This window comes from Triturus cristatus, chromosome 9, assembly GCF_964204655.1.
Source record: "Triturus cristatus chromosome 9, aTriCri1.1, whole genome shotgun sequence".
NCBI classification, from domain to species: domain Eukaryota; kingdom Metazoa; phylum Chordata; class Amphibia; order Caudata; family Salamandridae; genus Triturus; species Triturus cristatus.
Genome location: NC_140592.1, coordinates 294893141 through 294965229, shown reverse-complemented (window position 1 = coordinate 294965229; position 72089 = coordinate 294893141). Strand labels below are relative to the sequence as shown.

Below are 72089 nucleotides of genomic sequence, written 5' to 3'. Positions count from 1 at the left end.
ATCAAATGCTGCTGTATCATGAGACTAACCTCCGGCCTCAATCCCCACACAAACTTTGAAACAAACTGTCCCATGTCTTTCGTGTCCAACGCATCTAGGCCACTGTACTGCTTAAAAGCCTGCAAGAGTCTCTCATAGAATTCATGTATCGTCTCCTTAGGTTCCTGTACTGTCCTGTCTATCTTCACCCAATCGATGTCTTGTGGTGAGACCTTCGACTTCAACCAAGTAATCACTTGCTCGTACTTCCTCATCACTAGCGGTGACGGACCATTCGTGATCGTGTTCCTATCGGGCTCATAAGTCGGCCAATCAACAGCAATCTTGCATGCTGCCCACAAATCTCCCAGAACTACAATATCAAATAAGGTATTCAGATCAATCCATAATACCTTCGAGATCTTTACAAAGCGGTCAACCTGCTTATACCACTCTGCGGGCTTCTGCCTAAGCCGGGGAAAATCATTCGTAAACGCCGCCAAATCACCTCTGCTCCAGGGTACATGCACATATCCTCCATTCTGCACTTCCCTTAAGGGGAAATTCCCTATCCTTGTCGCCCCTCCACCCGGAGGTGGGGTCCCTGCCATCGCTCCCCTAGAGGTTTTCTTCTTGGACCACTTTTCTTCCCATTTATCAAGCATCATCCATACACGCATGGCTACGATCAGATCTCTACTGTGGGACCTCAGTCCAGCAACCCTTTTCTCCTCCAGTTCCTGGTCACTGTACTGCAACCTATGACTTCCTTGCAATGTTTTAGCCTTGGACAGGTCCACCTCATATCGCCTAGCCAATTCTGACAATTTCTCATGTGCAGCTCGTGCCTTCCGTGTCACATCCTTCGCTATGAAGAGTAATTCATCTGGTCCATACATTAATATTCTGTCAAGGGGTAAGTTTCCACCTATTATCTCATCCACTTCCACCTTTAACCTTACTACGTCTATCATCCCCCCTTTCATGGCTCCTCTCAGCACTACTCTACAGCCTGCCCCTTCTCTATCGCTGTCCTCGCATTCTTTTTCCTGCAACCAACTCCCTTCCGGTATGCACATTGGAGCAGACCGATTCATAAAAGTAACCCGCTCTCTTTCTGCTGTCATTACTGCTGGGTTTTGATTTCTTACTGGTGGTACCCATGATCGTAAATCTGATGTCGACTCCATCAGAGACCCCGGCCTCTCTGGTCTCTGTTCTCCTTGACTCCCAGATGAATCTGACATGGCCGGCAATGGCGTACTCCAATCTCTAGGATTTGGAGCCCAAGCCATCCCACCCCCTAAGCCATTTCCTCCCATTAGGCCACTTCCTGCGACCTCTCTCCTTACCCCTTCGGCTGTCTGCTCTGGGTTCTCAACCTCCTCTGAATCTGGGTGATAAATCGAAACAATAGGTCCAATCGTGACCGGTACCTTTAGAGCATCCGGTAACCTCACATCTCTCTCGACCTTTACGCTAGCTGCAGACTGGCTCCTTGTACTCTCTGTTCCTATCAAGATCCTTCCTTCTACTCTCGTCTCTGGTTGGAAGGTTACTCCTCTAGGCTCTTCTATCCGAACCAACGTCCCTTCTGGGACCTCTGTATTATACGGAGGTGGTCTCTCTGATAACAACCTCTCCAATAGGCTATCCTCAAAATCACTTTCATCCTCATCATCTGACCTTACGATCTTTGTTCCCTCCGAAGTGATCAGTATAGGATACAGCCTATCTCCCTCTATTGCCTGTACCCTCCATCTTTTCTCCGCTGCATCCCATCTGGCATCCTGAAAAGCCCTGACCGACTTTTTAATCCTTTCCTGATTTCTTCCTCTTTCTCTATCATGCGCTGCTCTAATCCACGCATGTAGTGCTTCGAATTGGGTTGGCCTTGGTAAAGGTCGTAAAGCCGACATCACAGACTTCAACTGGTACAACACTGCTAATCTAAATGAGCCATACCTCGGAAATGCTAATTCTCCTTCACTTTGAGTCATTTTACGCCAATTCTCAAGCCAAATTATCCTATGCAATCCCACATTCTTTGCCATATAATGTGCTGGAGTATCCTCAGGAGGAGCTTCTTCTCCCTCCTGAGTAACCACATGTTTGTCACCTCTACACAGTTCTCGAAAAACCTTAAATCACTTCATGATTGACAAAATTCGATCTCACACACTGTTTACCTCTTGATGTCGAACCCTCCAATAACAGCGCGACTAACACCAACCAGCCTATCACAGCGCGACACTCTCTGACGTCACCTTCCTTCGTTCGCAGCAGTTCCCTTTCCTTACACTTACGTCTCACGCCTGCATTCATCCCATTCATGCACAGAAATAACCGTTTGTCCCAAACAAGTTACTTCTCTGGCTGTCCGTCCACAGCCTCTGACTGTTCGTCCACAGTCTCTCGAAATTGTTGACCTCGGCTGGCAACTGTCTGTCCCCGTCCGGGCAGACAGGTCGCCTCTGATAGGTTACAAATACTCAAATCCACATACAGAAACTCACGGCCAGCGTCAAGTTGTCATGCACTCACACATTCGCTCCCCCTATCTCGGTCCAGGTGATCAATGGTACCTCACGATCTCCTTTGGGTGGTCAACAAAATCTACCACGGGTGTCTTCTACACCACAATTCCCGGGCTGCGCGCGCTCACAGCCTGATCTCACAATCACTCAACATTCACTCCAACTCCGCAAGACATCACACAACAAATCAACGGCGCAATCTACAACATCTCATCCTATTCATACTCACTCTACAAACTGCTGCTTCCTGCCGCACTGCTACTCGCCGTCTATGTTCATCATCCACCGTCGTCTGCTGCTCACCATCTGATGATTCACCATCACTTATCGTATATGGGTCTCAAGGTTCACTTATCTTAATCTAATCGTCCCTCGCTATCGGAAGTAACCATCCGTCTCTGCTACCAACTGCTGGGGCCCAATTTCTTGTTTCCAATTATCTCCAAGAACCCACTCTGGTCGAGTGAACCTTTTTACTTGCCCAATAGCGTGGAGGGAGAAAACACAATTATCAGTGAATACCTTCCGCAATTTGACATAATTAAGGACTCGAAACTCAATCTCTAGTGTTCTCGAGATTTTATTATCAACATAAACATCTGCAGATAAAGGCATCTTAGTACAAGACACAACAGGTAAATAGGCACTAACACAAATGCTACTCTACGAAGAATCCGCATTCGGCTAATTATAAACAAGAGTACAAATTCTAAAAGCATGAGGTAGATAACTACCAAGCCAATGTCGATATTAGGAATCATTAATCCAAAGCATCTCTGTCCCTACTCTATGCTAGATGTCATCCCTACTTAGCATTCCCTTAAGACCCAAAAATCGTAAAAGGTGTCAGAAGTGAAACTCCCTAAGAAGTCTTCACTTAGAGAGAGCTTGATCTACCATGCTCCTTCTAGCTCCTCGCCCACCTCCTCTCTCCGCTTCTCTCTACCTCTCCTCTGCTCAACCCACGGGGCACTGTCCCTAATACGAAACCCCAAAACATAGAACACGCCCTCAGGCACACCTCCTCGACCAGGTCTTCTTCCAGTACTTTTCCATCGAGCGCTGTCCATCTTCCACCGTCCATCAGCTTGGCCTTGAGTCCCAGACACCATCCGCGCTAGGAGTTGCGATTGGCACATTCCAAAGTACTCCCATGTCTGGCTTCCCCCATAATTCAATTCTTAAACAAAGACCTTTTCTACTAACGAACCAACTGTCCTTGCACCTGCGGTGAGATCATGGGATGGAGAAATACTTCGCATCTTTTAACTTTACAATTTACTGCAGCCCAAAACCTCTACAAGAATAAATCATTGCGGCCTACCACATTCAGCTAACATAAGAAAATAACAGGCCTTTCTCCTCAATGATATATGTGCATTCGGGCCTCTACTCGGTTAAGCATGCTATTAAATCACATTCAAAGCATTAGTACTTTTACTTTCACATACATGAATGGGCAACCTACATGAGTAAATTTATAACCATGTCCCTTGTTTAACTAATACATTGCATTGACCGACAACTAATCATCACGTAGTTTACTGAATACATTCACAATATAGTTTCACATTTCTAACACTTCTATGTTACGATATAGCTGATACATTTCTTAATACATTTCGCACGACACACCTAAATATACATTGATTATATGCGAGTGCCAACTAACAGTGAATATGATGCACCCCTACAAATTTCAAAACCTTTAGGCACTACATCAGTCACCAGGTGTGTCACGCCGCCCCTTCAGCAATAACGTCATGGGCCGATCGTCCCAGCGCTCCACTATAATTCACCCACCTTCACTGGGCAAGCGTTAGTAGTCTGCAGGGTTTCAGCGTGGTCGCGGTGAAGATCTGCCGCCCTTCCGTTGATCACGCCGCCCCAGCGTCTCGGCTGCAGCACCTCGGGCCCATCAGTCAGCCCGCGACCGGGGAATTACGTAGTCGCGCAGCCCTCCGCGAGCTCCACAGGAAGTCGCTGCCAGAGCCCCTCTCGCCCGGGGAACCAGGGACAGCCACCGCCTCGTCCACACTGCAGCGTCCGCAGCAAGGATCGCCTGAGCGCCGCCGGCGACCACCGCTGAACGCTAGCGGGCAGTCAGGTGTGGCATCGCAGCCTTGGTCAGCGTTTATTACAGGATATATGTGCGGCTGGTGCGGAGCTCCTCACTCACGCGTCCGTCATGGATCGCTGGCAAGCCACGCCCCCTGGAGGGTTCTTCTTTGTGCTGGAATCTGTCTATCCTTTATATTTTTATCACTCTCCTGGTTTCCTCATATCTTTAAATGTTTGATTTTATCCAGCAACTGTCCAAACGTGGATGAATGAGAAACATATCATGGTTATTTACAGGGTAATTTCTATAATATGGCCATTAGTGCGAAAAGTGCAGAAGGGAATCTGTTTTGTTTAATTTTTTCAATGTGTTGGTGATAAATAGCAGAGAGCATTATGATGTTTTTAGAGCACATATCTATATCCAAAGGTTTCTTTATGGTTTGACTTATTTTTCTGTATTGTTTATGATTTTCAAGGACATTTAGCCACTTGGCTGTCATTTTTAAGAAGTATATAAGTATGCTAATCTATAATTGTTTAACTTTGTTACTTGTGATATCTAAATCTCCAATAACCTTTGGCGTTGTTTGACGATTCCTCGTGCAATTTTCAAAAATATTATGGCAGTAACTTCAGCTGCTGTCTTGAAAATTTCGTGGTGATCCATCAAGCGGGGTCCCAGGAAAAGAGGGGTTCCAAAACATTTTTTCTCCATGTTCATTTCCATAGGAAAGTTTAGACATGGCTACAGCCGAATTGCTGAATAGAATTACTTCAAATTTGGCAGAAAGGTAGCTTTTGGTCCACAAAGCGCCTTTTTTGTTAAGTGTTGTAAATCCGTTCAGTAGTTGCTGAGAAATTTAAAGAAATTTGCAGTTGTATATATATGTGGATGCGGTGGAGCCGTGACCCCTCACGATCTCGTGCTGAGATCTGATTGGTTTCCAACACTTCAAACCAGGAAGTATTGGCAGCCATCTTGTGACTCGGTTGAACTGAGTCACAAGATAAACCAGAAAAAAGGGGCGGGGTAGAAACACCCTGAACCCCTAGGCCTCTCAGGGGGTCCACAGGGATTCCCCAGGGCCCCTCCAAATTTATTTTTTTAATTCTCCCACCAATTTTTTTATTTTTAATGAAGTGCGGTCTCCTGCACTTCATTAATTATAGGCCCCTGGGTGGCCCAAGTACCGGGGGCAAGTTTATATAGTAATCCGGGGGTGGCTGTGTGCCACCCCCTTTGCCCCAGGGACCATGACCTCCCCATGGTTAATGCAATGGGGGGGCCTCAAGAACCCCCCGCCCGTTGACGGAGCGGAGAGTTACCAGCTAAAGATACACACAATTCTCATATTCACCTGGGCCCATGAACATTCATACATAAGCTAGAAAGCACCGCTCGGATCAATTTAGTGTGACAATACCTGCAAATGAATTTACCTCACCAATTCTTACCAACCCTTTTGTCCATATTTAATTTCCTCTGATCAATGGACCTAGTTGTTAGCAGCTTAGGTGTAATATCATCAAAGTATATACTTTAAATGACCACTGACTCAAGAGAGTTTTAAATGTTTATATAGTACATTCATGTGAACCAAAGAATACAAAGTACAGCTCGAAGACCATTTTCTTCAAGGAAGAAAAATCAAATTAAGTCTAAGTTATAATAATGACAGTACCTGGAAAGGGAGAAAACAGAGAGAGCAGTACAATGACATACTACACAGAATTATAGTTACCTAGGATGGTGTGGAAACCAACCCCTTGGCCTAGGAGCTGGAAAGGGTCCCCTGGGACAGGTCATGAGACCAAAGGATTCAGGACAGGATTCAGGACAGGATAGGTGACCTCTTCTAGATCCGACGTCTGCGTCACACCCCTCTCTGATACTCTCTTCCTCCTCAATTCTTCCACGATCTTCTTCTAGCTCCTTACCTATTTCCCTCCTCGATTCTTCGGCGATGTTCTTCTAATCTAGCTTTGACTCTAAGTTCTAAAGTTCGGTTCTGCTTTAGGATCTGCTCAATTTTCGGATAGCATCTCTGTCTCTCAGCATCTCTGCAGCACGAGCGATATCTAACTAACTAAACTACCTCAATTATACTCTTCTAATGGTAAACACCACCCCTAAATGTTTCAAGTTCAAGAAACGCCTAATTCTGATTGGACAAGCAAGGGGAGATGATCATCACACCATGGTAAGTTTTAATATTTTTCTAAAGCTTATTGTTCAATGTTCCCACTCCTTAATTTACTTTCCCAAGCTTTATTTCCCACCCATATTCACAACTTTATCAATATAATGTATGCAATTTGGTTCCGTTCACAGGAGATCATGCTTGTTCCCAGGACATGTTGCTGTTCTTTGCATCGCGGTTCCTGGCTTGTTATTACTGCACATGTGAAATAATCACATGGTACACGAGCTTCCGTCCCACTCAGAGGCCCAAACACCAACTAGAAGAGAGGTCAAAGAAAAAGAATATTAAAATCAAAAATAAATGATTTCACTGTATACTACCTATCTCTGCTCTACACCCATTTACTTATAATAATCTTTTGCATTAGCATTTTAGAAATCTTGCATGGTTTTGTTTCAGCAAAGCATGCGCATTATCATGTGGGTTTCAAGCGGCCATTTTAAGAGCCACTGCGCAGCTGCAAAGATTTCCCTCCAAGCCATAGCACGTCATACTACGTAAATGCAGTAGACACATGCGCAATGCAGTAAAAGGGGACAGGAGCACACTGCCATCAAGTCTCAGCGTCATTACCTCCAGGCATCTTGGTCGATGTAGTTCAAAGTTGTTCGCTCAGTACAAAGTTCAGATAATAATTGGCTAATGCCATATTTTTTGTTGCGTATCCCTAGACACTTGTTTCTGGACTCCTCCGTCATCAGTACGGAAAGAGTTTGTAGGTTGCTGGACATGCTGCCGCTTAATTTTCACAGGCATAATTCCACTCAGGGCAGCAGGCGCTCCCAAGCTCGTTAGCTCAGGCGGCTCGAGGGAGCCTTTTTAAATGGTAAAAGGGGATAGGAGCACACTGCCATCACGTCTCAGCGTCATTACCTCCAGGCATCTTGGTCGATGTAGTTCAAAGTTTTTCGCTCAGTACAAAGTTCAGATAATAATTGGCAAATGCCATATTTTTTGTTGCATATCCCTAGACACGGGTTTCTGGATTCCTCCGTCATCAGTAGGGAAAGAGTTTGTAGGTTGCTGGACATGTTGGCGCTTAATTTTCACAGGCATAATTCCACTCAGGGCAAGCAGGCGCTCCCAAGCTCGTCAGCTCAGGCGGCTCGAGGGAGCCTTTTTAAATGGTAAAAGGGGATAAGAGCACACTGCCATCACGTCTCAGCGTCATTACCACCAGGCATCTTGGTCGATGTAGTTCAAAGTTTTTCGCTCAGTACAAAGTTCAGATAATAATTGGCTAATGCCATATTTTTTGTTGTGTATCCCTAGACACGTGTTTCTGGATTCCTCCGTCATCAGAAGGGAAAGAGTTTGTAGGTTGCTGGACATGCTGCTGCTTAATTTTCACAGGCATAATTCCACTCAGGGCAAGCAGGCGCTCCCAAGCTCGTCAGCTCAGGCGGCTCGAGGGAGCCTTTTTAAATGGTAAAAGGGGATAGGAGCACACTGCCATCACGTCTCAGCGTCATTACCTCCAGGCATCTTGGTCGATGTAGTTCAAAGTTTTTCGCTCAGTACAAAGTTCAGATAATAATTGGCTAATGCCATATTTTTTGTTGCGTATCCCTAGACACGTGTTTCTGGATTCCTCCGTCATCAGTAGGGAAAGAGTTTGTAGGTTGCTGGACATGCTGCCGCTTAATTTTCACAGGCATAATTCCACTCAGGGCAAGAAGGCGCTCCCAAGCTCGTCAGCTCAAGCGGCTCGAGGGAGCCTTTTTAAATGGTAAAAGGGGATAGGAGCACACTGCCATCACGTCTCAGCGTCATTACCTCCAGGCATCTTGGTCGATGTAGTTCAAAGTTTTTCGCTCAGTACAAAGTTCAGATAATAATTGGCTAATGCCATATTTTTTGTTGCGTATCCCTAGACACGTGTTTCTGGATTCCTCCGTCATCAGTAGGGAAAGAGTTTGTAGGTTGCTGGACATTCTGCCGCTTAATTTTCACAGGCATAATTCCACTCAGGGTAAGCAGGCGCTCCCAAGCTCGTCAGCTCAGGCGGCTTGAGGGAGCCTTTTTAAATGGTAAAAGGGGATAGGAGCACACTGCCATCACGTCTCAGCGTCATTACCTCCAGGCATCTTGGTCGATGTAGTTCAAAGTTTTTCGCTCAGTACAAAGTTCAGATAATAATTGGCTAAAGCCATATTTTTTGTTGCGTATCCCTAGACACGTGTTTTTGGATTCCTCCGTCATCAGTAGGGAGAGAGTTTGTAGGTTGCTGGACATGCTGCCGCTTAATTTTCACAGGCATAATTCCACTCAGGGCAAGCAGGCGCTCCCAAGCTCGTCAGCTCAGGCGGCTCGAGGGAGCCTTTTTAAATGGTAAAAGGGGATAGGAGCACACTGCCATCACGTCTCAGCGTCATTACCTCCCGGCATCTTGGTCGATGTAGTTCAAAGTTTTTCGCTCAGTACAAAGTTCAGATAATAATTGGCTAATGCCATATTTTTTGTTGCATATCCCTAGACACGTGTTTCTGGATTCCTCCGTCATCAGTAGGGAAAGAGTTTGTAGGTTGCTGGACATGCTGCCGCTTAATTTTCACAGGCATAATTCCACTCAGGGCAAGCAGGCGCTCCCAAGCTCGTCAGCTCAAGCGGCTCGAGGGAGCCTTTTTAAATGGTAAAAGGGGATAGGAGCACACTGCCATCACGTCTAAGCGTCATTACCTCCAGGCATCTTGGTCGATGTAGTTCAAAGTTTTTCGCTCAGTACAAAGTTCAGATAATAATTGGCTAATGCCATATTTTTTGTTGCGTATCCCTAGACACGTGTTTCTGGATTCCTCCGTCATCAGTAGGGAAAGAGTTTGTAGGTTGCTGGACATGCTGCCGCTTAATTTTCACAGGCATAATTCCACTCAGGGTAAGCAGGCGCTCCCAAGCTCGTCAGCTCAGGCGGCTCGAGGGAGCCTTTTTAAATGGTAAAAGGGGATAGGAGCACACTGCCATCACGTCTCAGCGTCATTACCTCCAGCCATCTTGGTCGATGTAGTTCAAAGTTTTTCGCTCAGTACAAAGTTCAGATAATAATTGGCTAATGCCATATATTTTGTTGCGTATCCCTAGACACGTGTTTCTGGATTCCTCCGTCATCAGTAGGGAAAGAGTTTGTAGGTTGCTGGACATGTTGCCGCTTAATTTTCACAGGCATAATTCCACTCAGGGTAAGCAGGCGCTCCCAAGCTCGTCAGCTCAGGCGGCTCGAGGGAGCCTTTTTAAATGGTAAAAGGGGATAGGAGCACACTGCCATCACGTCTCAGCGTCATTACCTCCAGGCATCTTGGTCGATGTAGTTCAAAGTTTTTCGCTCAGTACAAAGTTCAGATAATAATTGGCTAATGCCATATTTTTTGTTTCGTATCCCTAGACACGTGTTTCTGGATTCCTCCGTCATCAGTAGGGAAAGAGTTTGTAGGTTGCTGGACATGCTGCCGCTTAATTTTCACAGGCATAATTCCACTCAGGGCAAGCAGGCGCTCCCAAGCTCGTCAGCTCAGGCGGCTCGAGGGAGCCTTTTTAAATGGTAAAAGGGGATAGGAGCACACTGCCATCACTTCTCAGCCTCATTACCTCCAGGCATCTTGGTCGATGTAGTTCAAAGTTTTTCGCTCAGTACAAAGTTCAGATAATAATTGGCTAATGCCATATTTTTTGTTGCGTATCCCTAGACACGTGTTTCTGGATTCCTCCGTCATCAGTAGGGAAAGAGTTTGTAGGTTGCTGGACATTCTGCCGCTTAATTTTCACAGGCATAATTCCACTCAGGGTAAGCAGGCGCTCCCAAGCTCGTCAGCTCAGGCGGCTCGAGGGAGCCTTTTTAAATGGTAAAAGGGGATAGGAGCACACTGCCATCACGTCTCAGCGTCATTACCTCCAGGCATCTTGGTCGATGTAGTTCAAAGTTTTTCGCTCAGTACAAAGTTCAGATAATAATTGGCTAATGCCATATTTTTTGTTGCGTATCCCTAGACACGTGTTTCTGGATTCCTCCGTCATCAGTAGGGAAAGAGTTTTTAGGTTGCTGGACATGCTGCCGCTTAATTTTCACAGGCATAATTCCACTCAGGGCAAGCAGGCGCTCCCAAGCTCGTCAGCTCAGGCGGCTCGAGGGAGCCTTTTTAAATGGTAAAAGGGGATAGGAGCACACTGCCATCACGTCTCAGCGTCATTACCTCCCGGCATCTTGGTCGATGTAGTTCAAAGTTTTTCGCTCAGTACAAAGTTCAGATAATAATTGGCTAATGCCATATTTTTTGTTGCGTATCCCTAGACACGTGTTTCTGGATTCCTCCGTCATCAGTAGGGAAAGAGTTTGTAGGTTGCTGGACATGCTGCCGCTTAATTTTCACAGGCATAATTCCACTCAGGGCAAGCAGGCGCTCCCAAGCTCGTCAGCTCAGGCGGCTCGAGGGAGCCTTTTTAAATGGTAAAAGGGGATAGGAGCACACTGCCATCACGTCTCAGCGTCATTACCTCCAGGCATCTTGGTCGATGTAGTTCAAAGTTTTTCGCTCAGTGCAAAGTTCAGATAATAATTGGCTAATGCCATATTTTTGTTGCGTATCCCTAGACACGTGTTTCTGGATTCCTCCGTCATCAGTAGGGAAAGAGTTTGTAGGTTGCTGGACATGCTGACGCTTAATTTTCACAGGCATAATTCTACTCAGGGCAAGCAGGCGCTCCCAAGCTCGTCAGCTCAAGCGGCTCGAGGGAGCCTTTTTAAATGGTAAAAAGGGATAGGAGCACACTGCCATCACGTCTAAGCGTCATTACCTCCAGGCATCTTGGTCGATGTAGTTTAAAGTTTTTCGCTCAGTACAAAGTTCAGATAATAATTGGCTAATGCCATATTTTTTGTTGCGTATCCCTAGACACGTGTTTCTGGATTCCTCCGTCATCAGTAGGGAAAGAGTTTGTAGGTTGCTGGACATGCTGCGGCTCAATTTTCACAGGCATAATTCCACTCAGGGTAAGCAGGCGCTCCCAAGCTCGTCAGCTCAGGCGGCTCGAGGGAGCCTTTTTAAATGGTAAAAGGGGATAGGAGCACACTGCCATCACGTCTCAGCGTCATTACCTCCAGGCATCTTGGTCGATGTAGTTCAAAGTTTTTCGCTCAGTACAAAGTTCAGATAATAATTGGCTAATGCCATATTTTTTGTTGCGTATCCCTAGACACGTGTTTCTGGATTCCTCCGTCATCAGTAGGGAAAGAGTTAGTAGGTTGCTGGACATGCTGCCGCTTAATTTTCACAGGCAAATTTCCACTCAGGGCAAGCAGGCGCTCCCAAGCTCGTCAGCTCAGGCGGCTCGAGGGAGCCTTTTTAAATGGTAAAAAGGGATAGGAGCACACTGCCATCACGTCTCAGCGTCATTACCTCCAGGCATCTTGGTCGATGTAGTTCAAAGTTTTTCGCTCAGTACAAAGTTCAGATAATAATTGGCTAATGCCATATTTTTTGTTGCGTATCCCTAGACACGTGTTTCTGGATTCCTCCGTCATCAGTAGGGAAAGAGTTTGTAGGTTGCTGAACATGCTGCCACTTAATTTTCACAGGCATAATTCCACTCAGGGCAAGCAGGCACTCCCAAGCTCGTCAGCTCAGGCGGCTTTATTTCCCACCCATATTCACAAGTTTATCAATATAATGTATGCAATTTGGTTCCGTTCACAGGAGATCATGCTTGTTCCCAGGACATGCTGCTGTTCTTTGCATCGCGGTTCCTGGCTTGTTATTACTGCACATGTGAAATAATCACATGGTACACGAGCTTCCGTCCCACTCAGAGGCCCAAATACCAACTAATAGAGAGGTCAAAGAAAAAGAATATTAAAATCAAAAATAAATGATTTCACTGTATACTACCTATCTCTGCTCTACTCCCATTTACTTATAATAATCTTTTGCATTAGCATTTTAGTAATCTTGCATGGTTTTGTTCAGCAAAGCATGTGCATTATCATGTGGGTTTCAAGCGGCCATTTTAAGAGCAACTGCGCAGCTGCAAAGATTTCCCTCCAAGCCATAGCACGTCATACTACGTAAATGCAGTAGACACATGCGCAATGTAGAGTCCCGTGTTCAGCAGCCATCTTTAGTGACACACGGATTACTGGTTAGTAAAACACATAGGCAAGCTTCCCCTAGATTCAAATGTACGAACTTATAGTGCGAATTACTGTTTACAAACACAATTATTACGGAGTTACGAGTTATTTGAGAGAATTGCTTCCGAGCAAGTCTCTTTTTATATGAGTCCTTGCTCCATCACCGGAGGACCACCACCTCCCCAGGACCAAAGTGCATCACAAAGAAATGGGAGGGGGTCGTGTGGCCCACCTCTCAGGCCGTTCTCAGCCCTGGGGACCGTCACCTTCCCGGGTAAGTCACTAGTCTATGAATGTGAACCCCCCGGAGCTGTACATGGCCCTGTGGACCGCCACCCCCCAGAACCAGCGCCAGCAATGTCCAGGGGAGCCCACCTCCTGAACATTGCAGTTTGCTATGGCATGGCGGAAGCGTGCAGCTCCCTTTCCATTTTTCTTTTAAAGTGTATATATAAAAAGGGGCAGGCCCCAGGAGATGGGGTCCCCGTGCCCGAAAACAGCCCAGAAGGGGGACTGCTCAGGCCCCCTCTCCATTAAAATTTTTTAAAAAAGTAAAATAAGAAAAGGCCCGGCCCCGGGGATGGGGTCAAAATCAGCCCGGAAGGAGTGTTGTGCGGCCCTCTCTTCTGTTTTTTAAAATATATTTTATGTTTCAAATGACAGGACCATGGGCATGGGGCCCCTGGGGCCCATTGTGGTCCAGGGAAGGTAAGCCAGGTGGCCCCTCTTCCTTAAATAAAAATAGTGATGTCATAAGGGATATCCCTGACCATGTCATGAGTGATGTAATATGTGAGGTCATAAGCAGTGTATTGCAGGGAGTAAGTTATAGTTAGCTCAGGTAATTATAATTGCCGAATTTCACTGGTTTGGTACGTGTGAAATCTCACCCTAACTATAAAGTTCCTGTTACCTTTGTTTGTTTCAGTGAATATATATATATATATATATATATATATATATATATATATATATATATATATATATATATATATATATATATATATATATATCAATATTTTGTTTTCATTTTACTACCTTTAATGGACCTTTCAGAACCATGCTATTGTACATTAGCTTGCTGTAGCATTGTAGAGACTATCTTTGAATGTAATGTCAGCAGGATTGAAGAGGCACACCTGTATGCCCAGTGTTATTTCTGTAGCAGTTTGTAACACTTGAGACTGATCAAATAACAGCAGGGTGGTGGAGAGATTAGCATTCTAAATGTCCTATTTTCTGAGCCACTGGATGAAGAAAGCTTAGCTACACGATGGGATGGCCAAGTACTTCACACAGAACAATGGCGGCTGCAGAGAACTGTTGCTACAGCGAAGATACTTGCTTTTGTTTACACTAAGTACTATTCACCTTGTTAGCTGATACTGCATACTAATCAGCTGGGACATGGTAATTCAGAAAAATTCCCCCTCTTCCCATAGAGCATCAGCCCTGAAAGTAGCGTCATCTTCGGATGTATTTAGAACAACAAAGGGGCATATTTCCAATCCTCTATCGCCACAGGAGCGTCACTTTTTATGACCTTCCTGTGGCAATAAACCCTTTGACTTATTTACAAAGCAGCATTAAGCTACTTAACGTGGCTTAACACCGTCTTGTAAATAAGGCCCTTTTTTATGCTACACTTAGCGTGAAAGGGGCATGAAATGGGTGTTGCGGTGGGTGTTCCGCCGCAACATCCATTGATTTTGACACTGCCCCCTGTTTACAAAGGTGGCGTAAATAGGAGGCAGTGCCAAAATTAAGACCAGGGAAAACCGTGTCTTAACATGGCAAAGAGAGGAGAAATGCTCAATTTCTCCTCGTCGTTGCTGTTTCTATGTGTGCTGCTTTGTGCAGCACAAATAGAAACACTACATCGCCATGAATGATTGTTCATGTGCAGAAAGGTGTTCATTCATGCACATAAACTTCATTTTAAAAATGACGATTTGCAACTTTTAAGTGTGCTGCACAATGCAACGCACATAGAAGTTACAATTCGCTATTTTGGATTGTTTATGTGCAGAAAGGTACACCTTCCTGAACATAAACAATCATTCCCCACAATGCAGACACTCTTGCACTATGGTGCAAGGGTGCCTGCATTGGCATTAGGCAGCTAGATTTAGCACCAGTGCTAGGGGAAATGCAGGGGTGTGCCTCATTTTTGTGAATGTGGCGCATCCCTGCGTTTTCAGAATGGTGTTGAGTTAGCAATGTTTGCTTAATGCTCGCTTCACCATTTCCTTGTGAATATGCCCCAAAGTGCCTTGTTTCTTGTATTGAACCTGTCCAAACCTTGCGTCCATTTGCAGATCTGTAGTAGCATGACACCTGCAGTTACTGTGTTTGACTATGGGTTCCATGATTGCTCCTGTGTAAGGACGACAAGTTTTCTCTCTCTGAAATCTTCCATTCTTTTAGGGCTTGCTGACAGTCCACTGATTACCTCCAGTGAGTTTTAATGCTATCTCTTGTTTCAACATGATAACACATGCAAGCAGCATTTCTGCATTCTTCTCTGAATGTATTAGCACATGATCCCCAGAACCTATGAGCTTTGCCAATATGCTTGTTAATTGTTTACCACTCAAAGTGGCTTTTTCTATTTGGGCACAGTAAATTAAAAAAAATGGCAGGTGCCTCATGCTGTATGTGTACACATGCTTGGTCATTTTTATTTATTTCTGTTTTTCTGATACTGCACAGCATCAGCAAAAAGCATTTCTGTTTGCCAATGCAGCACAGCATCGGAAAAAACCCACCGGAAAAGCCAGTACCATGGCAAGGTGAGACTTATTGGCTTCGTCAATGCTCTCCATTTCCATGTATACATGATCAGTCACCTGATCAATATGGGTGAATTCATGATGGACGTTTCTGTCTGTAGAGATGAATGCCCATGTCCATTTTCACCACAGTGGGGCCACTTCCTAAAGTATGACCTTGCGTTTTGACTGGGGGTGCCGGAGATCCTCCCTAGAAGGTCACTGGTGTAAGTGACCCTCTCACATCCTCATTAAGGGTTCCAATGCCTCCATAGCCATTTAACAGTCCCTTGGTCTTCCGTTGTTTTCAGGCTTGGAATCAAGATATAGCTCCCTAGAAATTCAGGCTTGGTTGCTGTCAGAGATGTGAGAGGTAGGCCGGTGGCTTCAAACAGTTGGTCCCCTGTTTACTAATGCACTGCCCGATGAAAAAGTGTGAGTTTATGGCTGCTCTGGAATTAGCACCATTACTGTAATGGGCATATTGTTTTGGTCTCTGATGGATGCGCATGCTTAAAGGTGCACCAGTCACACAGGTGCGGTAAAAGAGGAGGGGCGGGGGAGGGAGCAGGGGAGGTGGGGGGACAGGGGACAACCGAGATTTAAAAGAAATTTACAAAAGAGGCAGGGGGGGCAGGGACAACAAATACAAAATTAAACTTACTTGCTGCCCTCCAGCACTGTGTCGTGCTCTTCCGCTCCTCTTCGCCACTGCAGGCAGGCACAGGCTCCCAGCCTGCCCTGCGGCCAATCCTGAAGCTGGTCTCACATGACAGCAGCTTCAGGATTGGCCTGAGTGCCAATGATGTGCGCTCCAGGACAGACTGTGTGTCTGTGCCTGCTCCCTCCAACCCTAGCAATGCAGCTGGAGTTGGAGAGGGGTCAATGCGCATGTGGTTTTCGGCCGGCCTGAGACCTAGAGCACTATATACAGTAGTTTTCACCTATATCAGCCCTCTCTCCAAACCCTGGAATTGACAGGGATGATCTGTCCTAGGTTTGGAAAGTAAGCTGGATAGCATGTATGCAAGCATACCCGTTACAAATGTTCCCTTGCACAAGTTCTTTTTTTCTCTGAGCCTGCTTGAACTTTGATGTAGTGCAAATATTTACATTTGTTGCTCAAGACAAGCAGGGGATTCCCACCAATAAATCAGGGCTGGTGTGATCCTAGGATATATTATTGTCATACCATGCATGCCCACAATATGTCATGAATTATCACCTTAATGCAGTTGCTATCATTGTAACAGGTGTGGGTGCCATGGATGGCCATAATCTGTTACGAAGTACGACCACTGTGCATTTGATTCCACAGAATGGCAAGAACTACTGTAAGATTGTTAGAACCAATACTGTGCCATGGATGTGCCCAATAGTCTAAGCATTACCACAATTGTGCCTGAGGGAACAGTTTTCCATGATTGGGTAAGACTTCACTGCTAAGACTGCCCTTATGCCATGGTTGTGCACCACTGTGTCAAGGAGGTACTCAATATGTCAAGATTGAACGTCATTCTTCCTTGACCAGAATTATGATAGACAGACTCCCACATTCCATACATGTCCTCCGTGTGCCAGGTAGTTCCATCATTATGACAGGGACGGAATTTTACGAGGGCTTGGCAACATTCCATGGATGGCAAAAAGATGCTAAGAATTAAGACCACTGTGTCAGGATACCCACTTTAGCAAAGGTGAGTATCATGAATTGGATGGCCACAAGTTGCCAAGAATGATTGCCATTATTCAAGGGCAAACATTTTCTCACAGATGGTCAATAGGCATAATCCCCAGAATACCCACAAAATGGCAGAGATTATCACCATTGTGCCAGGGTGAGCATTTTACCCATGGTAGACATCATGCCATGGAGGCCCACAAGCTTCCCAGAATTGTCAACATTATATGTGGGCCAGCATTTTACCACAGGTGGTCAATGGGCATGATGAAGTCTCATAAAGTGGAAAAAATTACCACCATTATGCAAATATAAGAGTTTTACCAGGGTAGGAATGGGCATTTTCGCATTGATGCTCACAAGCTGACAAACATTATTACTATTGTGTCAGTGCCAACATTGTACCAAGGTGTCCAATAGGCATCATCCAATGGATGCACACAAGATATCAGGAAATATTACCGATATACAACAGCCACAATTTTACTAGGGATGTGCAATATAGCATCATCTCCTTGATGTCCATAAATTGCTAAGAATTACCACCGTTATGTGTTGATTATCAGTATACCAAGGTTGGGAAACAGGGCTCATTTAATGGAAACCCACAGTAGCAAGAAAATATCATCATTGTCCCAGGGTCCGCATTTTGCCAGGGTGAGCTGTGGACACCCTGCTCAAACACCTTATTCACCAACTCTCTCTCTTCTTAATTCTCTACATTGGAAGTTTTGAGTAGAAGCCAGGATCCAATTGAAAACCAATTTCCTGACACACAAAGCCCTGCATCATTATACACCTTGGTACCTCAGATATAAGTTCAGAATATCAGGGGGAAGTCTCTCCTTTACTTAGCCCAAACTCCTTCCTTCTAGAACCTCTCATATTCAGAAAAAAGAAGACCTACACCTTCTCTGGAACTGCACCAAGAATATGGAACTCCCTACCTTCTGAAATCAGGTCACACCCCTCAACATCCACCTTCAAGAAAGAGGCCAGAAGGATTTTTCTAAACAGATTATTAGATTAAGGCTCTTCATAAACCTCACTTCACCGGCAGGGCTCCAACTCAGACAGACTCAGCTATATCAGTGACAACATGCTATCATGCATAGATAAGAGGTGCTATGGTATTGAACATGAAGCTTATCTTATGTGTATGACATTTAACGGAATTTGTTACTATGCCAATGAATATGTAATTTTGTCCTATGTGTATGACTATTCACCGCTCTGAGGGCTGATGAAGCAGCAAGGCTACTCAACACTATTGAGCGACTGGGCAGAGGAGGATCGCTCTGCGCCGAGAGGAAGATAGGGGACACTGTAAGAAATCCATCTTGATAGAATGGGAAACCATGATACAAGAACTGACCTCCATGGACTTTACGATAACGCGGGAGACCCAAACCCAGTGAAAACCACGATTGGCTCAGATCTGACACTTTTTGTTTTTTGACATGCGTCACTGAAGGTATTTTCAGAACAACTTAACAAGAGTGTGTATCTTCCGAGGCCATACGACTAATGGTAACCTAATTGATTTACCCATTATAAGCACAGACACGACCAGGAGAGGGAATGGGAGGATTAGGGAGGGGGGGATAGTTTGGGGAGTGGATCGATATTGATGTTCTTTGTCATACAAATTAATGTACTAAATGCTCAATTCCGATAATGTAACAATAATTGCGTAGGTAATATTTGTATTCTGATACATGCGGAAATAGGTTATGCCTGTTCGAGGAAAGTAAGCGTCATAATACCTGTATACTGTTTCGGTCTATTTGCTTAAAGATAAAAATGACTAGGCTTAACCCCTTCAGCACGGCGCGGATTTCCACGCTGTGCTGAAGGTTCGGTGCGTGGGCGGGGCCATGACGGAGCGGTTCCGTCATGCGCACAGCGCTACCGACGCGCATGACGAAACCGCTCCGCCATGCGCATTGAAAGGGTTAAAGATTTATGTTATGTACAATTCAAAGAAGTCATCAATAAAGTGTGTTAAAAAAAAAGAAAAACACTACTGAGCGATTCTGCATTTTTATGTCCTCGGAGGCCACAGGGGCTCTGTGTTGAGCTGAGGCGAGGGTGAGCACAGCGGCTGTAGTGAGCTAGACTGGTTCGAAGTCATACATACCTGTATATCAAAGAATAATTAACTTTTGTGGGCCTCGATTGCCCAGCTAGGCTATAGCTTGACTCTTCCTGCAGTCAACCATGGCTCTCTACAAGTCTGGCTTTCTTATATTGACTAACTATACCATCCCAGAGAATCAACAACATTGTATCCAGATGACAAGAGCGAATTTCCAACACTTTGCTTTTCACAAACTGCAATTAATGCCCAAATAAAGAAAATCAGAGGAAATGGTGCACCAGGCGCAAACAAATGCCGGCATTATTCTACAAATACGATCTGGAATTGTGGAGCAAACAACTCCTCCAGTATAACATCTACCTCTAAGAAAACAACATCTCAGAGGCTTGGCGCCGTCCATCCTCCATCCCATTTATTTGAAAAAGCCCCTACTTGAACCCAGATAGCTATTGAATGATCGATCGCCTTACTAGACACCGACTCAAAAATCTTTGCCGACATATTTCTACAAGAACTAGAATGCTGTGCAGAAGAAGCAGGCTTGATCCCACAAAATCAAACATGGTTTCGCCCAAGTCAAGCATGGCGACAATCTCATGGACCTCCCCATGATCATGGAGAAATACACTCAGAAAAAAACAGCTGCTCTCCACAAGTTTCATTGATTACTCAAAAGCTTTTGACTACTTGGACAGGAATCTGCTGTGGCACAAACTGGCATCATGGAACAAATCTTTTAGGTGAGGTGCAGCTTCTGTATTCTGAAGCCTGGGCAAAGATGAGCCTCGGCACGAACGAAGGTCTATCACCGGCAATAAAAACAGGGCGAGGCCTTAAACAAGGGCGTGTAAATGCCCCAATTCTGTTCAACCTTTTTATTTCTGCCCTGAGCAAATCTTTGGATAAGGCGCACTCACATCCCCCATCAGTATAATTGCTGACTTCACTACTATATGCAGACGGCATAGTACTGATGAATTTAACCTCAACTGGTCTGCAAAACTTGTTGAATTCGCTGGCCCTTTACTGCACACAAAACCATATGATAGTGAATCTAGAAAAAAACAAAATACTATGCTTTGAAGGTGGCCACAAGAAGAAGGGAAAATGGTACCTGGGAGGCAACTTGGTAAAAAAAAAAAGCTCTAGCTACAAAGATTTAGGAGTTGAGCTCCAAGATCGCCACTCCCTCAGACTCCACATGAACACAAGAAAGCATCGCTTGGCTTCACTCATCGCCGCTTTTCAAAAAATACTCAGTACAATACCCTCAACAACCTGGAAACCGCTCCTGACGGCAATCAAAGCAAAGCTGATGCAATGTTAGCCTATGGGTCACAAGCCTTCCCGGGGAAGCTATATTTATTTTTGAACAACTCACAGTGCAAGGTTTTCTGCCTCATATTTCTTCTTCCCCAGTACAGCACACCCACACAGATCCATTTAGAGTTCAGACTACAAGATCAAATGGTAGTACAGCAAAACATCCTTCTTAAGTACATGTCATAATTAAAAGAGGCCAGGCCAGACACACTAAGATCATTTATCTGGAAAGAGATTCAAGAACGCAGAAAAAGGAACCATTGGGCCCACGCAATAAGTGTGGCTTAGAGATGTTGGACGCACATCACCTCTGGGAAGCAAACATAGCCCACAGCGCTTTTAAGCTTGCCATGAACAAACAAATAAAATTACTGTCGAGGGTGAAAGACGAAATGCTTCAAAAAAGCATAAGCACTCGTGGACATGTATAAACACATATAAATCACCAACTCCACAGAGTTATTTGTTGGAAATAATCAAAGACTTTCACAAATCCATGTTCTTAGCGCTGAGGTTTGGCCTATCACCAACTAGCGACGCATTGCTAATGCGGGTCCAACAACCTAGCTCAACACAGTGCAGGCTGTGCCTGAGGCAAGAAGAAAGTCTCTAGCACATATTGGGGCATACTCACAAGAAACTATTGCCGAACTAACGTCACTTTATCGCAGCCAAAGTCGTGATAAAAATACCTCCCCATTCAATAGCCAGTGTAAACAGCCCACAGCACCAGTTTACCCGCGATAGCAGCCGCAAAAAACATCGCCAGAGAGGCCCACTGCAACTATCGCTAATGAGATGCAGAGTGGGCGTTCCTGTGCCAAAATCCGCGACATCACACCTCAACATTCTCAACGGCCAGACAGAACTGCGACAAAAACACATAACAGGCGATAAGGCGCATTAGCTCCAGGAAATCTACACCTGCTCTGACCTGGTGTAAAGTCAGACGGCAGCCTGCACCACAAAAGGGAGACCAGCCCAGGGCCACACCCGAAGAGCAATAGAAGCCATGGAGCCACCCATCATGAGGCCCTGACACCCAAGAGGGCCACAACACCCTCTGACACCACACCCAGGCCCGCAACACCCCCCCTCCCCGGACCACCCCCAACCCCGGACCAAGAAACTGCACACCAACACCACGAATCCCAATAGAAACATTTTGCCTGATGTCGCACACGCAGGTAAATCAACAGACATGCGTGGCCAGGAAATGGAGACTCAGTCAAACAGCAATGCAATCACCAACACAAAATACCATACAAACAAAAGCCCAGACAACCCATAGGATGAGTCCTAGCGGCTCCTCACTGGACAATTCGTAGCACACAGCCTGGAAGACCAAATCCAAGAGAAGAAGGTGTGCCATGCGCCCAACAAAGGAAAGACAGGGAGAGAGCGAGGGAGAGAGACGGAGTGAGATTGCACAAGCAGCGCTAGGCCCCTCTGGCATCTGCCTCCACATGCCAACATGTGTGTGTGTATCGCCATCCGTACACCATGCGCCCAAGGCACTGTCCCAATCTCAGCGCCAAAGCCACCTCACAATCCGAAAACGCAAGTAGTCAGACAAACATCAGGGATGAAAGCTCCTTTGTTCCAATGCAGAAGGCGGGAGGACACCTGCACCTCTGACCTTGGTCGAGAACACGCCTGGAACACCCTGAGGGAGATGCCATAGCAGACGGAGATGACTCCCACATCACGCATTCCCCAAATGAACTATCCGACTCATCCACACCCCACACACAGAAGCCCCTGCCTGTGGTACCCCCGCATGGCATGCCCTTTACACTCATGGAAACAGCAACCCACTCTCCCCAACTTTGCACACACTACCGAATCATTGCTCAGAGCTGTGGCATATCCTCCACACAACTGCCGCAGTTCAGAAGAGTGCCCGTTCAACGAGACACACCAACACAATGGCAGGCCATACCGGGCACATGCACAACCCCCGTCACATGGAACAGTACCAAGCATGTATGCTGCATTTACTGGGCACAGTGCCACTGGCAGTGCTGCAGATCAGTTACCAGCTCAGCTTCCGCATTGCCTACTTCACATGCGTCCAGCCCTGGTTCCACTGCCGAACATGCACATTTGAGTGTCGCATGGATGTCTGCCTATCCAACACAACTGTTGATGAATTGGACTATGACTTGTGTGTGCGCCCCCTGTGGGATCACAAACAGGAGTGTAACCGAGACAGCCATGCATGGGATGCCTTGACATAATGTGTATGTATTGGTAGTTGTGCATGGGAGATTGCACAACTCCTCGTGTACAGTGACTACATCGAGGCGCTCCCCTATTGGCCTGGTGAAACAGTGTGGGCTGAGCACACCTGCCCAGACCACTTAATGGATTGGCTCACCCTGGGGTTCCTTGAACAAGACAACAACGTACTATTGGAACACATTGCACATGAAGCTGTATGGGCAATCGTGGACGAGTAACTACGTTCCTGCAGCCACATCCGATTGGCACCCACAGGACATGTCCCAACAACTTGTTGCATCGTGGGGATAGCTCACACATCCCACCACAACAGAGGATACGTCTGCCTTCGTCTGGGCTCTGGATGCATGTGCGTGGAACAACGCATGTGTACACACACCTGTTCAAGGTGATGCAGGTCCATGCCCAGTGCAACACAGCGTCATTTGGCAACTTTGCCAATTCGAACCCAGTGCTGGGGGAGAGCACACACATGTCAATGTAGCACGACATGTGAACCTGTCGGACCCTCACACCTGATCACTGTCTGCAGAGCAGACAATCAGCGCACTCCGGAGACAGAGCACTATGCAGATCCAATGGGCAGTGAGTTGTGCCCCCTCACATGGGGAAATGGGCAGACGCCAAACAACACATGACTCATCCAGCAAGGCAAGGTGGGCTGAGAGTGTTGCCATTTGTGATGAATGTTGCCCATTTTAGCCCCAACATTTTCTGAACTTCGACATGCACCCATGCTGTGTGTAAGTGTCTTAAGCATGTCCCTGCCTGTTGTGGCCCTTGCCTTGCCCCGTACTGACACGCACATGCCAATAAAGTCTATGCAACTCCACTGGTGTCATACTATGAGGTGTGTTGTTTAGATTGTCCACTCTTGCGCCACACTGAGCATCGTCCCTACACAGGGAGGAACTGACTGACGCATGTGAATGGGGGGGGGTGTCCCTTTGGCAAGCTCCACCTCAGTGAGCCAGACCTTGTTATTGGATAGGTGCTGGACGCTATGTGCACTTAAGTGACTTCAGCAATGTGAGTATGGTGTCCAACCCCATACCATGTGGAGCAATGTCATATATCACACAGAATGTGTCTACACAGATTTGTGTGAGTAGGTATGTGACGTGAACTTCTGGTGTCACATGTGCTGTAGGACACCACTCCTGACCTGCTTTCATTTGGGTCAGTCCTACACACAGCTCTATTCAATACAGGGCCTACATTGGGGGCTGTAAGATTGTTGTTGATGTGCAATGGGGACACAGCTAGTACTCACCTTCACAGTCATCCAATTGGCCATGTGTCTCAGGGATACACATGCGCATAGATTTTAGTTACCAGGGTGAACCTTCATGTGCAATAATTGTACCTCCAGCCATACCTCCACACGTGAGTGAACATAGTCATGACACATCTGTGTGATTTAGAACGTTTTATTCACATTCAGATGATTGCGGGAGCTGGGGCTGTACATGGCCATTCAAGTCCACATCACATGGAAGCCCAGTGGCATGCCAACCAGAGTCCTTTGGGGATTGCACAGAGATTGGGAAGAGGGAGAGTGCAGTCCGCAGCAGGATAGCTGTGTAATTGGCCAGCGGTGAAGAAATGGCAATCTGTGTAGGAGTCCTGGTGAAAGTCCCAGAGTGTTCCGGGGGTCACTATGAGGTGTTTCCCAGTCCATGATGCATAGGTCAAGACCAGGCAGGGACAGGCCATACGTTGGTGATGGCTGCTACTGCCTCCCTACCCACACAGTAGTTCACATCCCCTTCTTATTCCCCTGATACAGGTTCTGTGTCTGGTGTGTCCAGTGTGTGTGGTGGGGTGATGGCTGCATCACTGTGTGCCACTGACACATCAGGGGTCGGAGCTGTGTGTGTCGATGTTCCCGCTGCAGTCATCTGAGAATGGCTCAGTGGGAGCAATGGCAAGATGAAGTACTGCAGGGCATTGAAGTCCCCAGCTACTACTCGCTGGTGTCCATCCGTGTCAGACATCCTTCCAGCCTGCATCCGCTCCATGGTCTCCACTGACCTCCGCATCTGTCCCAACTCTGTGCTGTCATGGCTGGTGCCTGTCTGCCTACACTGTTCTTGTGAACGATTCATGGCACCAGCGAGGTCAGCCAAGGTCTGTGGCATAGCATAGTGAGGACAGGGGGTGTCCGATAGGAACTGTACGTGGTCCATGATGGGACTCAGACACCCACGTATGGCATCGAGTATGACTGCTACGAGCTCGAAACCCACCCGCAGCTGTTCAGCCAACTCCACCTGGGAAGACCACACACGTTGTATGTGCTCCGTGTATTGGTCGAGGGGATCCTGGGAGACAGCCATGGTGGTGTGTGCTTCCTGCTGTGTGGTCTGTGCTGGTGGTGGGGTCACCTCAAGGCAGCTGGCCTGCCCTGCTCCTGGGGGGGGGGTGCAGAGGCTGTCCAGTATCCATTGTATGGTATCTTGACATATGTGCAGGTTGTCCTCTACATCATTAATGATGGGGTTTGTGTTCTGCTCTGCAGTAAGTGTTGATTGTCCCTCTGCAATGTTAAGGGGAGATGCAGGTTAACAGGGTTTCACATGTATGTTGTTGATTTGCATATGTTTACATTCAGACTGCATGCTAATGTACATTACAAATGTTTTGGGGGAGCTGGCTATTCAATGGCAGCCAGTGTGTTTTCCCAAAACATGACGGATGTGTGGTGGTGCCCGTTCATTATCATCACACTGTGTCAGGCAATGCCAGATGTGAGCGGACTGTTACTGTTTACGAGCGGAACCTGTTGTGGGTTCTGTCCTGTGGTGTTGCACATTGTACCACATTGCCGTGGTTGCTGATGTCCTGTGATTGCTATGTGTGTGTGCTGCATTGTGGGGGAGTTGCCCCTGCAGCTTTGATTGTGTGTGGCCTTCTCCCTTTGAGGCGGAGTGGCTTTGAATTGTGTGCTTTTGGGGGCCTGATTTGCTTTTGACTTGGGTCATATGTGCTCTTGGACAGATTTTGTGGCCTGGTGCATTGTCCATCTGCTGCGTGTATTGTAGGGCATGGGTTGTGGGTGCATGTGGATATGTCAGGGTGTGACCTGCTCCTTTACGGATATGTTCAGCACTGGGCTACCTCCATGTCGATTCGTGGGCCATGTCATTATTTTTGGCTGCTGCCATGCTATCGGACATGCAGTGTAATTTGCATAGTCAGTGTGGGACACAGAGCCGCTGCTTTGCTGAATTCGGCACATATGCATGGGTCGATGGTGATATTGGTGATAGGAGGGGGCCCCTCTGTGCACATTGTGGATGGGGGCCTACTTGGCATTTCAATGTGTGCTGCAGTGTGCCAAGGCAATCAGGGACATGTTCCACGGTCATTGTGGGTGTGCAGTGTGCTACGCATACTTGTGCATGTGTGCCATTGTGCCCATTTCCCCCGTCCCCCCCGTCCCCCAGTCCCTGGTCGTTACTTACCCTGTTGCTGTTGTGTCAGGTCGTATCGTGCTATGTCCAGGCCCCCCAATCCTGCAACCATCTCCACACTGATGACCGTGGCCACCATTTGCCACAGCTCATCCAGCTCCTCCTGTGTCACAGGAGGCCCACCTCCAGTCGCAGTTGCTGCCTCCCTGTTGACGGCGAGCTTATGTTTGGTCTGCCTTTTCAGATCATACCAGCGCCTCTTGACCTCCTCCAGTGACCTCCTGGACACTCTGACTGCATTGACTTTGGTGACGATGGCCTGCCATATTTCGGTTTGGGTTGCCAGTGCCACAGTGGAGGTGCCGAACAGTTGTTGATGGTGTTTGGTCACCTCCGTGACGAGGATCCGGTCTTTCTGCGGACTGAACCCCGTCTTCCTCTTCTCCTTGTCCTTGCCCTTCCATGAACGCGGGGTTCCTGGCTGGTCCTCCGTGGGGCTTGTGGTGTTCGGCTTGTCTACTGCACTCGGTCCGGGTGCATCCATGTTGCCACGCAGTTTAAAATGTCTTTTTGGCTTTTTTTTTCTTGCTTTTATGTAGCTTTTTCCCACCAGGCGCGTGGGATTTGCAGGCCTGTGGCTGGTCTTCGCTGATTTGTGTACCTCGATTGTCCTCATCGCATGATTTTTCACATTTGGGTTTTGCATTTTTGCGGCGTGGCGTCGATTTTGACGCTGACATTTGACGCGTTGTCTGGTGTCTATCGCATGGTACTGCCTTGTTGTGAATTCCACGTTGGCCCAGACTTGCAAATTGAACATAGAAAGCTCTATGTAACATCTTTAACAGTTATGGAATCAGGATATTTTGTCACGCTCTTCTTTTCTGCTTGTAAGAATTATGGGCCCCATTAAGATGGCGGGCGGACGAGCGATGCTGTGACCGACTGCCAGCGGTGCAGCAGTCCCGCACCACTGTTTAGGATACAACTGCCACCCTGGCGCATTCCACCACAATGCCAAAATGGCAAGTTGTACTTTGCCATGCACAACGTGGCAGGTACCACATGGCAATGTAGTGGGGTATAAGGGGGTACCATAGGTACCCCCCAAGTGCAGCCTCCCATTCCCCCACCCCCACCCCTTCTGGGACCCGCAACGGGCCCCCAAAGAAATTTCCGCCGGCCTATTCATGGCGGTCTAGCCACCATGGAAAGGCCTTGAAAACAAAACATCATAATATGGATGGCGGTGCCTGCTAGGCACCGCCACCATATTGTTGCCCAAGTCCACCCGGCCGGTAATCGGAACAATTGCGGACCGGCGGAAAAGCGATGTACGGACTTTCTGTGCCTCTGCCTGTCCCTGAATACATGTCTGGGTTAGGATGACAGTGGATGTTTGTGCATTCACTCTAGACAGTCAAACAAAGGGAACAGAAGTGTGCCGTGCATATCCTGATGGCTCATCACTAGGATGATGAGCCTTACTGAGCTCAAGAGGTGGGAGAATTTGCCCTGACACTTGAATAGGGCTGTGCCTGTCCTCACACAAAGAAGTCTCCACACCCTGTAGTGTGTCTGGAGCCAGGGCAGGGAAAGGCGGGGTCTTGTGCTCTCCAAAGACTTTCCTTTGATGTTTGCCTACTGCAAAGGATGAAATGATTATAAGTAATGGACCTGTGACACCATATTCTCAGAACACTTCTGGACTGAGGATATTCTGCCAGTAAGAAGAGCTGGATGCTATAGGAAGGACTGCCACTGAAAGGGCTGGTCTCATAAGTTCTGGAGCTATTCTAGACACACAATCCGGTGGCTCTCTTTAGCAACATGGAAGCGAAGAAGGAAGATAGTTCGTTATTACTACTAATCAATTAAGCAAGGATTATCTTTGACGCTTAGGGGCCGATTACGATGTTGGGCGGTTTTGCTTCTGCCCGACACCGTCTCGTATACGGAACCGACCGACCGACTGACCTCCTATCGTCAGTCTCGACCTTCTGATTACCGACCGTGGTACATGCTCCCATAGGGAAATGGGAGATAGTTTCAATCCCTGCACCTGTAGCAGGCACCCCAAGGTGCCTGCCATGGGTTAAAGGGATTTACAAATTCTGCAGCACACATGAATTTCAAACTGATAATTCTGAAGGGAGAGTTTCCAGGAAACTGCATTTCAGGCTTTATTCCGCTAACATAAGAAAACAGATTGAGAGCTTTTATAAATGCATAAGAAATAAGGCACATTTAATTATTGCATTTCCCCACATGTAAAACAACATGATTAATAAACACCTTTAGTACATGAATAATTGTCGGTTTCACAACATGAGTTCTTCACGTTAATGTTTCCTGCTATTTATTTATTTATTTATTCAGTGTTTTGTATAGCGCAAACTTGACCCCTTAGGTTATCAGAGCACTTCACAGATTATGACAAGGTAAATTATCCGGTACAAAGTTCTGTATAGCATTAAATATATTTCAATCCAGTTTAAAGTTGACTTCTCTATTTCTTCTGATAACTGTTATAGAACGTTCGCATGCTGTTATACTAGAGGGACCATGTCCCGAAGGGAAGCAAGAGCCCTGTAATGGACAAACAACATTAGCTCTAAAACTCCTGTGTCCTTGAGCGAGAGTATGTGGGCGAGCCATGTGTGGATGCTCTGTAATGTTTACGGTAGGAATTTACTCATTAAGAAGATCTTGGGGTCATATTATCAAGACAGGCGATAAAATTATCGCCGCTTTAGCGGCAGAAAACTGCAGCTAAAACGGCGATAATGAGCTTGATAATATGCTATATGGAATTTCAATTGAAGCTCAGGTTAGATGTCCGTCACATCTAACATGGACTTCAATTGGATTTCCATAGAGCATATTATCAAGGCCATTATCGCCGTTTTAGCGGCAGTTTTCTGCCGCTAAAGCGGCGATAATTATATCGCCTGTCTTGATAATATGCCCCTACGTTTCTTTCTTGAATCTTGCGTGGTTGGGTAGCCTTCTGATATCTGGGGGTAGCAAATTCCATATTCTCGGTGCGGCACCTGAGAACGCTCTGTTGTAAGTTTTTTTATTGCAGAAAATCTGTGGTTTCAGCACTAGGTCTCTGGCACTCCTTGATTGTCTGTTTCCCCCAGAAATCACCAGTTTCTGTGCTAGGTATCTTGGTGAGTTGAAGTGTAGAGCTTTGTCCGTTATGCACGCCAGTTTGAGCGGAATTCTGGCTTCATAAGGTAGCCAGTTCAGTGCTTTCAGGTGAGGAGAGATGTGGTCGAATTTTTTTGAACCTGTTATGAGCCTTGTTGCTGCGTTGAGGCAGGCTTTAAGGGGTGCTGTTGCAATTTTGGGGAGCCCAGAAAGTGTTGTGCATCCGTATTCAATCCTCGAGATTACTGATGCTTGAACTGCCATTTTGAGGTCCGCCGTTTCGATGAAAGGTTTCAATTTCTTAATGTAGCTCAGGTGAAATCTTGCATTTTTTGCCAGTGTGTTAATGTGTGACTGCATGTTTAGGCTTTGGTCTAACGTTATTCCTAGAGATTTGGTTGAATCTACAGTGATCAGGGTGCAATTGAGTGTAGTGATCAAATTGGTCCATTCCTTTATAATGGGCAGACTTTTGGCGGGTGAGATTAGGAGGAATTCTGGGTTTTTTGCGTTTAGTTTAAGTTGATTGCTTGTTAGCCATTGCATCGTTGCTCGTAGAGCCTTGTTCATTGTTCTGATCTCCTCTAAGAAGGAGATCTTAATGTAAATCTGAGTGTCATCGGCCTACATGTGGAAAAGGATGTTGGCACGGTGGAGTATGTCCGTTAGTGGTTCCACGTATAGGTTGAATAGAGATGGGTAGAGGGTTGATCCTTGTGGATCCCCTATCTGGATGGGGGATGATGTTGACAGGTTCTTATTCACCAGAAATCTTTGTGATCTGTTCTTCAGGTAGGTTTTGAACCATTCAAGAACGTTCCCGGAAAAACCCATCCTGTTCTCCAGACGTTCTAGTAACATTTTGTGGTTAACTGTGTCGAACGCGGATGATAAATCAAGCAAGATTAGCAGACATGCTTTGTTTTGATCTAGAGCGAGTAGTGCATCATCTACAATGTGGAGAATTGCCGTTTCTGTACTATGGTTTGGTCTGAATCCTGATTGACAATCGTCTAGTAATTGGAATTTAGATATGTTCTGGTTTAGTTGTTGCTAAACACATTTTTCAATCACTTTAGCTAATAGGGGAATAAAGTTACATTCACCTTCTACATTTAATTCTCCGTGTTACTTTAAATGGCCTAAGAACATCATGTTTCGGATTAATACATTTCAAAATTCTTACACCTTATGTTAATACAACAAAAACAATATGCGGGTGCGCTTTACATGTGTGATTATAATGCACCGCTACACACAAAATGTGATTTCTGCTACATCACCACTCTACCTGTTGCTTTGTTGCTTTCTTTACCTTCTCAGACATTTTCCTCCAAGAATAATTCTAAGTTTGAAAGCAAGTGTTGAAAAGACTAATTCACTTCTAACCGAACTGCACTCCATCACGGTAGGCCTTAAATTTCAACTTTGACCCAGTCTGTCTCGCGAGACTAGATGCCGGCAGTTTGTGCTTTCATCTTCTAGCTGCAATTTTGCACCTTGACGTTTAAAAATTTATAACTTTGGCTCTACTGATTGGATTTTTGTTGTTTTGGTTTCAAATAGTTGATTAAAAAGTACTAATTTTTTCTAAAATGTTGGGACTTTTCTTGTGTTGTGTTTTCACTTTGTTATTGTTTGTGTACTGTATTAATAATTTACACTTTTCCTCTAAATTAAGTCTGAACACTGTTTATGCCAAGCTATCTAGGGTTAATCACTGGTTGATTTATTGACAGTTTGTGGTATTCCCTGCAAGAGATTGTGGTTGTTGCATGAACATGGCTCACACCCCAGTGAGCGAACAACGCAAATTCTAACAATGGTTGCTTGAGAAGCAGAGCTCAAGAAAAAATTAAGATGAGGCGAGATAAAGAGCAGAAGACTGAGGGTGAAGAGAAAAGAGACAGGAGGTGAGGAGTGAATGAAAAGAGTGAACGATAGAGAAAGATGACAGTTGATAAAGAGTGATGAAACGATCAATGGCGTTTAGGGAAAGAGTGAGCGAAAATGTACAGGAGGAAGACAGAGTGAAAAAAAAGGTGGGAGACAGAGAGAGGGTGGGAGATTACGTTGGAGGCACAAAGCTGTACTGACAACGTTTATACTTAAAACACTGCTTCACAACAAGACAAAGGGAAGAGATAACTAATTTCATATTAAATAAAGAAAGGCTGGGAGTGGTGGGTTCAATGCCATAACACATAGACTTGCATACTTTTATTTTTTTTTATTTTTTTATATTTCTTTTTATTAAACAGATTGACCAAAACACATCAATTAGTTACAGGCAGACGACTTAATCATTTCTCATTGACATTATAAACATTCCAAAATATACACAGTGATTATAGTGAATAGATCAAGGGATTCGAGCGCCCCAGTCTCTATCTGCCAGTCTGGCGGGTGACAAATATCGCCCTGAAACAATTCCAAGCTTCCCACACCCTATTCCATTTCCCTGAGCATCCCCTGGCAATGTAGACTGATTTCCCCCTGAACATGCCCCAGTCCAGATCCTCCTTCCACCTCCCGACCTGAGGCGGTTGACAGGCGCCCCACTGTTGAGCGATGTTACGCTTCGCTACCATGAATGCTAGCGTTGCTCATTGTGTGGTGTAAGTGGTGAGATCTGTGGGTTCCCAAACATTTAAAATGCATCTACAAGCCTCAGGCTGCAAGTCGACCCCCAGGACCGCTCGCAATGTGCGATGGACCTCTCTCCAGTATGATTGTATATATTGGCAGTGCCATAATATATGTATGAATGTGCCTTGTTCCCCACATCCTCTTCTGCACTCTCCACTTTCTAAATGACCCATTCGAAACAGGCCAGGACTCATAACATAGGTTCTATGCAGTATTTTAAGCTGCACTAATCTCAGCCTGGCCTGGATTGCAACCACCCATGGGGAAGAGACCGCCTCCTGCCATCCTTCATCTTCTAATTCTATGCCATCTTGGTTCCAGTGTCTTTTAAGGGTTTGCAAGCGATCCTCCATATTATTGATTTAGATTTGCATACTTCATTTTATTCCATCTGATGTGTGACTACTTGATCTACATCATTAAATTAATAGCACATTTGCATACACAAATACTCTGTGGCAGGACATGGGGGAAATTCAATCTCTCCCTGATTGTACATATGGGGTTTCTTAGTGACCTCCTTCCTCTGGACAACCCTGTCTTAGGGAGTTTGGGTTGCAGCAGTAAAGTGGTCACCCATCTGTTGAGGCAGTTCTGCAGTCCCATTGTTGTTTAACCCCTTGCGTGCGGGTTTATTTCTCCCGCTGTGCGGGAGAAATAAATGGCGTTCGGGAACACGACGTCTCCCGGCCGTCGTGCGCACACGCCCACCGTAATGCACGACGGCCGGGAGACGTCGTGCGCACGCAAGGGGTTAAAGAAAGGATTAAGCTTTAAGTGATGTCAGTCATCACTGCCTTGCTGTCCCCTGTTCACTTCTCCTTCACTTTCTTATAACAATGGCATGATGTGTGTACGATGCACAGAAAATAACCAGCAATTTAGAGTTCACACTTCACAAGGCACACTTCCTGAAATTACCTTGATGTAATATAATCCATAGCTGTACTGGTTCTTCTTTTCATAGTTTACTATTGGAGGTCAGGGATTGGTATGCCCTGCTCTGGCCTCCTGAAAGCAGCAGAATAGCAGACAAAAACAAGCATTGGTGAAGCCAGTAGGCCTCTCATATGCAAGAGCTATTGACTTGGCCAATGTGTTTTAGCCATGTTGTACATTAGTGGCTGCTGTTCAGCATGACCAAAAGTTAGTATCATGGAGTGTCGTAGAATGGAGCGTTGTGGATTTAAGTGGAGAGGAGTGTTTTAGAGTGGAGTGGAGTGCTGCAATAGGCAGTGGAGTTACATGGAGTGGACTGGAGTGTCATGGAGTAGAGTAGAGTACAGTAGATTGGATTAGAATGGAGTAGAAATGGAGTAGAATGGAGTGGCGTAGAGTGGAGTAAAGTGATGTGGAGTGGAGTAGAGTGTAGTGGCATAGAGTCCAGTAGAGTAGAGTGTGGTTGAGTGGAGTAGCATAGAGTGAAGTAAAGTGTCATAAAGTGAAATAAAGTGTTGTGGATTGTTGTGGAGTGGAGTGTAATAGAGGTGCATACAGTGGAGTGTGTAGCGCAGCGCAGAGTGGAGCAAAGTGTCATAGAGTGAAGGTGTGTAGTGAGGAGTGGTGTAGAGCGGAGTAGAGTGGAATGGAGTAGAGTGTCATAAAGTGTGATATAATGGATTGGAGTGCCATAGAGTGTAGTGTGGTACAGTGGAATGTCATAGAGTGTAGTGGCTTGGGGTGGCACAGAGTGGAATGGCCTAGATTGGAGTAGGGTGGCGAAGAGTGGAGTAGATTGGCGTAGAGTGGGTAGATTGGCATAGACTAGAGTGACATAGAGTAGAGTGGTGTAGAGTGGAGTGGCATGGAGTGGTGTAGACTGGATTGGAGAGTGGAGTAGAGTGGCCTAGAGTAGAGTGGTGTAGGGTGGAATAGAGTTGCATAGAGTGGAGTAGAGTGGTGTAGAGTGGGGTAGAGTGGCATTGAATGGAGGGGTGTGGCATGGAACAGTGTAGAGTGTAGTGTCATAGAGTGGAGGGGCGTAGAGTGGCACAAAGTAGAGTAGAGTGTCTTAGAGTGGAGTGGCATAGACTGTAGTACGTATTGTCTGGTAGTGCACTGCCATTACAGTTGAAATTACCATTTTTTGTTGAAATGAACATTACATTCGCACAGACGTACAGTTTTACTGTTACAATTTGTTCGGATCACATCAATATATTTGTTTCTACCACACTTCAAAAATACAAAAATTAGCTTCATTTGTGCCTTCCTAATTCTGATATATTCTAAAATATTTACACAGTTCATTTACAGACATTTAAATTGTGTTGGGTGCTAGAAAAAAAGTATTTTATTCACACCCCTAGATTGTCACAATAATCCTCTCACTTTGGAGTCAGAGAAAGTAAAGTAAACACCACGCTCCCTTAGAAGACAGAGCCTGACATCTGCCTCTGTCTTGGAACGCACAGCAAATTTGACAAAATAAGAAGAAAATATAAAGGCCTGTTTAGAGAAAATGAGCGCTCCTGGAAGAATCCAGTAAACTGGCTTTGCTCCACCGGAGAGACAAAGACACATTGGAAAGCCTAAAGCAAATAAAGCCAGCAAATAGAAAGCAAGCAAATGTGAGTTACGGACCACATTACCAGTGGGAAGCAATGAGACTAATGCATTCCCAGGGAAGCTTTCAGAATGTCCCCAATAAATCTTTAGCAACCAGACAGCTGCACTGTCTGGCAGGCTTCTGACCAATTCATTAGGTGGTAGTGCTGCTAGAATAACAAAACAATAGCCTACTATGTAAATCAGTAGAGTTGGCAAGTATGTTGTTGACACTGAGGTATGAGGCCTTTTGCGCTGCCGCAACGTCACTTTTTGTGACGTTCTATGGCGCAAGTGCCTGGTCCATATTTACGAGGCAGCACTAAGCCACTTTTATGGCTTAATGCTGCCTCATAGATATTGTACCCTTTAATGCAGTTTTCTGTGTTAAAGGGGCGTGCAATGGGTGTTGCTGGGGGCGTTTCTAGCAACATTCATGTTTGTTTTACACTGCCCCAGATTTACGAGAAATCGTAAATCTGAGGCAGCATGAAAAAAGTACGCCTCCACATTGAAAGAGGAAAAAGCCTCTTGTGATTGTTTTTCTGCAAGAAGGTTTCCCCTTCTGCACACAAATTATCATCCCTGCATGCAGGCACCCTTGCACCATGGTGCAAAGCTGTCTGTGTTGGTGCACAGCAGCCCATTGTGCGCCTGTGCGGGGGAAAAGGACAGGAATACACGGTATCTGATAGATACAACACATTCCTGCCCTTTTCTTTTGCTGTAGTGCTGCGCAGCAGGAAGGCCTGCGGCACTGCCCTATGGCAAAACCTTATAAATGAGGCCCTGAGATGTTAGGAATGTGCATATGTTCACCACAAAAGCTTCACAGCCCGCAGCTGGCATTTCAAATGGTGCCCACCCAAGGAAGACAAAACGTGAACTAATGCACGACCAAGGGATGAGGCTATTTTCTGTTTATTAACCAACAAAGAAAAGGGGAAATATTGCCTAGTGTTATTGAGGGGTGGAGATACCTAAATAAATTACACCATGGGGCACATTTCACAAAAAGTGACACAAACCAAAGTAAAGTGTTGGCAAAGTATTTGCTTACAGCACAAAAAAGATTTGCTCAGGAAATGAGTCTTAAAAGTAATGCAAGTAGTGTTTTGTGCTAATTTGTGTGGCTTTGCATCAAGGGGTCATCTCTTAGGGGTGCATAGCAGTCCCACAGTGCCATCCATTGTTTTTGATGCAAAACCCTATCTTCTAACAGTGGTGGACAGGCATTTGTACCAAAAACAATGCCTCCTGAATGCAGGCACTAACAAGGAGAAATTATTTTATTTCTTCTAGCTTTCAGCACTTTGCATGTGTACTGCACTTTACAGTCGACATACAATGTGAGAAAGGTTTTACAGTACATCTTGGCTTTGTACTTTGTATTGGAAGGGTGCACTTCCAGTATAAAACCTGTTGTAGGCATCACATACACACACATTTGCACTATGATGCATGTGTGATAGTGCGTGGCTCTAGGTAGCTTGAAAGGTCAACAGCACTGGGGAAGAGTGCAGCAGCGCCATGTCATAGTAGAGATGACAGAAGCCTGCTCTATTCTCCTAAAGCAATGCAACACAGCAGCTTTGGTTGCTGTGCTGCAATAGATTAGTAGGTCACACCTCAGGTAATTTAAATAGTGGTAAGTACAAGTGTCGTATACCTGCAAACACAAGGTAGTTGCTAGACCTTCAACCTCCATCACTATTTTCTGTGTTTTTAGAAAATGTGTTTATTAGGTATTTCGGTAATTTGCCAGTTCTGTGTCAGAACGTGAAGAAACACAAAAAGGCAGGATGAACAAGATAAATCAGATACTGGAAACTAATGGCTGAAATGAGTCTCCTGTTACACACCGAAACACTCATGCTTGTGTGCTTGACAGATCTTTTGGAAATATAAAAAAAACATTGCTGCCAAACACTTGCATCAAACCAAAAATCATTTTTTGAAATTATAAATTCAGTACATCATGTTTTTGTTTAAAAAATTTTTATTGGGATTTTCACTTTTCATGGTACAGAATTACACATTTTTATTAAAACATGAAAGCAGTTGCATGCAGACCGTTGAATAATTTCCTTGTGGCCCAGAAACAACTATCCCCCTACCTAATTCAGTGCATCATGTTGATTAGAAATTTTATCCAGAACATTCCAGGGAGCACCCGTTTATCGGGGGGGGGGGGGAAGGGGGTAGTGAGGGGTTTAAATGTTAAGCATCTGAAGATTATCACTTAAAGTAAACAAGAAACAACCCAAATAAACAATACAACATTGAGTTACTGCCTCCATAGCAAATTTAAGGTCAAGGCTAAAACGTGGGTACAAATAAAAAGTTGATTTAAAGCAGTCAAATTCTTTGAATTGTTCTTAAAATAGGATAATGCGAGATGAATACCACATGACATGAACTATATATGTTAGCTGAATCTAGCTAAGCAAAGACAACCTTGTGTGGACGTAGTGCAGGGCTGAGTGTTTACAGACATTGCCCTCTATTATATGGCATCTATCACTGTAATTCACTATTTAGATAGTTTAAAATATGGCTCATGGAATTTTGTTCTCTTGTCGCAAATCGTATTCCCACTACCATTCATGTAATTGTGGTTTCTTTACATGAAACTTTTGGGTTTACTCTAGTTCTGTAGTTTACCTTAATATTGTAACATTAACATGGGATTGTTAGTTCATATTGGTTTTGTTTATTTGAGCAATTTCCTCTTTATTTGTAGCCATTGTTTTCAAATGCTTGAAATTGAGTTCCCTGATGAAACGGTCCCCGCTGAAATGCATCTAAGGCAACATTTTAATCATCATGATGTAATGACTATACAATGTCAATAAAAGGAACTATTTCAGATATACTTGTTTGATGGATTTTTTTTTATATATTTTCCAAAGTTTTAACAAACACACAAGCATAGTGCGTAATGTGACTGATACCAGGCTCCCATACTGAAGGGATCTAATCCTGATTACATGCAAAACGTGAAGATTCAGATTTAACATACATTAAAAACAAGCATTGGCAAAGCCAAAAGGTCTGGCCTTTTTAACTGATACCTCAAAGATTGTTATCATAAGGGCAGCACATTTACATCTAAAACGGATGTTCAAATGGAAACTTTCAGTCTGTTAGCAGAAGATTGATGGAGACCTGCAGACAGTAGATTCCCTTCCAGACTGGGTACAAAGGCCCTACAAGACCATTAGCTTTACACCTACTAACTGAAAAATACTATTCATTTATCTGTGAACAAGGCCATCATCACTGATGATGAAGCCACCTGGGTAGTTGCAAGATACTTCAAGTTAATCTAGGGTTGTGGTTGCCACCTGGCCTGTCTCCTATTTTTAGGTCCAGGCCAGTGAAGATAATGGGGTAAGCAGTGCAATCCACTATATTTCCCTTCTTTAAACATAAACATGAAACAGCAAACACATCAAGAAATCTAGGGCCTCATTACAAGAAATGACGCATTGCTGCCACAACGATACATCAAAATTAATTGCGCCTCTGTACGTCATCGTAAAACTCCATGGATGCACCATACTTATGGTTTGGCGAACCATGGAGTAAGGCGGGAGCCTGCATCCCAAAAAAAGAGGCATGTGCCGCAATAATGCCTTAAGTAAAACTGATGCATCTGTCGGAAACGTGACGGAAGGCAACTCTGCATCACGTAGTGCAAGGCGGATCACCCGAGCGTCAGTTTGCACTGCTTCAAGCCACAAAATATCTTTTAAATGGCGCATTCCTTTAAAAAAAACATTTGGGAGACTACACTGGAGGCAACAATGGAGCAGGGAGCACACTGCAGCAGTCAGGACAACCAACCCAACAACCCCTGTACAAGCCAGGATGCCCAGGCAGGCTCCCGGGGAAGGGGAAGTCCAACTTTAGTGAGGAGAAGAATACGCTGCTGATCACTGAGGTGACAGAACATCAATATCAGCTCTTTTTCACCTAAAGGATGCCACTACGGATGAAAGAGGCCATGTGGCAGTATATTGTGGAGAAAATTAACAGTGTTGGTCAAGTCAAGAGGACAGTTACCGACTGTAAGAAGTTTCAGATAACCAACTCAGGGGCTGAATATCAGTGCAAGTCAACTGCCTAGTTGGAATGGGCCTTTGACAGCAGAATTTGTCCATAGTGGTTGCATAAAAAATATAGAGATACTGTCTTCTGTCAAGAGTATGATCAAATGTGGGGATACATCAAGTAAGATGATTGCATATGCCCTAGGATCCACTCCTAATGTGCCACAGCTAGTCACACATATACACACACTCACTGGAAATAACCCAGCATGTGTCCGACTCATCACAAACATATGTGATAACGGTCATGCTGCCCAAAAGTAACCAATCATGTAAGTACAAAAAACTTAATTGTAATATAAGGACAAGAAGAAATGACACCCTAAACCTAATGCACCAAACAAATTATACCTATGATCATTATTCCTTTCCGAATATATAATACTTAAACTAGCCGTTTCTAACTTAACACTAATTTACCTTACTTAGCTTTAACTTACACTACTTGACACATATAACACATAAGAATACTTAAACATCAACCCCCCCCTTAACACATATAAGCACATGAGACAAACATATACTAGACCTATACATCAACTAACTAAACATTTAAGCTCAAACAATCATATATTCTTTTTTTTGGGGGGAGGGGGGTTAAAACATTCACATTTTAAGTATAACATCTATGAAACATAGACCACCAACCCACTTAACAACCTACCCATAAAAGCTTCAACCCTTAAACACATAAATAGTAAAAATATTAAAGCTATGACTAAATGAGCCCTATGTAAAATCAACCTTATCTATTGTCCATCTACTAAAATATTTAAATAACAAGTAAATAGGGAGGACAATATTGGTTGATGGGGGGTCTACAACTGGTCCAGGATGCGGTCCACAGACTGCTGTAAGTTTCTTACCATGGACATCAGCGTGGCCACCTGCATTTCAAGTCCAGCCAGCTTTAACTTAATAAAGTCAGTGTCTTTCTGAGACTTGTGTCCCTTGTCTCCAGATTGTCTGCAGCTGGCTTGTGGAGGCTGGGGTGCCACAGGTGTAGGTGCCGATGATGGTCCAGTAACTGAGTCGTGCCCTCCTGCCTGTCCCATGTCTTGGCCCGCTATGATGTCCAGTGTGGGCTATATCAGTTTCCCAAGAGATAGTGAGATCCAGGACCTGGATTGCTTCTCCCGACCAAATCTCTGACCCATCCAGCAGTGTGCCTTATGTGGTGGTACCGCTCCAGTCAGATGCAGTACTGGTATTGGTGCTCCACAGTCATGTTGTCTGTTGGAGAAAAAGGACATATGTCTTAAACATTGTAGTCACAAATGACGTTTTCAGAAGTCACATGCATGATTACAATGTAGATGCACAAGTGTTATGTAGGGTAAAACAGTATACATTTGGGGTGGCAACCTAACAACCTTTTACACATGTAGCTTGTTCATCACATTCAGTATGAACACATGAGCAGCCTGGACTTGGTGTTGTGGGTACCTGAAATGACTGTGTCTGTCAAAAGAAACGCAGAGCCCTGCCAATCTTGATTCTAAAATTGGTGGCTGACGTGGTGTACACAAAAATCTAGGCACAACGTCCATCTAGATACTCCATGGGGATTGTCATACAGCATGCAAGAAGGTGCCAGTTATGGCAGCCAGCTATGTGACAAGAGAGAAGTGACACATGGACCTGTATAGTCATCCATCTACTGTACACTGTGAGGGCACTTACACAATACCAAACATCTGGCAACCAATGTTAGCCATTTGCTGGGTTAGACATGTATGTGGCTAGCTACTTCACATACAATGAAGGTGCTGACCGACACATGTACAGACTTGGGACACAATAACCTAGTGCATGGTATGGATACGTCACCATTGCATCCATCTGAAATGTTCAGCTGTCAGGGCAATTGTATTCCATCCTCCCCCATCTCATATTGCTAGCTGTTTCATTGACTACTTCCCAATGGGCCTCTTGCAGATTTCACATGAACTCTGCTGTCATCCAATATTGCATATCACCCACATACAGAACTCAGAGGGATGTGCAGGCACCCCTGATGCAGGCTGACATGAGCCAAATCACATGTTGAATGTGGGCAAGTAAGTTCCACTTATGAGGTTATTAGATGGCACACTGGAGGTATACACTGCCTGCATTATGTGGGTTAAGAGGAATTGTACACTTGTCTTGCGATCATGACAGATACATTAGGACTATGGTACCTGACCCCTACATATGGCATTGCCAGAATGTGCAGGATTTATGTTTTATGGTGGTGAACGTGTTCACATGTTCTGGCAAGTACTATCATTCACAGCTTGTCTAGCACACGGTCCTACTGGACCACGTTTGCTTCAGGTTACACATTCAAATCAAAGTGACATGAATCATTGAGCTGGCTTCTATCACTTACACAGTACCAATATCCATTAGGGTAATAAACGACCAAAATATAGAATCCAAAATATAGACAGGACAGAATATCGACTCTAAAATATAGATAGCACAGAATATCGAATTACTAAAATATAGATAGGAAAGAATATCGAAATTGGGGTATGAAATATCGATTTCCATAATATCGAATTTAAAAATATAGATTTCCATAATATCGTTTTTTTTTTTAGTGTTATGAATGGTAGTATATGTGTTAAAATTATGTATTATTTTTGTAATATATGTTGAATTTTTTTAAAGTAATAAATGTTATGTAATTTCATTTTTGCGTAATTTAATTCCGTAGCGGGTTGTGGGTTTATAGGGGAATAGGGTGGGAAGTAATCTAATTATAGGAAAATAAATGTTAACTTTTATTTATATGAATTGATAATTAATTGATAATTAATTATTAATTGTTAATCAATTTTTATTAATTGCTAATTAATTTTAATTAATTGATTAATTGATAATGTTAATTGTATTTTTTATAATTGGGAGTGGGTTGTGGGATTATAGGGGAATTGGGTGGGAAGTAAATTAAAAGTAAATATTAATTTGTATTTATATGTATTGATAATGAATTGATAATTGATTATTAATTGATAATTAATTTGTATTCATTAGTGATTAATTTGTTTCCAATGGTAATTATTTTTTATTAATTGGTAATTCTTTTTAATTAATTTTTTATTGGTATTGATAATTAATTTAATCTTATTTTAATATTAAATCATTACTTTCCCTACTGTTGCACTCTCAGGAGTGGGAATAGTAATTTTTACCCTCCCGCTATCCAACGCTTTCCTTACTGTTGCACTCACTGGAGTGGGAATAGTAATTTTTACCCTCCCGCTATCCAACGCCTTCCCTACTGTTGCACTCTTTGGAGTGGGAATAGTAATTTTTAACCCTATGCTATCCAACGTTTTCCCTACTGTTGCACTCACTGGAGTGGGAATAGTAATTTTTACCCCTACGCTATCCAACGCTTTCCCTACTGTTGCACTCACTGGAGTGAGAATAGTAATTTTTACCTTCCCGCTATCCAACGCTTTCCCTACTGTTGCACTCTCTGGAGTGGGAATAGTAATTTTTACCCTCCCGCTATCCAACGCTTTCCCTACTGTTGCACTCTTTGGAGTGGGAATAGTAATTTTTACCCTCCCGCTATCCAACGCTTTCCCCGCTGTTGCTCTCACTGGAGTGGGAATAGTAATTTTTACCCCTATGCTATCCAACGCTTTCCCTACTGTTGCACTCACTGGAGTGGGAGAAGTAATTTTTACCTTTCCGCTATCCAACGCTTTCCCTACTGTTGCACTCTCTGGAGTGGGAATAGTAATTTTTACCCTCCCGCTATCCAACGTTTTCCCTACTGTTGCACTCTTTGGAGTGGGAATAGTAATTTTTTCCCCTACGCTATCCAGCGTGTTCCCTACTGTTGCACTCACTGGAGTGGGAATAGTAATTTTTACGCTCTCACTATCCAACAAAATCTCTACTTTTTTTTACATTACATTTATTATTTTTACATTTGAAGATTTTTTATATTATTTTAAGTATGTTTTATTTAATTGTTTTTAATATTTAATTACTTTTATATTATCTTTAATACATTTAAAAAATTCGATATTTTAGCTAAGTATATTTTAACATTCTATATTTTGGAATCGATATTTTAGTACTTACCTGTTTGTAGATAGGGATTCTATATTCTGTACTTCTATATTTTGGAGTTGATATTTTGGGCATTCTATATTATGTCCCTCCATATTTAGTCACTGAACCATCCATTAGGGTGGAGTTACAGATAAAGCGTCCATGTTCATGGAAGTATGTCCACACATACTGGAAGGCTATTTCATGGTGATGATATGTGCACGGTGCACATGTCACTATAATATATGCTGTAGGCACAGTAGAGTGTGTGTGGGGCTATTTGTCACACAATTTACACACCTGGGCACTGCTACAATCTGGACTTGCCCACACATATTGTGGTCCATGAATCTCCAGGCCTTCATATGCCACACTTCTGATTTTACGCCTGTGAAAATAGTGTTAGGGTCAATACTTCGGGCTATATTTACAATATTTTGATGCACGTCAGCACAGCAAGCCTTCTTGCTGTGCTACGGTGCATTAAAAATAAAAAGACAGGAATGCGCCATATCTACAAGATACGGCACATTCCTGTCCTTTCCCCCTGCGCTGGCGCACAATGGGCTGCCATGCTCCAATGCAGGCACCCTTGTCCCATGGTGTAAGCATCAAGAGTGCCTGCATCTAGATTGGATACCCATTTTTTCAGTGGAATTTTAGATGTGACATTTTCCTAGATAGTATGTCAAGCCACATGTATGGTACAGCTTGTCTGCACATGGTGATGATAGTCCTTGCACACATCAGTGCTAACACTTCCTGCAAAAATAACTAATACTCTTACAGATCATTGAAGATGTAAGTTGACACTCACCTGTGGCATTATGGTCCTGGAAGGCTGCCACTTCTCCTTGGTTGTAGGGCTCGGGTCCACCTATGAAACATAAGCAAAGGGACATTGACCTGTGAATGCAGAACATGTATACAGTCAACGCATGAAGCACAGTACATTGCCATCACACAAGCCTGCTATTGTCTTACAATGGGGTCTGTATCATGATGTACAGTTCCAAAGCCTAAGTGATGCCAATTGCATGTCATATTGCTGTCAAATCAGCAATGAGGAGCGCTTAGTGCAGACCAGGTATGAGACCCAGCATAGCTTGCTACATGGGTCAAGGATGTCAATCAATCAGGGAATTGTAAGCGCGCTACTCACCCGTGAGGGTCTCAAGGCAGTGAGGGGGGTGGGGAGGGTGAGTGCAGATCCGTTCAGCCGAGGAGCCAGGTCTTGAGAGTCTTCCTGAAGGTATTCAGGGAGGGGGCGCGTCTGTTGTCTGCCGGTAGCTCGTTCCAGGTCCTGGCTGCAATGTGGGAGAACGATCTTCCGCCTGCTCTGGCTCTGTGTCACACTTATAGATCTGTGTGGGCACTCCATTTGGACATTAATCATTCAGCATTGTAAGCCAAGAGTGGTTTCTCAAGATCTTGCATGTGCTCTCATGTACAACAGACATCACACAGTTCCCATGTTTCTTGGTCCTCTTCACTTAGCTTGTGACACGTGACAATTGCATTCTTAATAGTCTATGACCAATCTAGGTACATAGTGGCTCAGTTGCTCATCATGTGCCATATTCACACATTGTTAATGTATGTGTGAGGTGAGTGAGCATTAACACACCTTGTCCAAACTGTGGGCCTCTCTTACATTGTTTTGGCTCAGGGCAACGCCACAAAAATCTTGATACACTGACTTGCGTCAATATAAAATTGCAGGTATGTGCTATATCTATGAGATACGGTGCATTCCTGTCCTTTTCCCCTGTGCTTTCGCACAATGGGCTGCAAAGCCCCAATGCAGGCACCTTTGCACCATGGTGCAAGGGTGCCTGCATTGCAGGGATGGTTTTCTTTGTGTGGGAAGGGACACCTTCCTTCACAAAAACAATAACAAAGGTGGTTTCCTCTTTCTATGTGTGCTGCATGCTGCAGCACACATAAAGAAAAGCAAAATGAGGAGAAATTAAAGTATTTCTCTTTGGTGCGCCTCCCTTACGTCTTCCCTGGTGAGGAGTAGTCTTTTGATGCATTGGTACTACGTGGGAACATCTACCATAACACCCTTGGCACGGCTCCCTATTGCAGGCTGAAGCAACGCAGCAACTTGCGCTACCTTGCCTCTGTCCATAGCAACAAGGCCATGAAAAGCCATGCAGGGTGGCTTTACATAACCTTGTAGATATGGACAAGCAGTGAGCACTGTCAGACTGTCACTAAAAGGGACGTTCAGGCAGCACACAGGTGCTTGTAAATCAACCCCTGTGTCTGGATCAATTGTGAGTGTACTCCCCTCCAACATACATGTAGAGGGACCCACACAGTTCTGAGTCAGAAATGCCTTTGTATGCCCACCGACATTACTCCCTGCACATTGCTCCCAATTCCTAGCAGCACCTCTGTGCCTCACCTACACTGTGTGCTCATGGGTGACTATAGTGATATCCCTGTGAACATGCAGCTGTGGCATTTTCTGCTGCTGTAACGAAGCTCGCCCATATCATGCCATAGTAACCCATGTGTATGTCTGGGCCTACTGTATATCTTTCCATTGACAGAAGTATGCAGATACCTCACAGCTTTGGGTTTATGGAATATTATGACTTACCAACAGGGTCACCGACTTCCAAGCCCAGATGATTCAGCAGATCTTTCTCCCAGCTAATGACATCTTGCCACCGGTGCTTAGTTGGTGGACATTGCGCTGTACACCAAAGATCCACCACATCTGGTACTAGACCTTCTCCCATATTGGGCACCATTCTCGTGTACGGTAGCCTTTATTAAGCCACCCCCCTCCCAACCATGTGTGTAGATAGTGGATGAGCAGACAAAGTAGGCCCCCAAATTCATCCTCTGACAGATTATATTGGCCCTGCCTGACACATCCCCAAATTTCATAACCCAAACTAAACAAATAACAACTTATAATCTACCCTTCCCCCTACCCCTAAAACTATTTACCCCCAAATTGACTGACACAAAAGTACATACATTTATTTACAGCACAAAACACACACTTTTGGGACAGAACTGGGATTGAAAAGACACAAAAAACAGCACAAATAAGCACACAATCTTTCTCCTATCCACAAACCCCTCCACCACCCAGCACAGGCAAAGAGACTGTAAGTGAAAGTGAAAGGAACTTTATACTACCTGATTTGCATCATGGCTGAGCCATTGCATCATTTCCTGTATGGATGCGACCTGTTTTCATCATCCACGTCATTTTCTTCACCTACGCATTGTGTTTTTATGGCGCAACTTCCAGCGAAAGGAGAAATGACAAACTAGTTCATGCATATTGCCCTGTTTTTGAAGCTTTGTGTAGAAACGTGTTTTATCGTTGGCCAATCTTTTTTAGGCAGACGTCAGGCAAGACGAGGCCCCTGGAGACCGAGATATCAACCCAGATATCAAGGTACTTTCAATCGGGGAAATTACCCACAGAACAAACAGGAATTTCTGGTAACAAGAAATGCCCAATACTGGAGACCATAACTGATATACCTATCTTCAACCTATCTAAGCAAGAATTATTGAGATCTACTATTTCCCTTCTTTCGAAGGGTTTGTCATTTGTACCACATACAGATATTAATATCTTTGAATTACATCAGGATGTAATGGCATTCTTTCGCAAAATACGCCTTCAAAAGTATTTAATAAGAACTGAGGACTCTGATCAATCTATCCAGGCAAACCATTCAGGTCTCAGACCCAAATCAATTTTTACCCCTACATTAGATCAGCTTGGACCAGAAGTACAGATCTTTGAAACTGTAGTGCTTAAACAAATTAAACTACTTATCAGTCGTTTTCATCGTCCCTCACCTAATCTAACTAGAGAAGAATTGGACGAACTAATTAATCTCAGACAAAACTCAAAAGTAACAATAAAAAAATGGTGACAAAGGAGGCGGTATAGTAGTTGTAGACACAGAAAAATATATACAAACAATGCAAGAGCTTCTTGATGATACAGCTCATTACCAACCAGTCAAAATAGATCCTACTGCCCGTGTCCAAAGAAAAATCTTTACTTCCACAAAAATGGCACTTGAAATGGGTACTATCTGCAAATTGGAGTTTGATTTCATTAACATAGAAAATCCAAGAATGGCAGTCTTTTATGGTGTGCCCAAAATTCATAAAGATAGAAACAACCCTCCTTATCGACCCATAGTAACTACCATTGGCTCAGTTACTGAGCCTATCTCTAAATATATAGATCGTATTCTATGTCCACACGTGCCAAAGATTATATCTTATATCAAAGACACAAAAGCTATGATACAGGCAGTAGAGGGTTTACCCTTTAATACATTTAGAGATACGTTAGTTACTTTAGATGTGGAATCTCTCTACAGCAATATACCCCAAGAGGCAGCACTCACGGCTGTGAAGTGGTTTATAGAATTCCACCAAATTGACTGTTGTTCTACATTCATTTTAGAGATTCTTAAAATCGTACTAGAGAAAAACACCTTTGACTTCAATGGTACCCTTTACAGACAAATTAAAGGAGTCAGTGTGGGGGCAGCATGCGCCCCAACTGTAGCAAATATATCTATGGCACGCTTTGAAAGCATCCATATATACAATGAAATAGCTCCCTTTTTCGAATCTGTACAAAATTGGGCACGCTATATAGATGACATCTTCTTCATTTGGACCAATGATTCCAACACACTACAGGAGTTTCTAAGTTGGATTAACATGTGCGATTTAAATCTGAAATTCACAGCACACATGAGTTCTACTAATATAGAATTCCTAGACATACAGATCCAAGAAAACAATCAGATTTTAGAGGTTGATCTCTTTGTTAAACCCACGGCAAGAAATGCTCTTGTACATTATAAGAGTTTTCACCCGACAAAACAAAAAAACAGCATCCCGTTCGGGCAGTTCCTCCGTCTCCGGAGAAACTGTACGAATATTGCTGATTATGACAACAGATCGGACAACATGAAAAGCAAGTTTAGTGCAAGTGGTTATCCAAAACGAGTCATAAGAGAAGCATATAAACGAGCGAGATTTTATGATAGAGATCATCTCCTATCCAATTAGACTAAAGAAAAAATCACACCTCCTCTAGTTTGTGTCACCAGGCACTCGACAGGAAATGAACAAGTCCGTCAAATTATATGTGCCAATTGGCACATGTTAAATGCCAACTTTGAGGAAACGACCAAGTTACCATGTCCCATGTTTGCACATCGACGAAACAAAAATTTAAAGGCTCACATTGTCCATTCGCGCATTAATACCAAACCTTCGTTCATCCAGAAAACTATTGATGGTAGTGCGCCCATTTGGGGCAATCAGAAGTGTTCCCAATGTAAGGCATGTGACACTGCAATCATTACTTCAAAATTTGAACACAATGGGGTTTCCATTGTACTAAAGTCATTCACAAATTGCAAAACAACAAATGTTGTGTATTTGTTACTATGTCCATGCAAATTAGGATATGTGGGCGAAACCTCTAGGACGTTGGCCACACGACTCACCGAACATCGCTCTGCGATACGAACACATAAGATGGTAGCTCCTTTAGTGAAGCACTATATAGAGAAAAACCATAGCCATGAAGACATTATGTGGCTAATTTTAGAAAAGATTAGCCCTAAAACAGGCAGAGACATTGATAATATCAGGAAAAGTCGAGAAGTCTACTGGATCTTTACTCTAGATACAGTAAAAAATTGATTGAATCAGGAAATCCCGTGGGAAGAGGCCATACGTTATAATACAGGATAGATCTCTTTTACTGCTCCCACCACACAATATAGAATATCTAGTGTTATTATCCATTCTTTACATAGTACGTGCGGATTCCTTTCCTGATATTTTGCAATCAGAAATAATCTTCTTATTCACTCTTGAAAGAAATTTCTGGTGGATCCATTCTTCATATGCTCATTTTTGAAGCAGGACATTGACTGTCATTTATCTTTTAATCATTACATTCATTTCTTTTGTATTATACACAAATTTCCTAGTTTGTATTTTATTTACTTTGACACAATTGGTGTCTATATTGTGTACAATTAGAAATCTTACTGGCAGTAGGCTTTATTTTCATTTTCATCATTTTTTCCAAATTCCAAGCTAGCCCGTGTAATCGTTATACCTGAATGTCGATGTGTATACGTTAGATACATCAATAAAGTTGATTTCAATTTTTACCCCTACATTAGATCAGCTTGGACCAGAAGTACAGATCTTTGAAACTGTAGTGCTTAAACAAATTAAACTACTTATCAGTCGTTTTCATCGTCCCTCACCTAATCTAACTAGAGAAGAATTGGACGAACTAATTAATCTCAGACAAAACTCAAAAGTAACAATAAAAAAATGGTGACAAAGGAGGCGGTATAGTAGTTGTAGACACAGAAAAATATATACAAACAATGCAAGAGCTTCTTGATGATACAGCTCATTACCAACCAGTCAAAATAGATCCTACTGCCCGTGTCCAAAGAAAAATCTTTACTTCCACAAAAATGGCACTTGAAATGGGTACTATCTGCAAATTGGAGTTTGATTTCATTAACATAGAAAATCCAAGAATGGCAGTCTTTTATGGTGTGCCCAAAATTCATAAAGATAGAAACAACCCTCCTTATCGACCCATAGTAACTACCATTGGCTCAGTTACTGAGCCTATCTCTAAATATATAGATCGTATTCTATGTCCACACGTGCCAAAGATTATATCTTATATCAAAGACACAAAAGCTATGATACAGGCAGTAGAGGGTTTACCCTTTAATACATTTAGAGATACGTTAGTTACTTTAGATGTGGAATCTCTCTACAGCAATATACCCCAAGAGGCAGCACTCACGGCTGTGAAGTGGTTTATAGAATTCCACCAAATTGACTGTTGTTCTACATTCATTTTAGAGATTCTTAAAATCGTACTAGAGAAAAACACCTTTGACTTCAATGGTACCCTTTACAGACAAATTAAAGGAGTCAGTGTGGGGGCAGCATGCGCCCCAACTGTAGCAAATATATCTATGGCACGCTTTGAAAGCATCCATATATACAATGAAATAGCTCCCTTTTTCGAATCTGTACAAAATTGGGCACGCTATATAGATGACATCTTCTTCATTTGGACCAATGATTCCAACACACTACAGGAGTTTCTAAGTTGGATTAACATGTGCGATTTAAATCTGAAATTCACAGCACACATGAGTTCTACTAATATAGAATTCCTAGACATACAGATCCAAGAAAACAATCAGATTTTAGAGGTTGATCTCTTTGTTAAACCCACGGCAAGAAATGCTCTTGTACATTATAAGAGTTTTCACCCGACAAAACAAAAAAACAGCATCCCGTTCGGGCAGTTCCTCCGTCTCCGGAGAAACTGTACGAATATTGCTGATTATGACAACAGATCGGACAACATGAAAAGCAAGTTTAGTGCAAGTGGTTATCCAAAACGAGTCATAAGAGAAGCATATAAATGAGCGAGATTTTATGATAGAGATCATCTCCTATCCAATTAGACTAAAGAAAAAATCACACCTCCTCTAGTTTGTGTCACCAGGCACTCGACAGGAAATGAACAAGTCCGTCAAATTATATGTGCCAATTGGCACATGTTAAATGCCAACTTTGAGGAAACGACCAAGTTACCATGTCCCATGTTTGCACATCGACGAAACAAAAATTTAAAGGCTCACATTGTCCATTCGCGCATTAATACCAAACCTTCGTTCATCCAGAAAACTATTGATGGTAGTGCGCCCATTTGGGGCAATCAGAAGTGTTCCCAATGTAAGGCATGTGACACTGCAATCATTACTTCAAAATTTGAACACAATGGGGTTTCCATTGTACTAAAGTCATTCACAAATTGCAAAACAACAAATGTTGTGTATTTGTTACTATGTCCATGCAAATTAGGATATGTGGGCGAAACCTCTAGGACGTTGGCCACACGACTCACCGAACATCGCTCTGCGATACGAACACATAAGATGGTAGCTCCTTTAGTGAAGCACTATATAGAGAAAAACCATAGCCATGAAGACATTATGTGGCTAATTTTAGAAAAGATTAGCCCTAAAACAGGCAGAGACATTGATAATATCAGGAAAAGTCGAGAAGTCTACTGGATCTTTACTCTAGATACAGTAAAAAATTGATTGAATCAGGAAATCCCGTGGGAAGAGGCCATACGTTATAATACAGGATAGATCTCTTTTACTGCTCCCACCACACAATATAGAATATCTAGTGTTATTATCCATTCTTTACATAGTACGTGCGGATTCCTTTCCTGATATTTTGCAATCAGAAATAATCTTCTTATTCACTCTTGAAAGAAATTTCTGGTGGATCCATTCTTCATATGCTCATTTTTGAAGCAGGACATTGACTGTCATTTATCTTTTAATCATTACATTCATTTCTTTTGTATTATACACAAATTTCCTAGTTTGTATTTTATTTACTTTGACACAATTGGTGTCTATATTGTGTACAATTAGAAATCTTACTGGCAGTAGGCTTTATTTTCATTTTCATCATTTTTTCCAAATTCCAAGCTAGCCCGTGTAATCGTTATACCTGAATGTCGATGTGTATACGTTAGATACATCAATAAAGTTGATGCTTTCGAAATCGTTTTTTCATTTTTTCATCTATTGGATAATCCGACCCATATGACTCATTACGCTGGTCATATGACCATAGTTTGCGCACGCAACCTCCAGCAGAGGAAAGGACGTGCAGGCACCGGAAACATAGCCCCGAAGGCTCAGAGTCGAGCAAGTAAGTAGTGCAGTAGTCGCTTGTGGCTTTTAAACTCATTGATGTTTCTTCAAATAAATTAATTCCTTCTAGCCACAGTCGTCTGTGTGCTACTTTGAAGTTACAGTAAAAATCATTGTATCCACTTTAGCGAGCATGCCTAATGTAGTTTACGCCCGGCTTCAGCTACACCTTTACGAAACGTTAACTTTAAATATATACGATCTTGACGTCATTAGTCGATCTGACCGAACCTTTATTGTGAGCCACTTTAAGTCTTAAATGATGCCTCGCACTTAGTTAGGGACTCTTTTAGACGTTACTTCATATCTATATCATCTTGGCACTTTATCCATATATGTTTTAATATATGACAATGCGCCTATTCACGTCATACCCCGATACGTACAATATTTTTTGCTAGTGATTTTTTACCTTAACCAATGTCCCGCATTAAGACATGTATCTATTAGACGCTATTTACACCATCTTGGCATCTTTAGTTCCAGTTGCCACTATACATAAAAAAAGAATGAACTGACAGTATATTGGATTGAAAATATTATACAAGCGTTTTTTTCTTATTTCAGATATACATGTATCATGAGATACTGGTTCTAACATTTCATTGCGGACCCAGGATTATCCAGACGATCTAGAGCTCTTATTACCTTAACTTTGCGACATCCTGCATCTCTCCGAATACTGAAACTTGTTCACTGTTGGTTTTCATACCAGAGACCTACAGGTATTTTAGGCACGTTTGATAAACATCACACTAATAGCTGAATGCATCTAACTGTAAGATTAGTTTTATATTTATACACTGTTTTTTCTTTTTTCTTAAAAGCTTCGATCACTGCATTTGAAGATGTTATAATTATTCCTTTCATCGAATTTAGGAAAATTATCAGATTCCCTTTTGACTTCTACTTCAGGTACTAATCTAAATATATAATTAATTGCTCTATAAGAACGTTTTTTAACTATTTAGAATACATATATACATGTTTTTCTTCACAGTTTACTCTGTCCCAAATGTATATCCATTGTGGTCAGCCTTTTACAAGACTCAGGCCTTTACCAAAAAGACTATTAAGGTAATTTTTGACATTATACACCCCTACAAAAAGAGAGAGATGTCAATAAGCACTGTTAATAAGGGTGTATTCATCATCTTTTGCACTCTTCTGGTGGTAGGTTATTCCCTATTTACTAATCTAGTTTCATTACCAGCCTGGTAACTTTACTCCTCTGTTCAATGTATAAAATCTTTGATATTGCATCGCTTTGTATCATTACTGTCATTTTGGAACCCTCAAGAGTAATTACACTTCCCTTTCTAATGTTTACAGAATCTTCATTGTCTTTCCCCAGTGGCCTACTTTTCCTGACGAAGGCACCTTGGTGTGCCGAAACGCAAGTAGAGAATACTCATGTCAATCAAAATTGTGCCACATTTTTTTGTAATTTTTTTTGTAATTGTTTTGTAATATTTTCCTTCTTTTCTATAATATTGATTATTTATATACTATTGTCAATTTAATTTATATGTATTTGAACAATTGATAGTATGATTGGAAGTGTGTATAATGGATACACTAGGGCCTGTAAGAATGTTATAATGTTTTATATAAAATTGATGTTTAATAAAATTTATTTTTTATTTTTGCCATAATCATTGATGTTTTGTCGTATTGGGTTCTACTTGACAGTATGTATTATTAAATTGTGTTGTTTGGTTACTTTAATTCTGTACAATTGAAACGTGTTTTATGTCCAACGCACTAGACACTCCCGTTTTCTGCTACTACGTCACTTAACCAGTGCAAGCATGGCGTTGCTTTTAAAAGATGAAGCATCATGTTTACTAGGGGATAAGCCACTTTATCTTCATGCAAACTTTTTTGGATGGCACGTCGCTTTTCAAAATGAGGCATCGCGTTTACTAGGGGTAAGTCACTCCAAAAATACATCCATCATTTTTTTTGGATGCCGCCTCACTTTTCCAAGAGAACTGTCACATTTACTTGGGTTACTTGGGGTGCTTCCTCCTCGCTCACCAACTCCCCCAGTCCAAAGCAACCAGATCCCATGCTGTATGAATGGAGGGAGAATTTCGGGCTGGAGGTGGAAACCATGACTCCCTGTACTTCCGGTGGGCCATTTGCGGGCAGCCATCTTGTCAGGGTGACGCTCTAGTATTTCACCTGTGCCTGACTATTTCAGGGGTTGATGGCGCTAACGCATAGTGGACGCGCCGCCGGCGCGCCAAAGGCAAGCCCATCTGCGCCCGTCCGCGTCCGGACTTCGGCCAGGGCCAGTGATGCTGCCCAAACCCCTAGGGATCTTCTGCATATTTAGAGTCGCGAGGAGCTACTTGCCCTCAGATCTTCCACCTGCCGGAATCCGACTCTTGTCGCACCTGGGGACTTGATGAAGACTTACTTATGTCCCTACTGTGGGTTTGCCCCTACCACTAATTGCACCGTGGAGCGACTTAATGGTCCCTGCCTTAACCTTTCTAAGCCCCCTATGACGGTGAAGCTAAAAGCTTGCTTGATCAACTGCAGATCACTGCCCAAGCATGCCTTGGACATACATCAGTCCCTAGTAGAGAATAACTGCAACCTTATGTTCTTGACCGAGACATGGCTACGCGAAGATTCCAACCCACCAGTGACCTTAGCTATCCCCAAGGGCTATGGCATAGTCTGTGCTAATAGACAAAGCAAGAAACCAGGGGGAGGGATAGCGATCATCCATAAAGTGACATGGGAGATCACAACTTCCAACTTTGAGCAGATTGATAACATAGAAGGACTTCCCTTCTATATTAAACTCTCTGCGTCCACCTCCAGCCCGGGTGTTTTGCTTTATAGACCACCTGACTGTAGCCTTAGCTCCTCCCCCACCTTTGTGGATTATATCGCCCAGGCCAGCACGCGGTACTCTAATTTTACGATGCTAGGTGATCTTAACTTCCAAGTGGATGACCCTACTTGCCCACATAGTGCTAATTTCATCTCCTCACTGGCCGGGTGCAATTTAACGCAACAAGTGTTATTGCCAACACATAAGGCAGGCCACACACTGGACCTTATTTGCTCATACCTACCCGACATCATAATCCATCCTCCTGGACCAGTGATCTGGTCAGACCACTTTCTGATCCCTTTCCGACTACATTTGAAAAGCGGAGTGAGAGCCACCTCCATACCAAAAGATTTCAGAAGGAATTGGAGTAGGGTTAGCCCAGAGTCACTAGCCCAACACTTGCCGGACCCTATGCCCACCTTATCAAACAACTTAGAGACTAGCATCGCAAACCTAAATAAATGGGTTAGTGATGCTCTCGACTCAATTGCCCCTTTTAGGCCGGTAAACTCCGCGAGAACGTCCCCCTCCACGCCCTGGTTTTCTGAGGAGATTAGGGCAAAAAAATCTTAATGTTAAAGATTGGAACATAAATGGAGATTAACCTACTCACAGGAAAGTAAAACGTGTTATCGTGCAGCGCTTAAAGATTATCGTAAAATCCTTATTGTAAAAAAAAGAGACTTCTTTGTCGAACGCATTTCTAGCGCAAAGAACTCATCTAGGGAAATCTTCAACATAGTGAAGTCTTTTACGAACCCCCTCGCGCTCACTCATGTTTGTCCCCCCTCACAAACATGTAATAAGATCTCGGATTTCTTCGAAGAATAAATCGCCCTGATCTATGAGTCCTTTCCAGCATTACCTTGCCTCCCTGAGGTGACAAATGCTCATAAACCTGGGCAGACTCTTAGGCCAGTATTCTCAGAATTTGCTGTTATCCCTACGGAAACATCGCTGACAGAGCTTCAGAAATGCAAATCTGGGTCCCCTGGCGATCCATGGCCAGCCAAACAATACAGTGCCCTCACTGAGTGCCTTAACCCCCACTTAAATGCCATCTGGAATTCTTCAATCTATCCATCAGTTTGGAAACACGCCTTTCTTCTCCCAATACTGAAGAAAGACAATGCTGACCCTCAAGTCCCTGCAACTATAGGCCGATCTCTCTGCTCCCTGCCCCGGTGAAAGTTTTAGAGAAATTAGTACACCAGCAATGGGCAGCATATTGAGTCTAATAGCCTTTTACATGAGTCTCAGTCCGGCTTTCTCTCGGGATTTAGTACAGAATCTGTCCTGATTGAAATGGCTGATTCCAGACGCTGGGCAGTGGATGGAAGCTCTAAGGCCATGTTGGTGCTGTTAGATTTATCTGCAGCATTCGACACAGTGTCCCATCCCATCCTATTAGATCGCCTGAAGGACATAGGCATCCAGGGAACAGCGCTGAACTGAATTACATCCTTTTTGCTACTTAACACCTTTGGCAGAGCTTATCACCAAAATGGGGATTAAGGTGACATCCTACGCTGATGACACTCAGCTACTGTTTACTTTCAGCAGAGTGTCAGACTCCACCTTTGACCCGCTAAAAGAGTGCCACAAAAACATCGCTGATGGATACATTTTCTGCCTGTCTCAACTCGCAAAACCGTAGTTCATGCTCTAATCACCTCCCATCTCGATTATGCAAACTGCCTGTACATGGGTCTGCCGCTTGGTCTGATCCATAGACACCAGATTATTCAAAACGAGGCAGCCCGACTGGTTTGAGGGGTCCCGCTTCGACACCGCATCTCTCCTTACCTCAGGCAACTGCACTGGCTGTTGATAGGCAAACGGATTGAATTTAAGGCCCTGACGTTTGTCTTTCGAGCAGATATAAAGGGAGAGGGCCTCTCTAACTGAGTAGGAGACTCCGTCCATATCAACAAGCCAGACCTTTAAGGTCCAACCACAAACGCTTTCTCTCCATACCACGCTTTGCGAAAGCAAGAATGGGAGGTAGAATATTTGAGGTGGGGACCACTAAATGTTGGAATAACCTCCCTCCCCACCTACGCATGATGCAGTCCGAACAGGAATTCAGAAAGGCCTTGAAAACCTGGCTTTTTAGTTGGAGTGACTAGTATTGTGCTGTCCTCTACCTTGTTCACTGTGTGCTACAGCCCCGGGACACCCCATCTGGTGTAGCTGGGTGCTCTACAAGTGCCTTTTATTATTATTATTATTATTATTATCAATACATATGTGACGTTTTTGGATAACGCATCGCTGTTTTAAATGAAGCGTCATGTTTACTAGGTGACATGTCACTTTACCAATACATGCAGGATGTTTTTGGATGACTCGCCGCTTTGCCAAATGAAGCTTTACGTAAGGCAATGGTACAATTACCTTTCTTCACATGCATCACGTTTACTCTTTGAAAGTTACTTTTGGGACACAAAAGTCATGCAAGCTATTGGAAAAATCACCTTTCCTTTATATGCATCACGGTTACTCTGCAAAAGTCACTTTTGGAACACAAAAGTCACGTAAGCCATTGGAAAAATCACCTTTCCTTCACATGCGTGATGTTTAGTTCTAAGGTATAGTCACTCATGACATATTGCTAGGGATATGTGCAAGGCACTTATGTGACATATCATAATTACAATGAACTGTGCATAGCTGAATATGCAGTGACGTTGGCGTTTACCTTCCAATCTCGATGCCTGCTTTTGTGGCCTATTCCTGGCATTTGACATGTAATACAGTTGATGGCTCATGGCCTGGTCACAAAACCACACTTACAACTCATACTAGTAGACATTTTATTTAATTCAGAACCTTAGTGGTGTGTTAGTTGTTGGCCCATTTACAGATAAGTAGTTCGTGAGAAAAGTTGTTGCACTATGTGTGTGCGTTGACAAATCCTGGCAGAAGTGTTGAGAGTGTCTCTGCCATTGGCTTCCTCATCCTCCTCATCTCCTCCATTGGGTCCAGGGGTTGTTGTTCGCCGTCCCAGGGTACATTGGTGCTCACACACATGCTGTGCAGTATGGCACACACTAGGATCATTTTGCAAACCATTTTGGATAAGTAGAGCAATTTGCCCCAGGATATGTCCAGACACCTGAACTTGCCTTGGAGCTGGCCAAATATTTGCTTGATTATGTTGCGTGTTCGGCTGTGTGCCTGGTTGTAGGCCTTTTCTGGTCTATCTGAGGGTGTCCATATGGGGTCATTACCCATGTCTGGAGGCCATATCCTTGGTTAGCTGTAAGTGACAGGAGAACTGTCAATACTGTCTCTCACGGTTAACAATACATGCCATGGTACATGAGTTTTGTGTGCTGACATCGTCATACATATTACTTCTGAAATGTTAACCTGATGTGTTAGGCATACTGTTGTACATTGTTGGACATGTCTCTTCCATTTCTATATGTCATGTAAAATGCTGGACAGGGGATGATGCATTGCTGACTTTGGAATACTGACTGCAATCTTGTCCGTGCAAGACTGGAACCAGTGGGCTACACACCATTGCAATACTTGTCATATGTATTATAGCCCTATACACTTATTCTGGCTTTTCTGTCTTGGTTTTATACACATGTCGTCAATATGAATTGTTTCATTTATTGAATGTGAGAATGTGGAGTGCTTGATTGGTGTGATTGATTTAAATATATGCGTTTGGATTTGTATGTTTTAGTGTCCAGAGCTCTCTTTGTGGGGTTAAGACAGATTGTGTATCCTACTATCTTATTAGTTGTGATAAAATTGTCTATTTCATTGACTATTTATTTATGTTTGTTGTATTTATGTGTTTTTGTGTTGGCTTGGTCCAGTCTATTTATATATAAATAAATGACACAAATATTTGATGTCTAAAAGAAATGTTCTTCGAAAAGTAATTGAAATTCATTATATCTTTAAATAAATGTTGTATTCATTTTATTCGTTCTGTTGATCTATTGGGTTCAATATTGTATCCTCCCCGATCTAATTCTAGCTGTGGTGGTTATCATCTGGGGATGCTGATCCGTTCCTTTATTATTAGACAACAGGAGACACCTTCTTCCCTTTCCCCGGGGGTTGAATTTCTTTTGACTTTGGAATACTGACTGCAATCTTGTCCGTATATTTTTCGATGAAGGATATATGTTGGTTGGACCTGTCCAATGTATGTTGTCTGTTCACACTGGATGTGTGATTAGCTTTTGGGGATCAGCTATTTGGTCAGCAGTTGGCCGCTATGTTGGTGGTGACATATTCAACATACATTGCACTAACACATGCATATGTCGATGTTCACACACTGTGGTCAGTGTTGGGATACATAACATGCATTACAAACCATTGGAGTGGCCTGTGGACCCTCATGCAACCCCCATGTCACCACTTCCTTGCACACAGTGATGCTACACTGCATTTCGTGCCGCTATTCTTAGCTCTGTACCCTTCTACCTTTCTACGCCAGCCGTAGTGGCTTTGCGTGTGTTGACTTGTGTGACTTTGGGGTTAGATGTACACATGTGTTCAGCCACGGCCGCTGCAGGTAAGAGTGGTGGGGCAGTGGAGCCAGGAGAGGGGGGATTTCAAGAGACGACCAGGAAGGAAAATGAAATAAATGATTAGTTTTCCCTCATCGTCGTCTCTCGAAATCCCCCCTCACATGGCCCCACTGCCCCATGCTCTTACCTGCAGCGGCTGCGGCTGCGGCTGCATGTGCTGTGGTGCATGGTGCATCTATGAGGCACGGCTCTTATACTCATGGCCCTATCGGTGTTTCTGGACACAATCATTGGATGTCAACCATTTCTAACTGTTGGTAGGTGTGTAGGGAATTGTGATGTTGCATACTTACAAGTAGACCATTCCCATATTGTCCATTCTGGAAGTGGTGATTTATGATGCAGTGGCATAAAATGTATGCATCTGGAACACACTCCCAGGGTATTTGGCCAGCACATTTGTGAAGAGGCCCGATGGTCCACGATGGCCTGGACATTGATGGAGTGGGTATATTTCCTGTTCTGGTAGAGAAGGGCTTTTGCAGCAGGAGGAACCAATTGCACCCAGAACATGTGGGATGCCTGCAATTGCATGAAAGCTGTATTTGATCTCCAGCTGCAACTGTTGGGTGTTTGGGAAGTGGAGAAACTCTGGTGTGAGACGGATGATGGCATCCAGGACAGATGGTAGGAAGACATAGACCCGTTTCTGAGATATACCTGCTGCTGTGATCTTAAAACAAATACCCAGAGGCTAATACCCGGAGGCCAACATGTGTAATACTGCCATGAGCTTGACCTGCGGTGGAACGTTGGTGACCCTAGAAGTTGATGGCTGGAGCCGTGGTGTTCTGATGTAGCAATTGCGCAAGGGACTCCCTCTTGAGGCGGTAATATGTTATGACCTCATCCTCCCTGAGCTGAGCCCAAAGAGGGTAGTCCTCTGCGGTTAGATGCACTCCCTTCTCCTGTGCTGCCTTTGTGGTGGTGAAGGAAGGGGAGGTGTGGGTGGTAGGGCTGGTGGTGGTTGTGGTCTTCTCTGTTCAACCTCCAGCTGCAAAATGAGAAGGTCAATGTTGTCAGTTTGGTTGCCATACTGTTCTGTCAAGCTTCTCTTTTATTGCAACAGCTGAAGTGTCATTTCCTGCACATGGGTTTGTAAGGCTCAGGGACTTTGACGTAATGGTAAAATTTGTGCAACACATTTCCCGGGATGCGTCATTTCACAAAATACTTGTAAACATCCCTGTGTCAGATTTGCGGCAAAACGTACGCAGGAACGCCTACCTTGCATATCTTAAACCTTACGTGGTACAGCAGATTCTTGCGCGATCCATTCCAATGCAGGTCTCTCATAAGTGACACATCTCCCCAGAGAAAGTCACAAGTTCAGGCCAAACGCCATAGAGTGTGGGCTGGCTACAGGGCCCCATTAGGCCCGCTGAACAAGACTACCTTAAATCCTAGTTTACGGAGCTTTGCGAGGATCCGTGTGGAAGATGCGTTTCACAGCTGAAGCAATGAGTCAGTTCTGAGAGGCGTGAGGCTGCGATATGAGGTCCTGTGTCATCATTGAGGTTCTCATCAATAAGCGCTTGTGATGTGAAGTTGAGCATCGAGAATGTGTTGGCCAGCCGAGGCGATGCATCGGTTTCAAGGAGCTGCAAGGCTGCAAGGCGGAGTCCAATGTCGTTGAGCCTACTGTTGACGAGGGATGCTAGGGCCTGTGCCGAGAATATGTTGTGGAGCGGTGGTTCTGAGGGGCTGCATTGCGATGCATGCCTTTGCGACGGGTCCTATCCACGCAGCAGCAGCAATGCATTAGTTCTACTGGGGTTTGAGCCTCACAGCAGTGGAGATGCTTGATCCACAGAGGTTGGTAGAGCACCTCAGGCCCACTTTCAAGGGTCAAGGACTTGGATGGCACTGCTTGGCTGGTTAGATTCACAGATGGCAGAGTCTAGGTGCAGGTGCAAGGTTGTTGGTAGCCTGTTTGGTCCCTGAGGTTTCAAATCAGGAGGCCAGCCAACTAACTCTTGGAGTCTCTCTGGGGTTCTGGGTTCAAAAGATGCAAGCCCAGTCCTTCTCACCCAGGCAAGAGTGGCAACAGTCCTTCAGCACAGCAGTCCTACAGCGTGGCAGTCATTTCAGCAGCACCGCAGTCCTTCTTCCTGGCAGAGTATCCATAGGCCCAGAAGTGTACTGAAGAGTTGGTGTCTGAGGTCCAGTATTTGTACCTGTTGTCCCTCCTCTGGATGGAGCACATAAGCTTCTAGAAATTCCCTTTGAAGTGCCTTCCCTGTCCCGGCTCCAGACTAAATACTGGGGTATGCAGCCCTTTGTGTGGAGGCAAGACACAGCCTATTTAAGTGTAAGTAGGGCTGGGCCCAGCTCCGCCTTCCCATCCTGCCAGTGATGTGCCAACCAGGCACTCCTAAGCTTCCTGTTGTGTGTGGCAGTCTAGGCGAAATATGCAAAGAACAACTGTCAACTACACCCAGTCATGTGATCCAGAGAAAGGCTGTAGGCAGCAAATGGCCAGGGCAGAAAATTGCCAACTTTCTAAAAGTGGCATTTTCAAAATTGTAATTCAATATTTGACTTCACCATCAGTTAGAATTTCCCGTTTCAATTCCAAAGACACAGAAAATGAAGGCATTACTTGTACCCATTTAGAAATTACAGCTTATATAATGTAATAAGGTAACTCCAATGTTATCTTATGTGAGAGGTAGGCCTTGCAGTAGTAAAAAATGAATGTAAGATTTGATCATTACCAAGACACGTAAAATTAAAAATACAAAGGCAACTTTTCAAATACGCTGCACCCTGCCCTATTCGCTGTCCAGTGCCTAACCGAGGAGTGACTTATATGTATTAGAAAGGAAGGTTTGGGCCTGGCAAAAGGTTTACTTTTCAAAGTTGAAACAGAAATTTGAAACTGTACACACAGGCTGCGATGGCAGGCCTGAGACATGTTGGAAGGGCTGCTTAAGTGGGTGGCACAATTAGTGCTGCAAACCCACGGGTAGCATTAAATTTACAAGCCATGGGAACAGGTGGTGCAACTTTGCTAGGCACTTACAGGTAAATTAAATATGCCAATTGTGTATTAGCCAATTCTACCATGTTTAGAATAGAAAGTGCAAGCACGTTGTCATTTGTTAGCAAGGATAAAGTGCACAGAGTACTAAAAGCCAACAAAAGCGGGTTTAGAAAACAGGAGGGTTAAGGCAAAAAGTTTGGGGTTGACCTTTCAGAAATAGCCAAGTCAGACGCACACTTTTTATGTTAATGAGACAACAGGGTCATAAAACAAGCCCCTCCAGTCCCTGTGAGGCAGAGCGGACCCTCCCCTTCTGGGCGGGTCATTCATGCCTAGTTCAATGAATGTCTGAGAGATAAGAAAGACTCCAGGGTCCCTAATAACATTCTGCAGGGGGGCCCTATCATTTTACATTATGCCACTGTGAGACACGGGACACCAGTCAATGCTGCCGTAAATGAGACATGGATGTGCCCCTCCGAAATACTGGGTCATTTCTACCTGCTGTTCTTCAATCCGGGAACAGATCCACACATCTTGATAATAAATATCATGCTTTAAATGGGGTTTATAATTACATTTTCACATGGTGCTAAACCTAGCCTTTGATGGGCTTATGTGTCATTAGGCTTTAAAGGCAGGCAGATCTACCAGAAAGCATTGAGACGTGAACAACTCCGATACTCACTGCACTGACACATATTGGTCAGTCAGTAAGTCAAGTCAATTTATTTGTTGATTAGCATAAAGCATTACAAAATTCTACAATAATACATTTTTGTTTTATAGTTCTGATTAATAACTATACAGTATAAAAATGAGCAATTCATGCAATAATATAGTGAAGCAATCTTGTCTCTAATATTAACAGGTCAATAATAACTGTCCATAATAAAAATGAAAGCACAATACACTTTCTGTGCATAGTAGTTAGTCTTGTTCAATTGATTTTAGCGAGTTCCATTGCGGGTTATACTATAATATCATGCTAAGTCAACAAAATAGTAAAAGACGAATTTCTACAATACTACATAAAACTTTTAAACTTACTATGCGCATCCGGTACAGGCAAGAGCGCTGGGGCGCGGCGGCGGGGAAGGGGGGTGGGGGGAGAGTCGACATACGTTGGGATAGGGAAAAAAAATATAAAACCACTTACCTTGTGCTTGCTGCATCGCCGAGTCGGCGATGTGTGGAGCGCAGGCTATGGTTTTATTTATTTATTTTTTATAATTTCCCTATCCCGTCGTTTCTCGACTTCCACCCCCGCCCCGCCACACTGCCTCACCGCTCTTACCTGTAACAGCCGCGCCTGCTAATAAACTTCCCTCTCTATGTTATGATTTGGTATTCATGCAATAGTATTCTAAAATTATCTTGTCTGTTGTCAGGCAGTTACCATTAGTTGTCCGTGATAAGATGTAAGGTTCATTATTCTTCCTATGCGCGCTGCTTCTCCGTGTTCAGTTATTATAACAACTTCCACTGTAGGTTTTCACAGACACTTTATGCACCCGTTCAGAGAAGCCAGGCGCAAGTGTAAATGGCTAAAATCAGAAACTTATTACATAAATCGCATCTCCAAAGAGAACAGGTTATGTTGAGTGATCAACAATTCCTTCCTTTCTGTAAGACGAGGCCTCTATAAAATAGAAGCATGGCTAAAAAGTCTGGGGTTCGTGTCATGGAAATCAGGTTCACCAAATTACTCATGAAGCTCATTCCACTAGGTGTTTGTGTGCAGCGAACAGGATTCCTTGCTGCTCCCTGACCCCATATTATCAGGGTTGGATTAGGATTCAAAATCGGTCCGGGCATGCAAAAAACAAAATGGCCCACATTTGCATATTGCCTTTCCTCAAAACACTGCTTCGGCGAAATTTTATTTAAAAAAAGGGGGGGTGGGGAGATACAAAAAAATGCACGGATTAGTTTACACTGGTGACTGAAAACAAGTGAGGCCACTTCTGCTCAGGCCCCCTGCCCCGCTAGGTATTCATACATTAATGGGCCGGCCCTGCGTGAAAAAGAAAGTGACACCTCTACCTGTTGCTAAATGGGAGGTAATAAGCGCCCATCTGCCTCCAGAAAGGCCACTCAGGCACCCACTGGGCCGCTAGCTGTATCCGAACAACAGCGACACTGCCCAAATCGGCCCCCCAGACTGCTTCAAAAAGCAGCCCACAGTTGGGACTCGGCACCAGCCCCTCGGGCATTGCCAGAGTGCCCGCATTACCAATCTGACGCTGCATATTATCGACAAAGGCCCTAATGACTGCACTCCCCTGAACCCTTACACCATGCTGAAACCGTTAATACCTAAATTTTGTAATGCATCCTCCTACTACTGGACCCCCCTCGAACCCAGATAGCATGGAACAAGCCTTAGAAATGTTTGTGGGAGCCAATCAGAACATGCAATGAGAAACAATGCCACGTCGCCACATTGTCATAACACTAACGTTCCCTTCAAAGTAATGGGTTGAATCCATATTGCATTGAAAACATAGGAGAAAACCTGGATGTATATTTTGGATATGCATGTATACAAATTAATATTATACAGTAGCTTATATAGACAACACGTTTATGTCTATCAACGGGCTTTTCGCTGCAAAGCAGCAGTGATTTTTTGAGGCAATTGGACTTTTTTTATACAGGCATCTCAGATATTAATGATCTTTTTCACTTTTTATTAGTGCTCTGAAGTGGCCTCTAGACTTTGTGAGCACTATATAAAATCAAGAACTACACAGGATATTATAAGACATAAAAATGTGCAAAGAACTTTCAATGGTAAGTCTACCTGTTTTAAATCCATGTGCATCTTTTCAACCACAAATCAAAGAATATTTGTAATTTAAAGTGACACAAACTGTACGTGAAATTTCAAAGAAAGTTTGGAAAAAATATGTAAAATTACCCAAAATGCAAATCTGGCATTTGGTGCTATGTTTATTCGTGGAATGCATCCTCGTGCCCATTTTGGATGTGATGATGCATTTTGCTTTTAAAATACTGATAAACAACAAGTGCCACAAATACTCACTATGTTCCTGTGCTCCAGGGATTAGATTTGACATGGAAATTTCTGGATATTCAACTGGACTTACCTTCAACGTTCTTTATTGATAATTTTGGTAACCTTTAGCAGACAGACCATTGGTAACAACTTGTAAACAGGCATGAATGGATGCTAAAAACTGCTGCACAAGTAGCTCACTCACTTACTCAATTTCATTCTCTCTCTCATGTTTCACACATTCTTTCCATTTCATGTTTATTTTCCACTTCCTTTTGTTGTCCTGTTTGTCTGAATTTGATTATTTCACCTGTCTCTCTCATTTGTCTCTCTCACTTATTTTACTGCTTTCTGTATTTCTCTAATGCCCAGTCACCACACCTGTCCATTGTAAGTCACCCTATCTCTTAATCTATTTGTTTTTCTTACCCTCTTTGGTGATATTACAGGACATAAATTAATGTGAATGTGTGTGTTTATGTGCTAAGATCCCATCTTTGGCCTATTCTGGTGTAAATGTCAGTGGTGGCTCGAACGTTTACCAGGGAGGAGCACATGCACACATAATCCTCACTCACATCCATGCATTCACACACACACAAACACCCTTTGACAACACTCACTAACAATTACACATTCATTCACGCACATAAACATAAAACAAGCATTTACAATGCAATAGGTCTCGCATTTACGCGAGTTTGAGCTATTAGCATTGTAAATGACAATGGCTTTTATTTGCGTTTTTCAAACATAAATAAAAGGCATCGTCATTTACAATGCCAATAGCTTAAACTCGCGTAAATGCGAGACCTATTGCATTGCAAATGCTTGTTGTCCATGTCTTCGTCATGAGGGAAGCGCATGGCCTACTTTTTATCTTGATGGCTCTGAAAACTCGAACTAGAAAAGATCTGTTGTTGGAAAATGATATAAGAAAACGAGTTGAAGATCATATGATCGGTGACTGCAAACAACAAAACTCTGAAGTCCGTTTCTTTCAGATGGAAATTAAAATGTATGACGTGCCCCAGGGCAGCTGTCCATCAAAGCCAGGGCACTGTATCATTTTCTTGTAAAATGATCCGTACGAGAATGAAGAAATGAGTGTGCTTGGAGTGATCTCGATTCTGTCATTTAACTCTAAATGAGTCATGTTTCCGTTTGGGATTATTTTTCAGGCGTTTACTTTGTCCACTTTTGTTCAGCAGAGGAGACCAAACACCACAATTCCCAAATTGCATCCGTTTGCTATTTGAAGTCTAGGACGAAGAGCATTGGTGTCCATAGTGGCACAAAGATGAATGAACTCCAACTGACCATGTCTAGGATGCTTCCTAGGTATCCGCCTTTTAGGTCTTTAAACTGAATACAAGGAGGGCTCACCGGCTCCCTGTGTGCTGGGACGAGTGTTGACGTAAGCAAAGGTCAGCTCGACTCGAAACAAGTGTGCGAAATAGTGAGTTTTTTATTGTTTCGCCTTTGACGTTTATGGATAAGTTCATCACACAAATTGCAACTTTTGTTTTGTCTCTTTTTTGCACAGATATCTGCAAAGCATAGTTTACTCTGACCGGCTTACTGTGTTCTGCCAGCTCTTGGAAACCTGCTTCGGTGCCGCAGGGCACTACAACTATTTCGGAATCATGCTCTTCGGTACTGAGGTAGACCCAGAAGTTTTAAAACTGCAACATCTGTCATCATGTTTTAATTGGCCTGACTGAAGTGTTTTAATTGGCCTGACTGAAGAAGCCGAATCTCGGTGCCGAGGATCACACGGGGCAGTGTGCGCGTTTGGTGCTTTGGGAGGCTGATGTTACAACACTTTCCGTGGCTGCGTTTGCTTCCAGTCCCAGGCCAGCTCTGGTCCAACCATACATGTCATTAAGTGTCATGTTAGGGACTAGCACGCGCTGGTATGGTTTCTGAACGGATGAGCAGATTCTCGGGGCTTTGAACGTCCCCCCTCACCCCAAGGAGCGTCTGTAAACTTCTGCTTACAGCTCCCGCTGACACCATCTCTTCTAGGCGCTATGATGCCATACTATTTGCAGGATGTGTCAAATGGTAGTATACGACTGTAAATGGTAATATAGAAGTGCATGCACTCTCAACTTAAGAGTGAATGAATACCTGTTTGCCCCTGAGAAGTGCCAGTACTCTCCCGTTAAAAGTATTGGAGCAGTGCTGAGAAGTGCTCTCCCTTTCAAAGTATAGAAATACCGGACAGTATCTGCCCATTGAAATCACTGGCGCCGCCGCTTTTAGTAGTTTGGTGACACCCAGTGCTTAATTTGTGCCGATGGTTGCTTACAGGTTGTTGGGACCCAGACTTACTTTTCATCATCGGACTTTGACCCGCAGCAGAAGGGGGTAGGTAGGATGGAGAGAAAGGCGGGAACGCTGCAACGAAGGTTAAACTCAGGGTTGAAGGAACCTGCACGAGTGAAATACAGACAGGAACTGTCGGGCGATGGAAGAAAGAGGCACGGGTGGAATAAAAAACTAGGCGCCCTCCGGAGTCGGCAGCCCTGCATTCATTTTAAAAACAAGAATATGTTCCTGCAGTTCTTTGGTGACAGACAAGCGACCGAGATGGGTGACTGGGAAGAAAAACAGACTAAGTGTGTGTGGTACATGAAAACAACATCTTCTGCACGTTAATAGGGGGTAGCACGCCCGCACAATATCCCTTGTTATGACGGACTGTGCTTTATTGTGGGTTAGTCAAGATTTACTAGTGGCCAGCTGTCCTGCAGGCAGAGTGCCTCTTCAACATGCGGTCCCTGTGGGAGCATTTGCACGTTAGATGTAAAGCACAGGGACGCAGCCAACCAGAAGCGCTCTGCTGCTATAAAGGCAGCACGCAACCTCAAAGAAGCCATTTCACGGCGCAGAGCTTTCAGACGCGGCCCCTTTATGGGATCTGGGAATGAGGCAAGGAATGGCAGTCCCGAGGCCGATCTTTTGCTTCAGGATTCTGTCCCCAGGCAGCCATGCTGTAGTCTAGAGGTCTTCAAACGTGTTAATGCTGTGCCCCCTCCTTGGAAGAAAAACAAGCGCTAGTAATGTTGCCAGTTGTGGGTGTGCCGGCAGAGGAGGCTGGGTCTGCGCAGCAAAGCGGCCGCGAAATTGAAACTGATCGCGATCACGATCAAAGCGGCTTCTGAGGGTAATCTGGAGGGGGCGGTACTGCTAATGTGTAAAGTGGCTCGGGATTGGAGCATTGGAGACATTCACCCACTATTAGCGCATCACAGTCCCGAAGAGCTGATAGGCTGTAGAGTCTGCATGTGCCTTTTGGTTGGACAGACCAGGGTGTACTGCTGCCGCCTGCTATTGGGGTGGAAGGAGGATTTGGCACCCAGTGATAATAGTGAGCGATAAAACAAGCAGGAAGGGGGTGGCAAATGGTGTTCACGGGCGCTTTGATGTCCTCAGTGGCCGAGCGGCTCACTAAAAACATCAAAGCGCCCGCGAAATGTAAGTGATCGCAATCGCGATCACACTTCAAAGCGCGGCTGTGTGACAGGCGAAAGTGAAAGAAAACGAGTGCTTTCAGGCCTCCAAATGGTGCTCGCGCCCGACACATGCACTGTATTTGGAGGCCTGAAAGCACTCGTTTGCACTTCCAAAACTCGCTTACTATAAGTCTCGCCAGCGCAGCGCTAAAGCGCTGTCTCAGGCGAGACCTAAAAAGATAAAAGTTATCTTAATTGCAGTTTTCCAAGCGAGCAGGCTCAGAGGTCCCAGGGAGGTTGGTGCTTCTGCCTTCTCTCTTTGGAAGGGAAGGCAGTAGTCCCAAGCCTAGGGACTCCCAGGAGGGTTGGGACTGCTGCCTTCCCTTATTGGCTGAAAATAGGTACTGAGGGATGGCAGCAGTCCCAATCTTGTCACAGAGTTGGATGGAATCAGTGGGAGTGCTGACCCCACCGCACTCTGTGACGAGCTGCCACTAATTGACACTTGGCCCTGTGCACTTTAGGGCTTAAAACTGAAGCGCCCAGGTCTGAGGCAATCAGTGACGCACTCTCGTCATGAGGGGGAAGGCGTCAAGGCACTTTTGCGAGGCTGAGAAGGTCATGCCCACAGGGCTGTGAAACCCTCAGCCTGGCAAAGTTCAGCTCAGGCAGACAGGAAGAAGCCTGGCGATTTAGCACATGTCTAGCTCCTGACCTGAACAAGAAGAGTGTCTGTTAGGCTGACCTTTGTGCAGCCTGACAGACACTTCTTGCCTGGAAAAAGGTGCGAGTGAGGCCTGTAGGAACAGGCCACTGCTGGTAAATGTATTGATTGTAATGCTTAATTTGTGCAATTTGTTGCAGGTGGTAGGCGCCAGCACTTATTCCTGAGCAGTGGCGCTCGAATAATTTTCACAGAGGAGGTGCTGCCATCAATTTTATATCACTGAAGTCATTGATATTGTGAAGAATCCAATAAGTCACAATAGAAAAAGTGCAGCAAATGAGCCAGGCCCATGCAGCAGGAGAGTGGTAAGGGTGTGTTATGTAGCTGATGGTGCATTTTGTGGTAAATATATTACTAAAGCATGGTGTGGTAGTGCACCGCCATTTACAAACACCACAGCTTTGATTGGAATGGCCAATACATTTGCAGAGAGATGCAGTTCTACTAATAAAAATATATAGTGTACAAGTAATAATGCTGGGAATCATGTTTCAACAAATATTTATAATTTGCACAGCACCAATTTAGGTGTTTTGATTTGAATTTTCCAGCATACTTATGAATTGCAATAAAAATGTCTTTCAATTTAGCTTTCCTAGCTGTTGATATATTTTGAAATATTTGCACTGATTATTTACAGGCATGTACATTTTGTTGGGCGTTAGGCAAAAAAGGACATCCCCACACCCTACACCTCTACTTCAAGCGCCTGTGTTTTGGGGGTGCTGCAGCACCCTCCCCTCCCCCACATCTACTTCCAACGCCTGCGTTTTGGGGAGCTGGGACTCAATTTTTATCATCAGAGTAAGACCCATAGCAAGAAAGAGAAAGCCAGAAATGGGAGAGAGGAGGAGTATGCACAAATAGGAAACAACGACATAGGGTGAAAGCAGGAATGGAAATTAAACTGCAGGAGTGATGCAAATAGACATGAACACTAGGATGGAAGAGAAACATTTTAAGGTGGATTTCAAGACTAGGCAGCCTTGGCATTTGGCCTAATTAGCCGTGGGCACTCATTTTGTTTCTTCCTTATTTTTTAACACACTGGCCAAATATGTGTATCTGCCTAGGGGCTTGGTAGAGCGTGAATGTTGAGAAGGTCGGGCCTGTCCTTCCTGTCTTGGTGGGTGATGTATTAGTGTGTACTTCGCTGAGTTCTATTTACTTCCTGTATTAATGTATACCAGCTCTGAAATACAACCGCACAAGGACTGCGGTGCCTCCCTGCCTCGCGCCGGTATCCTGTCCAGGGTCGTTTCTCTTCACAGACATTCTCTGCCTGGAGCGATTTACTGCGCAGGCGTGTGTCAGTCATTGAATGCACGCACCGCGTGCGGCCACGTCGGCATGAGATTGTATATAGAGCTGACAGCCGCACCTGCGCGCTACGAAATGATAGCTCCGTACTACATACAGGATTTAAGGCTGAAACTGGCTCACACACAGGAATTGTGACCCCAAGTGCTGGCCCTAACTCCGCCATGGACCCTACCTATTCAACACACCAGAATACAAAGAGCAGGTTCAAGGGATACATCAAAACAGAATTGGGGGAGAAAATCACAAAATCCTAAAACAACTTCTTTTGTGCTAGCCCACACCATGTGCCTCACTCTCTACCCAGTATTCTAGTGACAACATTTGTCGGCATCAGAGACCTAAGGAAGAGGGGCTCCAGCTTTTAAGCTAGCACATACTCAGCTGTTTCTTGTCTGTGTCCTGCGTTTATTTATTCCACAATGTGCTAAACATAATAGGGCCAATACCATGCTTGACGTGTACGTCGAAATTTGAGGAACACTCCGGGGGCGCAGGCTGGCTCTCTTCCAGTCGAGCATCAGTGGAACAACATCGACACTTTTTCCTCTTTCCAATGTGTCCTGCAGAATTGAGCACACGAATAAAGATTAAAAAATGAAGGTTAGCGTTTTGAAGCATTCTCAGTTAACTTATGTTAGTAACTATGGGAACGCACCAAAACCCAAGGCTGGATGTGTGGGAACACCCATGATATCCCAATGGAATGCCTCCCTGGAGCAGAGTAACTCCAGGCAGTGACTTGTGTTCCCTTGCGTTTATCCAGAAGCATGCAAGGTAGCTTTGCGAGGCACAGCAAATCTCACTTAAGGGCTTGCGTTGCCCTTACATCACCTTGCGAATCTTAACAATTTCTGAACATTTATTTGGCATCATGGGGAATTCTGTTAGCAGAAAATAGGGAATACAATTAATTCAAAGTTGTTATGACCAGGAGCCCCAAATTACGCCTTGCCTGGGACCCCAAAAGGTATTAAGACAGCACTGGGAGAAAACAAGATCAAACAGGGTGAGGAAGGAATAAATGCAAAAGACAGGAAAAACAAGACTTGGTACAAGCAGATGAAAATTCGCAAGCCCTTTGGCTGTGCCACGCTGCGGCACTTTCTGAGCACAGGAATGCGACATATTTACAAGGATATGTCGCATTCCTGTGCTCTCCCCTGCGCTGGCACACAAACAGCTGCCATGCGCCAGCCCAGGCACCCTTGCACCACGGTGCAAGGAAGCCTGCGTCATGGGGAGATTGTTTTTGTGCAGAAAGGGGCGCCTTCCTGCACAATAACAATCACTACAGGCATTTTCCTCTTTCAATGCGTGCTGTGGAATGCAGCACGCATTGAAAGAGGAAAAAAACGAGGAGAAATTAAAACATTTCTC

At 44.1% G+C, this 72089-nt stretch overlaps 1 long non-coding RNA gene across 1 annotated transcript; it reads right to left on the bottom strand.

The window, feature by feature from the left end:
- Positions 1-36940: 36940 nt before the first annotated feature.
- Positions 36941-71272, bottom strand: LOC146797768 (uncharacterized). The gene is made up of 4 exons (XR_014969045.1): positions 71159-71272; positions 44127-44328; positions 43782-43841; positions 36941-40138 (listed from the first exon to the last, which is right to left on the bottom strand). It is a non-coding gene; the product is annotated as an uncharacterized LOC146797768 (long non-coding RNA).
- Between the last annotated feature and the right edge of the window lie 817 nt (positions 71273-72089).